We start from the raw sequence: 72,089 nt of genomic DNA on the forward strand, positions 1-72,089 counted from the left end.
TGGGGAGAGGGCTCCTACACGTCCACAGAGGAGGCGGAGATGCCCCAGCTGAATAGGGAAGGTCCATGGTGGAAAACAATGCTTTTTCAGAACCACCATTTCCCACCATCAACCCGGGCCATCGAGCCGATGGGCGATCGGAAGGTGTCGGGATGCTCGGTGGGTAGCAGTAGAATGGAGTGGGTTTGGTGGTCATCGAACCCCTCCACACTTCTCAGAGTGACCTACGAGTGATTCTACCATTTTCTAGAAGCGGTCCCGGAGGGGGGGCATGGGGTAGACGAGCAGTGGAACTACTTCCATGTGATGGGGAGAGGACTCTTGGACGTCCCCAAAGGAGGCGGAGATGCCCCAGGCCAACGAGGTAGGCCGACGATGGGAAACTGTGCTTTTTCAAAACCTTTGTTTCTCTCCGTTGGCCTGGGCCGTTAGGCCGATGGCCGATTGGAAGCTGTCGAGATGATCGGTGGATGAGTGATAGTAGGATGGAGTCGATTTGGTGGCCATCGAACCCCTCTGCACCCACCGTAGTGGCCTCCAGGTGATTCTACCATTTTGGAGACGCAATTCCAAAGGGGGCCATAGGGGTAAACGGGTAGTGGAACCACCTCCACAAGTGGGGAGAGGTTTCCTTGACGTTCCCAGAGGAGGCAGAGATGCCCCGGCCCAGGCCAATGGGGAAGGCTGACATTTGAAAACGATGCTTTTGTAGAACCACTATTTCCCACCATTGGCCCGAGTCATCGGGCCGATGGGTGATCAGAAAGTGTCTAGATGCTCAATGGGTGAGTGGTAGTAGGGGGGAGTGGGTTTGGTGGCCATCGAACCCCTCTGCACCTGTAGACAGGCAATGGAACCACCTCCATGTGGTGGGGCGAGGCCTCCTAAACGTCCCCAAAGGAGGCATAGATGCCCTGGGCCAACGAGGAAGGTCAATGGTGGGAAACGATGCTTTTTCAAAACCACTGTTTCTCATCATCGACCCTGACTGTTGGACGATCAAAACGTGTTTGGATGCTCGGTGTGTTCATGGTAGTAGGACGGAGTGGGTTTGGTGGCCATCGAACCCCTCCACCCCGCCGGAGCAGCCTTCAAGTGATTCTGCCATTTTTTAGAAGTAGTCCCGTAGGGGCGCGGGGATAGACGGGCGGTGGAATCACCTCCACGTGGTGGGGAGAGGGCTCCTAGACATCCCTAGAGGAGGCGTAGGTTCCTCAGGCAAAGAAGAAAGGTCGATGGTAGGAAACAATGCTTTTTCAAAACCACTCTTTTCCACCATTTGCCCAGGCCATTGGACCAATGGGCGATCAGAAAGTGTCCAAATGCTCAATGTGTGAGTGGTAGTATGAGGGAGTGAGTTTGGTGGCCATCTAACCCCTCCACACCCACTGAAGTGACCTTCGACTGATTCTACCATTTCTGAGAAGTGGTCCCGAAGGGGGGGGGGCGTGACGGTAAATGGGTAGTAGAACCACCTCCCTGTTGAATCCAAGGTCTTAAATTCTGATCAAATATTAGATCGAATTCTAGTGCATATTTTTACTAATCAAATCAAATTCAGATTTTGATGAACCCGGTCTGAATCAATCCAATTATATCCCTAATTTTGAATCGATATCAATCAAATATGCACGTACAAATTTAAACTCCACTGCCCATGAACTAGCATATAAAACATGTAATATATATTAATAGATGGCAGATGGTGGCAGCCAAAATGTATTAAATGCTTTGAGCTATAATATCTAATTCCTCTCTTTTTTTTTTTGGAAAAAAAATATTCTTTTTAGATGGGTTGGGGAATTATAACCGGTGTTCAAAAACACCAATTATTGGGTTACTTCATCTAAGCATTGAATAAATGCTGGATTTTCTTTTGGCAATTGGAAAGCTTAAATAGAAATTTACTGGTTCATACATGCATCTTTAATTTTCGAGTTGTTCTAAAGAAATATTTTACAAGCAAAAAAAAAAAATACTAAGTTGTGGGCCTCTGAATTTTGTATTCAGAGCATGGTTTTCAAAACCGGATCAGATCAGATGGTCGGACTGGAAAAACTGGGAACCGGTCACCTGACTGGTTCCGTTTTCCTCCAAAACTTTTTTCCCCCAAAACAGTTGATTGTGGTCAGCAAACCGCTGAACCAGACGGTTAACCGTTCGAACAGTTCGAATGGTTTTGATTGTTTTCCAATTTTTTATATTTTTTATATTTTTGTTAGAACGGGTTGGACATTTGGTTTGAATGGTCAGAACACTCGAACCAGTAATCGGACCCCTAATTGGTTCAATCACCGGTTCGCTTTTAAAAACCATGATTCAGAGTTTTTCATAACCAGTGTTTAGATCACTGGGTTTTATATGGGCATTATGGTCAAAGAATCAGGAGATGGATGACATATCACGTCTTCGGAGTAGTTGGGGGTTGCAATGGTATTTTGGTTTTAGTTCTAAGTTTTAGTGATTGGATATTCTACACATAGGCGCTAGGAGGTTTTCTGTTTGTGAAAACCAGTAATCGGGCCCCTAATTGGTTCAATCACCGGTTTGCTTTTAAAAACCATGATTTAGAGTTTTTCATAACTGGTGTTTAGATCACTGGGTTTTATATGGGCATTATGGTCAAAGAATTAGGAGATGGCTGACATATCACGTCTTCGGAGTAGATGGGGGTTGCAGTGGTATTTTGGTTTTAGTACTAAGTTTCAATGATTGGATATTCTACACATAGGTGCTAGGAGGTTTTCTGTTTGTGAAAGGGGTTCAAAGTCATTTCCCCTCTTTTAAATGAGAGAGGGTGGATATAGATTGGGGGGGAGGTTGTAAGAATTAATTGGGGAGTGGGGTAACATGATACGTTTCTAATGGCCTAGAGGAGATATTTTAGGAGAGAGATTCTAGGAATATTTTTTAGGTAGTTAGGTTGGGAATTGTGACATGGCTTAATGAGTGTGGTGGGAAGGGGAGAGGAGAGAAAGGAGAATGCAAGGTGAGGGTAATGGAGCAAGGAGAGACATGTTGACATGGAGCGTTTTGTTATATAGTTTTTTTTATAAATTAATATATACACAACCATTAATATTTTATTTTTATTAAAATCTTAGAAAAAAATAATTAATTCATGATTAATATTTTTATTTATTTAAATTGTCATTTTTTTATATCAATCAATATAGATTGATTATATTAAATTCTATAAAAAAAATGTGAATAATAAATACATTGACCTGGTCAATGGAGACAAAGACTACCTCAAGGCGGCCCCAACATAGGTCCCGTCCCTAGTTTTTGATTTGTCTCGCTTCACCCCATTGAGACTTGAGCTATATGTAGACCCCATAATTAGAAATTTAGAACTGAAGTGGCATTTACTTTTGCTTCAATTGTGACTTTTCAATGGATGCATGCAAGTGCCCACAACCAAGTCTTAAAATTTTATATGAATTTTCAATTGTGACTTTAACTAACTACCTACATTCAAATTTTATATGAATTTTCTACAATTGGATGCCTTAAAACGACGTTTACAAGGAGCCAAGTCAATGGGAGCAGTGATTTGTCATTGACTTGATTATCAAGACCAAGTCTTTCTTATTTTATATATATTTTATCTTAACCCACATCTAATTGAAGATATACATGTAGTGATGGTGCATCTTCATCTTACGTGTCCATGTCTGTTGGGTAATTTTCACATTTAACATGCCATGGCCCATGCTTTGGGCCTGTCCACAAAGTCTATATTCAAAAAAGATGCAGAGTTAACGTAAATTACATGAAAATCAAAGTGATGTACTGATAATTTGATACAACCCCACCTTGAATGAGATAAGGTGACATCATGATGGAGACATATTAATAAATCTAAGGCCATGCTTCCACATCTCAATTCTACTGGATTATGTCATGCAGTTGGGTAGAAGAGGGTCACATGTAACAAGGTGAATAGTGTTGTGTCCTCTTCTAGTTCATGAGATTACATCCTACTCATTTTTTCAACCTTCAGATTGGGAGAAATCACAGCTCAAGGATTCTTTCATATAGTTGTGTGAAAAGAGGCACAATATTGGATTTTTGAAAAAAACTAACAAAATTTAATCACATGTTGATGAATTGTTAATGGACGGGAGGTCTTTATCAAATAATGCCATATGATGGTAGAAGAGGCTTTTTATGAGGACTAGATTTCTTCCCAAGTATTCACACTAGTAAATGAGGAACTTACAATGGTTATTAAGGAACCAACAAGAGGACTTTAGTAATGCTTAGAATTATTCACACTAGTGGATGTGGGGAAGAAATCTATCTATTTTTTCTTTTTTCACATGTTACATCTATTTATTTACACTCAAAATTGAAAAAAAGGCCACAAAATCGAATGCTCAGAATTAAATTTTCCACAAACTGCATCTATTTAGTCACTCTCATGTTAGAAACAAAGAACTTTCCACCAATTCCATTCTCATCTTTCAAATCTCATACTTAATATAATGGGGCCGAGTGATGAATGGAGCTCTGTTCACAAAAAAAAAGGGAATATTCTCGATTAGTATCCTATACTTTATCTCTAGTGTTACTTTGATCCCCAAACTTTAAAATGCGATAATTCAGTACATGCAGTGTGTGTTTAACTAACATTGATGTTCTTGTCAAAGAAGTTGGGATAGCTTGTTTCAGCTGATAAGGTTATACCCAAAGCACATGCAGGGATCATTCCGGTCAAATTGTTGTAGGAAAGGTCTAAACTCTCTATTTTTGCCAGATTTGAAATGCTTGAAGACTTCATTGTTTAATTATTTTATCCACACATAAGACAAACCAATGCTTCAAATTATTATTCACTTCAGCCATTATCAAAAGACCCCTTAGTAAGCTATTAATAAAAAAGTAACAATTAACATTCGGACAATAATAGTAGAAAGGAAAAAAAAAGCAATTTCATTATAGAAATTGATGAAGGGTGATTTGACCCGATCTATGAAACAGCGACACGTGGACACTGACCTGATATAAGCGATAGCTTAGCATTGTGGTCCGGTATAGCTAAGTAAACAGGCCCCTAAAGCAGCTCGCCTCGATGTGAGCTCCCGGTTCCCCGAGCTACCCCCAAAGGAATATTTTGAGGCAACTTCAGCTCGCAAGCTAAGAAAGCCAACTCGCTCGAGCTCCCAAGCAGGCAAGTATCCCAAAGAAGTCTACTAATGGCACTCCTGAAGTATTCTTAGCTTGCTACAAAGTAGCTCGCGAATGGATCGCACGAGCATTCCACAGGAAGCTTTTATCTGATAGGTCATACCAGTCAGACTGCGCCATATCCCCTACTGACGACGTAGTCCCTGTCCCTTCAGCAGTCTGCACCCACGTCTCTCAGTAGGTGGAGGCGTGCCTGCCACTTTGGAGACGTGTCACTTGCCTAGGTAAGGAGTACGTCCCAACGACCACCTATGCAGCCCTGGCAGGTAACGGCTGTGGCAGGGGATCCAGTGGTGGTTATGCACAATCCCCCAAGGAGCGCCCCTATAAAAGCCCTCAGGGCAGAGGAGGAACTTCTTCTGGAAAAATAGAACAAAAAATCTCTTGAGTACAGGAACATTGCGCGGCCTACACTCTTAGCCCTCATTTTTCCTTTCATTCCCATACATAGTACTAATTTAAGCATCGGAGTATTCCCACCAGGTAAACCCTCGGGAATCCTTCCTTTCATCTTCTTAGGTCTCGCCCGTTGCCAGCAAGGAGCCAGTCAGCAGTTAGCTAGGAGTGCCCGGATCGCACTACATCATTTGGCGCCGTCTGTGGGAAACGCTTCAAAAGGCCTTTCTCTCTAAGCTTTTTCAGCCCTTTCTTCTTCCTTGAAACAGTCCAATGCTCATGGCCTCCTCTAGCAATGTAAGACGAAGCACGGAGATAGATAACTCCAGGGAACACTCCCAGCTTCCTACTGTCTGTATCGGACAGTTCACCGTCCCCCTCTCAGCGGACGGAATCCCCAGCTTAAGCGTGCCTCCCACAACGGCACCTATCATCGCCCCACTTCCTGCTACAGTCGAGACAACCTTTACTGAACCTTCGGTCGTGCCCACAGTGGCCAGCCCGAACCAGCTAGAGGACCTGGTGCAGTGCATGAGGGCCATGCAGGCCCAAATGCAACAGTTCCAACAACTTCAACTCTATCAACAACACGTACTGCATTAGGTCTCCCAGTATCAATACCAGCAGTAGTTCCCCCAGTTGCCCCAAAACCTCCCAAAAAACCAGGCCTCCCCCCACGGTAGACAGGAGAGATCGGCTACCCCGATCTTGCCGCGGGCGGACAGGTCAGGAGGACCCCGGCCAGACAGGTCTATGTCGCCCCGACAGTCGAAGCTTGGAACCCCGATCCTAGAGAACCGGTTCAAAATCCTAGCAGCAGACTCCAGGCAGGCTCCCTCTGTCCGCAGCCATCACCAGCGGACATAGCTACCCTCGGTGCAAACAGTCCTAGATAGCACGGAAGTGAGTAGCACAAACACCGAGCCCGTTAGGAAGCAGAAGCGCGGACACCGAGCTCACCGATCTATCACCCGCGATTTGCCCGAGCTCATGGGCAAAGAAGAGGTACGCTCGGCCGAAGCCAAAGCTCCCCTTCTTTCAGTTTTGTCCCCCTGTCTTCCGAACTTTCGGTAGTCCCGATGCCCAAGGATTTCAAGCTCCCTCCTCTTGATAAGTACGATGGGTCATTTGACCTGAATGATCACGTAGACGCCTTTTAGTCACAGATGCACCTAGCGCGAGCCAGCGAGTCGTGCATGTGCGTGGCCTTCTCCACTACTTTTAGGGGAGCAGCCCGCACATGGTACCGGAACTTGGCGCCCGGGTCAATCAGAAGTTGGGCGTAGTTCGCACAAGCCTTCACGTTGCACTTCGTCGCCAGCAAGCGGTGCCCGCGAACTGAAGAAAGGATCTTCAACATAGCATAGAGGGAGGGAGAGTCCATCAGGAGTTATATTAAGCGGTTCAATGATGCTTGTATGCAGATACCGCACCTGGATCCCGCTATATGCCTACCAGTGGCCAAGAAGGGCGTGAAGCATAAGGAGTTCAAGTGGTACATGGTCGTCAACCAACCCGTGACCATAGCCGAGTTTCTAAAGCTTGCGGATAAATTCATAGCCACTGAAAAAGAGATCAACCAGAAGGGGGAGGGCGCAACAGAAAAAAGAAAAAGAGAAGAGCCATCCAATCAAGCAGACACCCGAAGAAAGGAAACGATTCGGAGTGCGAAGCCGGGTCAATTGTTCCGAGCTCTAGCACCAGACCGAGCTTACTACACCCCACTGAACGCGAAGTGGGCCAAAATCCTGATGGCAATCAAGGACACCCCGTACGTAAAGTGGCCACCCCGTTTGAAGGGGAACCCCAATGAAAGAAATAAGAGTTTGTATTGTAGTTTTCACAAAGACTACGGCCACAGCACCGAAAGTTGTAAAAACCTCCGCGACGAGATAGAGGAGCTCATCCGTTGCAGACATTTGAGAAACTTTGTACAAAATAATAATAATAATAATAATAATAATAATAATAATAATAATAATAATAATAATAATAATAGAGCAGGTTAGCAAGGGAAGCACGACAGAGATGCTCTGGAATCTAGCAGCAGGCCGGCCAAACATCCGCAAAGGCAGCCTCCGGAGGAGAGGCCAGTTCGAGGAACCATCCACATGATAGTGGGAGGTTCAGTCGTTGCGGGTTGCACCTCAGCAGCAGCTCGGACATCAGTTCGTGAGGCCACCCGGGAAGAGCAGAACCCCCCAAAGCAGCCGAAGACGGGAGACCCCATTTTCTTCATGGAAGACGATGCGCGAGGGGTCCACTACCCCTATGATGATGCACTCGTGATAAAACTAAGGATCAACGACTTCGAGGTCAGACGTGTACTCATGGACTCAGGCAGCTCAGCTGACATCCTCTTTAAAGCTGCGTTCGACCAGCTTCAGTTGCAGAGAAGCGATCTGAGGCCTACAGACACCCCCTTAGTGGGCTTCAGCGGAGAGGAAGTCCGCCCCCTTCGAAAGATAACAGTACCTATAGAGATCAGCATGTGGCCTTGTTTGGTCATATTCGAACATAACTTCCTGGTGGTAGCAACCCCCTCTCCCTACAATGCCATAATAGGTCGACCAATCACCCATGTCTTACGAGCGGTGGTCTCCACTTACCACTTGACTATGAAATTCCCAATAGATTTTGGTGTGGGAGTAGCGTAAGGTGACCAACTCAAGTCCCGTAAGTGCTACGTTGCCGCCCTAAAGGGAAAAACCAAGGTGGCCAATGACCTCAAATTGGAACGACCCATGGAGCAAGGCGAAGAGCGAGCCGCGCCCATGGAAGAAACAGTCGCGGTCCCGACCTCAACAGCAGTCCCAGCTCGGACGCTTCAGATCGGCGCTTCCGTCCAGGAGCCCCTACAATCCGAACTGGTAAGTTTTTTACTTCAAAATTTAGATATTTTTGCATGGTCCGCGGCAAAAATGCCCGGTATAGACCCCAGACTCATAACTCACAAGCTGAACACCGATCCTGTAGTTAGGCCCGTTAGACAAAAGAAACGAAACCTAGCCCTGGAATGGTGGAAAGCGATCAACAAGGAGGTCGAGAAGCTCCTCGCGATGGACTCCATAAGAGAAGTCCAATACCCGAGCTGGGTAGCCAACCCCGTCCTGGTAAAGAAGGCCAACAGCAAGTGGCGCATGTGCGTCGACTACACCAACCTGAACTGGGCTTGCCTGAAAGACTACTTCCCACTCCCTCAAATCGACCGTCTGGTGGACATGACCTCAGGGCATGAGTTGCTCAGTTTCTTGGATGCCTATTCGGGCTATAACCAGATCAAGATGGACCTGGCAGACGAAGAAAAACTGCCTTCATCACAGAGTTCGGCCTCTACTGTTACAAGGTTATGCCCTTCGGGTTGAAGAACGCAGGGGCAACCTTTCAGAGACTTGTAAATAAATTGTTTGCGCCGTTAATCGGAAGAAAACTAGAATGCTATGTAGACGACATAGTCGTCAAAACTCAATTCCCATATGAATTAATACAAGACTTGCATTATGTTTTTGAAATTTTGCGTAAGTTTAACATGAGATTAAATCCGAACAAGTGTGTGTTCGGCGTGACCTCAGGTAAATTCCTGGGATACATCGTTAACCGGCGCGGCGTTGAAGCCAACCCGGATAAGGTTAAGGCCATCTTAGACATGAGACCACCCCATAAGTTGAAGGAGGTTCAAAGGCTGAATGGCCGCATAGCCGCCCTGAGCCGCTTCATGTCCAAATCGGCAAACCACTGTCTGTCGTTCTTTAAGGCAATCAAGAGCAAAGGGTTCGAGTGGACCCAAGACTGTCAGCTCACGTTTGACGAGCTCAAGAATTACCTCTCTAGTGTGTCGATCTTAACCCGGCCTGAGGATGGCGACATTTTAGAACTGTACCTCTCGGCGAGTGATGAAGTGGTCATTTTGGTACTAATAAAGGAAGTAGATTGGGTCCAACGACCCATCTATTATGTTAGTAAGGTATTGCAGGGAGTAGAAACAAGATACCCGGAGATGGAGAAGCTAGCATACGCATTGATAATTGCAGCTCGGAAGCTTCATCCGTACTTCCAAGCTCATACTGTTATCGTCCTTATAGACAAACCTCTGAGGCAAGACTTGCTTAAGCCCGAGGTCTCTAGCTGATTGACGAAGTGGGCCATTGAGCTCAATGAGTACAACCTCCAGTACAAGCCGCAAACTGCCATTAAGGCCCAAGCCTTAGTAGATCTCATAGCCGAATGCACATTCAGCTCTGAAGTTCCCAGTCTGGTCGAGCGCGAGGCTCCCCCCTCGGGTGAGCCTAGAGCTCTCGGATCGGTCGATGACGAACCCCGTGTAGCAGTAGCCAGTGTGGCACCTCTCCTATCTCGGCCAACCGCGAGCTGGGATGAGGAGCCATGGATCCTTCACGAAGATGGTTCCTCGAACCAACAGGGCAGCGGTGTCGGAATAGTGCTGCACGGCCCAAGCGGCATAAAACTGGAGTACGCGCTACGCTTCGAGTTCGAGGCATCCAACAATGAAGCAGAATACGAAGCGTTGATAGCTGGACTAACTCTAGCTAGAGAAGTAAAAGCCAAGCACGTCGTTATTTGCAGTGACTCCCAGCTTGTGGTCAACCAAGTCACTGGCGAGTACGAAGCTCACGAGCCGACCATGATCACCTACTTAGCAAAAGTCAGAGAGGTCCTACTCAACTTCCAGTCACACTTCATCAGACAGATCCCTAGGTCAGAGAACGCTGAGGCCGACGCCCTGCCCAAGTTAGCCAGCACTAGCGACATCACCGTGAGAACCGTGTACATAGAGGACATGTCTCGGCCTAGCATTCTTAGGGGGCAGAGGAGGTCGCTCCCGTCGTTCGAGCAGAGCCGAGCTGGGTTGACCCGCTCGCGAGCTTCTTGCTATACGGGAACCTCCCTGTAGATTGCAATGCAGCCAGAAGGGTGCAGTGCCAGGCAGCCAAATACATCATGATAAACAAGCGGTTGTACAGGAGATCCTACACGCTCCCTTATCTGCATTGCTTGTGACCTACCGAAGTCAAGCTCGTACTCCGCAACATCCATGAGGGTCTATGTAGCGGACACTCGGGGGGCAAGGCCCTTGCCCAGAAAGCGCTTCGGCAAGGGTATTATTGGCCAACAATGAAGGCAGACGCTATTGAACTCGTTAGAAAATGCGACAAATGTCAGAGACATGCCAATATTCACCACCAACCCACTACCGACCTCAAGTATCTCGCCAGCCCATGGCCCTTTGCGCAATGGGGCATTGATCTACTCGGGCCATTCCCGCCAGCAACAGGAGAAAGAAAGTTCTTAGTAGTGGCGGTGGACTATTTTACCAAGTGGGTAGAAGCCGAGCCCCTCATGATGATCACAATCCGAAATGTCCAAAACTTCTTTTGGAAGAACATCGTATGCCGTTTCGGACTACCTCGGGTATTGATTTTCGACAATGGAAAACAATTCGAGGACATCAAATTTCATGATTGTTGTAGAGACATGGGGATCCAACTGAACTTTACTTCAGTCGCGCACCCTTAGGCAAATGGTCAGGCAGAAGTCACGAACAGAGCCATCCTCCGCGGACTAAAAGCACGACTAGGCCGAGCTAAAGGATTGTGGGCAGATGAACTACTCAATGTCTTATGGGCCTACCAAACCACGGAGAAGACCACCATGGGAGAAACACCCTTCAATCTCACCTACGGTACTGAAGCATTGATTCCCGCAAAAATCGAAGTACCTACATTGCGCCTGGAAGCATACAGCGATCAAACAAACGAAGATGAGCTATGTACCAACCTCGACCTACTCGACGAAGTGAGGGACCTCGTGTACATTAGGACCACAGCTTACCAACAGAGAGTAGCTCGGTACTATAACGCCAGGGTCAAGAGGCGAAACCTCCGTGTTGGCGACTTGGCCCTTCGTAAAGTTATGGTGTCTGAGCCCGGTGCTGGCAAGCTCGGGTCCAATTGGGAAGGTCCTTACCGAGTGAAGCGAGTGTTCGGGGAAGGAACATATGAACTCAAGACCCTCGAAGGGAAACAAGTACCTCGAGCATGGAATATTGTCAACCTAAGGCAATATTACCTATAAAAATCCAGGAGCGGACCATGAGTCCCTCCCAAAGCCCAAGGGCCAGAATACCGAGTTAACATGACCTCGACACAAGAAGACCCCAGTTGCCACTTCAGCCTGGGAGAAATTCAGGAGCAGACTACAGTCCCTCTCAAAGCCTAAGGGCCAGAATACTGAGCTAACATGACCTCGGCACAAGATGACCCCAGTTGCCACTTCAGCCTGGGAGAAATCCAGGAGCGGACTACAGTCCCCCCCAAAGCCTAAGGGCCAAAACATCGAGCTGACAAAGACCTCGGCATGAAACAACAATGGCCAAGGCATGAAACATTAAAAGCGTAAGTAATTCGGGTATAAACCCTGTGAAACATAGTTCGTCCCGATACGTTGGTCGAACTGAGAAAAAGCCAACCGATGCTTAGTTCGGGCATACGTTGCAATCACTCCGTGATATAGCACGCAGGCCTACCAAAGAGCCCAACTTCAAGTATGTAACTTTAATAGTTCAAGCGATGAGATTGCTTTAGTAAAAATAATGGAAGTCCATCATACTCAGAAAGAAGAAACTTTCATTCATTCAAAAAAAAACACACAAAAAAAACAAAAAAAAATGACAAGTGCAATAACCGAGCTAAACAGCTCGGGCAAGGTTCCATCACCATAGGGCACAACCGCCCAATTGAAAACTTGTGAAAGATCGGGTTTATGGCACCCAGAAGCCACAGAAGCCCAGAGAAACGCCACCTCAAGAATCTGCCTCCTCATCCTTCGGAGAATCGGGCTCCTCTTCATCCGCTTGGTCCGCTGTCTCAGGAGACAGACCCTTCATGGTAATGTCGTTGAGATTGAGCCCAGAAAACTTCTTCCGAACCAGCCACCAGCAGAGCTTAAACCCCAAGCGGTATGAACCCGAACCATACTCCGCCTGGAGGTCATGAAATTCCTAGGAGTCTTTAAAATCCTAGACCACTTTCTCTCGCTCAGCCTCCACCATCTGATCGAAGTTTTGGGTCCAGTTCAGAAGAGTGGACTCCAAGTCCCGCACCTACTGCCTGAGAAGCTCCCTCTCCCCCGCCATCCACGATGACTCCTCCCTGTAGCGTGCGCTCTCTTTAGTAAGCCGAGCGATCTGAGCTTCCTGGTCATGGACAAGCAGCTCCTGAGACTCGCTCCCCTTGCGGGTGTGCTGGAGCTCGCCCCGTGAAGGGATAGGAAATCCATCATATGGACGCCCAAGATTGCAGAATAAAGGGGGTGAATTTCAATTTTTTTTTTCCCTTCAACTGGGAATCGAATTCCCTATTTATAAAATCATATTTTCAATGATCATTCTTGAACCATAAACTAAACCAGATCTGAACCAAAAGGAGTAGGGAGAGAAAATACCTGATACAGAGAAACAATATCTCTCAATGGAGGTGTTCACGCCCAAGGTAAGATCCAAAATCTGCTCCCACTAAAGATGGCGCAATGCAGGGTGGAGCAGAATCAGTAGTGTTCTTCCAAAAGAACTTGATCCTTCTCAACAATCACCTGGATGGCTTGTGAATACAACTCCCACCAATCTTTTCTCCAAAAGATTGGAATCAAGATCCAATCTTGATTTCTCCCAATGAATGGAGATCGAACTGCTGTAGGCGGCGGCTGCAGGAAGGAGGAGGCAAGAGAGTATTTGCAGGGTGCAGAATTCTCTCTTCTGTGATTTCAGCTCTGAAGACAAGACTATTGCTGGTGGTTGTCTGTTGTGTTGTCTAAAGGTTGCCGCCCCCTCTTCCTTTTATAGACTTAAAGGGATAAGCTCCTAATCCCATTAGGAGTTGCTAACCCAAATCATATATGGATTAGAAGTCCCTTTAAGATAAGGGATAATCCTTATCTTATCTGCAGATTAGATCAGCCATCTCCTAATCTAATTAGGAAGTTTCCAGATCTAATTGGACTCTCTGAGTGGATAGGGTGTGGGCCCATTCCTATCAGTTGATCTTATCTCAGAATTTGCCCCTTAAGTGACTAATCAAATTAGCCCAGTTCGAAATGGGCTTAAGGCCCATTTAGGGTTATGTATTCATTTATCCTTCCAAACTGCTGCCCAGTTGGGCTTCCTTGTATGGTGTGGGACCCAAACATTGATCTACACATCAACCACATGGATTCAGCCCAACCTTTGTTACAAGGCCTGGCAGAAAACACTGTTATGGACAATGCACCCCCTGAAACCCATCAGATGGGGTCTATGGGCCCAACACTTACCCTAAGTGGTCCCTGGGCCAAGCCACCTTGTAACATCCAGGGATTGTGGGCAGATGCAAGATTAGCCCATCAGGTATTATCCTCAATGGTCTTACACTTAACCTCTCAACCCATAATGATCATACACTGCCCGACAAGAGAGGACCTCTCCCTCAGCTGCAAGGAATAGTGTTGCACTATCTCAAGTATGGATCCCGGGAATTAAAACCTTTTGCAAATCATTTTGAAACCATAATATATATACTTTTATATCTCATATAAAATATATTTTGCAAAACAAATTTCAACGATTGAAATCAGCTGTCGGCAGTCTTGGTTTCCATCAGTGAGAGTGCATCCCCAATCATTACCTTTGTCCGACAAAGGAACTGATCTTGTCACTATGATCACCCACTCAGATGAGGATCTCACTGATTGGTACATCAAAGACAGCCTAATCCGACACCTAATGCAGTATCATAATCGAGTCTAGGGGTCGGGTGTAACTTTCCAGTTTTGCCCACCAATCTCCAAGGTCCAGGGCAATACTGAAATTTTGGTCCAGTTCAAAGATTCAATTAATCCAACATTGTATGTGCCTAGGGTCTCACCCCGGTAGCTGAGACAAGCCACCCCACCGACTTGGTGGCACCACAGTGTCAGCCTTGTCAGGATAGGTCTCCCCAGACTGACCCACTGGCTGTGAACATTCTAAACTAACACGAGTCTCATTAAGTGTCCAGTTTAAGGGTATTACACAGAAACATACTAAGGGAACATGAATCAAATATGCACTTTTATTCATTTACAATAAACTCATAAAGTACATCATTTTGATTGAAGCTAAGGGCATACAAAACTGTCTAACACCCTGAACCCAGTCGAGCTCGACCTGGAGCCTCTGGTTGGTAGCACGCTGGTCGAGAGCATCGACGCGATGGATGTGCGTCTGGAGAGCCATGGCATGAATGGCAGAATTTACCTATCGGCAAGAAAGAAAGATTAGAAGACAGCGGGAAAGGGCAAAACAAGAGAAGAGGAAAGGTCACTTACCATCATAGTGAGCAGAGGCGAATGTGGATAAATCCCCGAGCTCCATGTTTCCCCATTGAGCGATTTCGTCATTTGTAACTGCTTTCCGGCTCCTCCGCCAGGCCACCAGATAATCATTTACCCCTTCCTAGTTTCCCACTGGGAATCGAGGGTAAGGACGGGGCTGAAGGTGGTTGTAGGATGCCTCCCCTAACTGAGGGAGTTCGCTCCCCCCAAGGAGAGGAAAGGACTGATTCGGCAGACCTGAACTCAGTGCTCCCCAAAGGCGGGATTCGTCCAGGGCGCGTCCTCTTCACTTGGTGTCTCTAGCTGCTCGAGAGAAGGCGGCGTGAATCAGCACTAGACATGATGGCTGCCACAAGACCACAAGGTATTAGTCCGATAATAAACGATGCTTGTGTACAAAAGTCGCAAGGCACTATGCAACCTAAAAGACCGACCTACCCGGGCTCAAGCCTGCTTGCACGAGCTTCTCCTCGGCTAAGTAGTTTGAGCAATGGAAGCCTACCAACGCCTAAGACAACATCGTCTTCCGAGTCTTAGGGTCCAGCTCAGCCCCGGAGTCCTGGACAGCGCCCCTCCAAGCAGTAGGAAAGGGCCACCCCTCGGGGTTACGGACCACAAAATAGTCCTGCTTCCAAGCAGGAATCTTATTCGGCAACTCGTATAAGAGCTTATAGCCGTGATGGGGGGAGAGGTTATAAAAACGCTTCTCCGGAGGAACCCCAGGAGCAACATTCTTTATACAGAGGATAGATGCAAAAATATCAAGATCTAAAGGGAGACAGTACTCATAACACAAAGATATAGTCCCAACCATGTTTCGATTGGCATTGGGATGAAGCTGGTCAATGGTGACGTTAAAATGATTTAGCACCTCCACTATCAAGGGGTGCAGGGGGAGACACAAGCCGGCCTCAAGCTGTTCCTAAAAAATCACTATGTCATTGGGACCATGCTCCCAAGGGAAGTTGCCAGTAGGGAGGCTATAAACCAGGTCCCCTAGGAGATGAAAGTAGTAGATCAGAGACCTGAGTCTCTCCATTGTCATTAAGGAAGGGCCAAAGGTATTAGGCTCCCTTCCCCTAGAAGTAGATGTCGTATCGCCAGAGGCTTCCCGAGCCTCCGGAATACGCTCCCAGTCTCCCCTCGAGCTCGAGGGAGCATCATCATCCTGGCTATCGCCCCTGCGATAGGCATGACGTGGGTACCCGAACATGGCTGACGGCGATTGGGACTCGCCGGAGTAAGACGGAACGAAGCTGACTGAAGAACTCGAGTAAGCTAAGCGAAGTTTGCGACCTCAGAATCCAAAGGATGGTGTGGAAGAAGGTAGGGCCTGAGGGGGCCCCTATTTATAGCCCCCGCCCTTTCAAACTAACGGCTCGGATCAAAGCAGATCCAACGGTCCGCAGATTTCCTGCCCGCATGCCTCCTAGAAACCGAAGGCGATTGGCGGCACATCTTCCACGATCGAGGTAGTCGCAGCCGCACGACGTTCGGGATTAAAGGCCACCTCAACACGTTTTCGAAATCTGAAAAGTTAGGGAAGACAGAAGATCTCTTGATTCCCACGAACGCATTTAATGGGGGTAGTCAATCAAGATTGAATTTTGGTCAAATCAGCCCATCGCGCTTCATAAACTCCCCGCGCTAAGGTGATACTCTTATCCCGAGGAGTGGGGGGCAATTGATGAAGGGTGATTTGACCTGATCTATAAAACAACGACACGTGGACACTGACCCGACGTAAGCGATAGCTCAACATCGTGGTCCGGTGTAGCTAAGTAAATAGGCCCCTAAAGTAGCTCGCCTCGACGCAAGCTCCCGGTTCCCCAAGCTACCCCCAAAGGAATATTCCGATGCAACTTCAGCTTGCAAGCTAAGAAAACCAACTCGCCCGAGCTCCCAAGCAGGCAAGTATCCCAAAGAAGTCTACTAATGGCACTCCTGAAGTATTCCTAGCTCGCTACAAAGTAGCTCGCGAATGGATCGCACGAGCACTCCGCAGGAAGCTTCTATCTGACAGGTTGTACCAGTCAGACTGCGCCATATCCCCTATTGACGGCGTAGCCCCTGTCCCTTCAGCAGTCTGCACCCACGTCTCTCAGTAGGTGGAGGCATGCTTGCCACTTTGGAGATGTGTCACTCGCCTAGGTAAGGAGTGCGTCCCAACGACCACCTGTGCAGCCCTGGCAGGTAACAGCTGTAGCAGGGGATCCAGTGGCAGTTATGCCTAATCCACCAAGGAGCGCCCCTATAAAAGCCCTCAAGGCAGAGGAGGAACTTCTTCTGGAAAAATAGACCAAAAAATCTCTTGAGTATAGGAACACTGCGCGACCTACACTCTTAGCCCTCGTTTTTCCTTCCATTCCCATACATAGTACTAATTTAAGCATTGGAGTATTCCCACCGGGTAAACCCCTAGGAATCCTTCATTTCATCTTCTCAGGTCTCGCCCGTTGCCAGCAAGGAGCCAGTCAGCGGTCAGATAGGAGTGCCCGGATCGCGCTACATCAGGAATCATGCAGTAGTCACATATTATAATAGAAAAAATGAAAAAAATACCCAGAACAATGATAATAATGATGATAACAAAGAAAATAATAATAACAATAACAATAATAATAATAATAATAATAATAATAATAATAATAATAATAATAATAATAATTTATTTGTATACCATGCAAAGAAAAGTTGATGTCTTTTAACAAATTTCCAAAAAATTATTAAACTTATAGGTTACATAAACACAAGTCCACCAATACGTTATAAATCCACATTGACAAAAACTATTAATAGGCAAAATTTCCATATCACCGGACAAAACAAAAGGCTCTATTGGGCACATGGGAAGTGCAAATTCTGCATTGTCTTGGTGTCCTGTCAACAATATCTGCAAAATAATGGGTTGTTATGTACACTACATACAAAAATTCAAAAGAATAGAATGAATAATACATCAATAACACCAGCCCCATCTTCTAGAATAAAAAAAGCAAATAAAAGATAAACTAATACTGATAGGCAAATATAAGCCTTCAAACAAATTGTAAAACTTGAAGTGAAAAGATAAACTAATAGTGATAGAAAAATAAGTCAAGTTTCATGTAGTATAGCATGACGATTAGGTTGAGCCTCAACATCCCATATGAGAACCCGATTCATAAGTTTCATGAATCTAACCCATATCAAGTTTCGCCAATTTGGTAAGATCAGAAATAAGTGGAACCAATATAATTTGTTTGTGCATAAAATAGGGGTAACAATAATAAAAACAGATCCTAAAAATGGTAATGGAAATTGTTGTTCTTGTCAGAGACATTGTTCCCTTTTTTTTTAAGTCCTTAGAATACCTTTGCAAGCCAAGATCAATGAGCTCGTTGATGGAAGCATCTAGACTCACTTGATCTTCCTTCTTGGCCAACAATTTTACCTCCTGCATAACATGAATACCCCAACCAGCTTTCAAATAGGGAGAGTAAAGATGCTTAATTGCAACATCAATTGAAGCTCTATCCTGAGAATCCTCAGATCAATTGAAGCTCTGTCCGGAAAATCATCGACCTGGGCGAAGAGAGGTGGTTGCCCTATGGATGCTTTGTATGAAGTCTCTGCAAATACCGCTTTTGCTGATCCTCTAAACCACTTATAGTTTCCCAGCCTGTATTATCTGCAACACCGTCTGTCTCGGGTGTATCTAAAGAAGCCAAGGTCGGATCTCTCCTAAAGAAGCCAAGGTCATATATTAAAACATAAAGTTCTAGAGCCAGCGGTTCCACTTCCTGTAAATTTCAAGTTCAAGCTAGTTCAAGCCGTTTCCTATGAAGAGTTTGTGAGAGATGGGGAAGACTTTGTATGAACGGTAGTTTTTGCCTTTTCAGTTTCTATTACAGTTTTATTAAGAGTTTGTGAGACAGGGGAAGAGATTGTGGGAGAGAGGGAAGATTTTGTTTTAAAAGGGGTATGACATAAGTACCCTTTATGTGCATAGACAGGAGGGGATGGAACCTCTCTAGTGAAAATTCTAAAAAAAGAGGGTTATTCGCTCAGTTATGAGTAGTATAGATATATTTTTGTATTCATATTTATATATATACATACATACATACATGTATACATATTAGGGGTGTTCAACCGAATTGTGGGCTTTTTTTTTCTAAACTAAACTAGTAGTATTGGTTTTTAGAAAACCATTAATTATAACCAAACCAAAGCTGATTGGTTAATTAATTTACTGGTTTAGTTAATCGTTGGTTCAGTTTATTGGTTTTTTTATTTGCATGATATTATGTATAATTAATAATATATTAAACATAACATATTATAATATAGATAATATATTATATATTATAAATATATATTTATAATATATAATGCATATATATTCATTTATAATATATAATTAATATATATATATGAAAAATATAATATATAATATAAATATATATACCAGTTGGTTCGGTTTTTCATGATCACCCCTAATACAAATTTGCATAAATGCATACATACATGTTTAATTTTAGAGCAAGTTCATTGAGCAACCCGAGCTTGGCCCGGGCCCAAGCCCAACCCGAGTGCATCAAATTACAATACGGATTGGGCTCGGGTTGAGAAGATTAAGCTTATCCTCGAACTTGGCCCTTAAGCCCAAATTTTAGGGTTGGGCCTAGGTTGACTATAAGCCCGGCCCAACCCGCCCAACTTGCACCCCTATGCCTAAACATTCTCCACCATTCATCGTCAAGCAAAAAAACAATCTATAGACATAAGAAATTAGGGCTGCAAGTCGGTCCAGGTTAGGTCGAGTTGAGGCCAACCCTAGCCTAATCCTAAGTTCAAAACCCCCAACCCGACCTTCAACTTGACCTACCCAACCCTAACCCTAACTAAATTCCTTCAACCCTAACCCAACCCAACCCAAAGTTGGGCTCGGGTTGGGCCCAACCCAACCTTCTCCCCATCTCTTAAAATCTTGTAGAACTTCTTAAATCTTAGATCTTAACTCAACTTTTATTATATGTATATATATATATATATATATATATTAATCATATGTTTTATTAGTACTAGTAATTAAGCACATGCATTGCACGTGAGAAATTTTTTCATCATATTAATTACTTGAATTTTAGATACATCATAGTTAAGATAGAAATTAAAAATTAATAAAAGTAACAATATAATAAAACTAAACATAAATTATAATAACACTTATTATTATTATTATTATTATTATTATTATAATTATTATTACTAACTTTTTGTATTCCATTTATATCATGATAAAAATTATTTTTATTTTAACAATTATGTTTATTTAATATAATGAATATAGAACATTAGAAATGTTTCCAAATGTTTTCAACAAAATTCTATATTGTTTTATTTTTTGTGTTCTATGTTTTTTTATATATTTATTATTCAATTATGACACCATGAGTTTATTTGAAAAGTCAGACCATTGACCCACCATCTAAAGAAGAAAATAGCTTTGCTTTCGGATTAGTTTTAAGTTATATATTTCATCTACAATATATAAATAATTTCTACTTATCATACTTAATTTTTGTTTGACATAATTAATATATAATTTTTTATATATTCTTTTGATTACTTGTATTTTTTATCTATCATATTATCAATTAATCCATTTGACTCAAACCACTAACCCACCACCCAAAAAGAAAATTAGTTTGATTTCTATGTTGACATTAAATTTTGTATTACATTTCCATCATTGATAAAATTATTTCTTATGTATAATACTTGTTTTTGTTAAATATAATGAATGTATAATATTAGATATATACCCAATATTTTACTTATTATAAATATATAACATTAGATATGTGCCCAAATGTTTCTTTATTTTTTTATTTTTGTCATTCTTTGTATTTTTTATTTTTAAAAGTTTTATTATTTGACTCTAGCATCACTTCATTTCTAGGTTGATTTTAAATTTGGCTTTGAACATTAATAAGAATACTTCTTACATTTCATACATTTTTTTTTGTTTAGTATAATGAATATACAATATTAAAGATATGCCCAATTATTTTTATTTTTATTTGTATTATATATTTAATTTATTTTATTAATTAATTATGACATTATTTATTAACCCATTTGACCCCATATGGTAGAATTGCTTACCCACCACCAGGAAGGAAGAAAATGGTTTTGTTTTCAAATTTGTTTTCTAAAATATTTATTTTTATATTGTTAAAATTAATGTTATGAATTTAATTAGTAGAATTTAATGATGAGAAAAATATATCTTAAATATAGGATCTAATGAGAGAATATACCTTAGATATGATATTTAATGAGTGGAAATAGGAAAATAGTTTTTTTCCAATTAGTTTTAAATTTTACATTCCATTTCCACCATTAGTAAAATCATTTCTTATTTATCATACTTATTCTTGTTTAATATGCATAATATATGATGTTAAAATTGTTTCTATTTTTTTACATTTTATCTATTTTTTAATTTTATTATTTAATTGTGACAACATGGATTGTCCCATTTGACAAAAAAATGATTTAATTTCTTATAACCACCTAGACGAAAACACTTTTTTAATGTATATTTTAAAAGTATAAGTTTTTGTGTTATTGAAATTATCAATTTATTATATATGGATTTGGATTTAGTTAATAGAATTTAATGATGAGAAGAAACAAAAATGCCCTAAACATAGGATTCAATGAAGGTGAATGCAAGTTAATACCTTAAATTTTGGATTTAATGTGAGGAAATTGAATGCATTGAATATCTTAAAATTACCTCTTTTCAAGTCATTTAATATAAAAAACCAATTACCCTATTTGCCATCTTTTTTATGAATAAATTTAAATATGGAGGGATAAATTTTGTCCTCAAAATATCCCAGAAAAATTATTGAGGCTATTTGTACTTTTTAAAGTAGTATAGATTATGTATGGATTTAATTAGTGGAATTTAGTGATAAGAATAAATAAAATGTTTTAAGTATATGATTTAATGAGGGTGAATGAGAATTAATACCTTAAATGTGTGATTTAATGAGAGGGAATTGAATAATAGCATTCAAATTATATTTTATACGCCCACAAATAGAGGGGTCATATTTTAGAAAAGAAGGTATTTCGGTCAAACAAAAAATCCAAAAATTTTAGAGGCTATTCGTATTTTTTATAGTAGTATAGATTTGTTTGCTGATGTTTTTATTGGTTCTTTAAGTGCAAAATTTAGGGAAAAAAAGTGTTTGAAATGACTATAGTTTATTATGATGACTTATAATAGATCTTTTATGGGTAACAAGCTATGGGTGGCAAACAACTGAGAGGAGATAAAGAATAAAATACTTAAAAAACATAAAATATGTTATATAATATGTGGTAGTGGCTATACAACTATCATGCATCTAAACAAATCAATGTATGATAATATATATAACATATATTTATATATGATCTATACTATAGAGTTGGGTTCGGGTTAGGTCGGGTTGCCCAAAGGGTCAAGCCTAACCCAACCTGAAGTAAAGTTGGATTCATAAATTTCAACTCTAATCCTAACCCGAGCATCAACCTGACCCAACCCAACCTGACCTTTTCGGGTTAGGTTCAGGCTAACCCAACCCAAGTTGCAGCCTTATAAGAAACCTTATCAAGTTCATGTATCAAATAAACAAATCATAAATTCAAGTAAATACATAGTATAAATTGTAAAATGACTTACTCAGATGCATACACTTAACACTTCGACATATTAAGAGCAACATTTATACCAAAACTCTCCAAACATTCTCGATGTAATCTCATCTCAATCATTACCTTTTGAGGTTTGCTTCGTTATCTCTTTGTTGTCAACAATATCAAGAATGGCATTCATCTCCTAGGTTTGTTACAAAATGATTCTTGGTCATATTGAAAAGTAAGATTTAACTAATAAGCAGTTGTATGAATGCCCCAACGTAGTTGTCTATCCCAATGGTCTTTAATGATTCTTGTACAAGACTAGTACAAGAACTCAGTCATCTTGGTCACCTACCGAGGCTTTGTCCCTAGTGTGATTGGTAGGGTGATTCTTCCTTCGGGCTTGATGGTGGCTCCGGAGAAGCCTATCAGTGGCACATCGATCAGTTGTAGCCGATTTGGTGTCAGCTTCATCTTCTTGAAGGTTTCATAGAAGATGATGTCTGTTGATGATCCATTGTCCACAAGTATCCTCTTCACCATGTAATCGGCGATGGTCATCGACACCGCCAATGCATCATCATGGGGCACTGAAACCCCTTCAAGTCATCGTTTGAAAAGATGATGACGTCGTTCGTCTTCGGCCTCTTGGGCATCAGGATCTGGATGATAAGCTGCTTGGCATAGGCCTTCCGAGCCGAGGCTCCACCCAAGGTTGTGCCCCCTATGATGAGGTCAATAACCCCAGCCAAGGTATGATGCCACTACTGCTATGAGGACAAGGCACCGGCGTTGCCCCCTACATACTCCTTCAAGTGACCATGGTGGATGAAGGACTCGATCTCATTTTTTAGCTCATAGTAGTCATCGTTGTCATGGGCGATGCTGCAGTGGTACTTGCAGTATTTCTTCGAGTTCCCCCTCTTGGAGTTCCTCTTCATCTTGGTTGGCCACTTTATGTAGTCCTCCTTCCCTACTTGCATAAGGATGTGCGTTCAGGTGGAGTTAAGTGGCGTGTACTTGTTGAAGGATGGGGTCGACAGCTTCTTGTCACCATTTTTTTTTTTTGTGGTGGTGGTTGTGGCCACGACTATCTCTATCCTTTCTTTTCTTCTTTGAGGCCCCTCGATTGGGGTTGGCCTCGCTTTCTTGAAGGCTCTCACCGACCGAGGCCTCCTCGGCAGCAATGTACTTTTGTGCCTTCTTAAAAAATTCCACCTTGTTCTTTGACGATGTTTTAGCGACAAAGCACTTGAGGGGTTCGAGCTGAAGGCCATTGATGGCGATGTGCATGGAAACCAAGGGGTCGAGGTCTCTGACCTTGAGTTCTTCTTTTCTGAAGTGGTCAATGTAGGGCTAGAGGTTTTCTCCCCTCTTCTACTTGATTGAAATTAGGGAGACGATGGCCTTCTAGCACCGCCAACTACTGACAAAGTGGGAGAGGAAGAGGTCAACGAACTACTCCCACAAATTGATGGACCGAGGGGGGAGCGTGAAGAACCATTTGTGTGCTACTCCCTTGAATATCGCCTGGAAATCTCGACACGTCAAGGTGTCAGAGTACCCATAAAGAAGCATGAGTGCCCGGAAGCTCTCTAGGTGGTTGTCTAGGTCAGTGGTCCCATCATATGTCTCGAGTGTGGGAGCCTTGAAGTGAGGTGGGAGTGGATCTGAGGTGATGGAGTCGGGAAAGGCATCCATCCTAGTGGATGAAGGGTTCTAACTGGTAGAGGCATCACCTCGGCCCTTCTTCACTTGTCGTAGCTCATCTTGTATGGTGCTGATCTGCGCTTGTAGGTCTCCGATCTATCGGTCAATGGGAGCATTGGCCTCATCTTGGTTTTCTCTGATGCGAAACGGGTTGGCCTGGTTCCCAGATGTTGATATGTCCTGGTTTCTTTGGGATCGACAATTATTGAGGAGATTGTGGAGGTTTGATACTAGCAAGGGAGATGCGTGGCATTGTCCTCCAGCCCTCGAAGGAGGACTATAGTGACCAGAGTGCTCGCCTTCGTCCGATGGCTCTCTACATGATGGTAATATTCATGGTCTTGGCAGTTGTTAGAGGACCTAGCTAGATCATCTCCCCATTGGCTGGGGAGGCAAGATGTCTTCGACAGCTTGCTAGGGACAGATACCTTGTGGGCATTGGACCAGCGAAGCATGAGTAGAGCATTCATTGTACTGCCCCCGGCTCCCAATGGGACAGATACCTTGTGGGCGGCCTCTTGTCGGGCGCCCCACCTCGTCTAGTCTCTGGGTGATATTGTCTAGTCCATCAAGGGCCATTTTGAATTGGTTCATGGTGACTAGGTTCTAAGCATTTGGATTATTGTCCTATTTATCAGCCATTGTTGGAAGCTTAGTTGTGTTGAGTTAAGTGTTTACTTAGGGAAAGTCTTATCAACGTTTCCCACAGATGGCGTCAATTGTTGCAGTCAAGAATGGGCCAAGGGCAACAAGGTAAATCTGCTTCCTTAGCCAAGGCCGATGTGTCTAATCCTAAGAGCAAGAGGTGAGACGTCAGAGGCCTTGGGTGTTATCCCAGGATGGAGACTTTAACGATCAAGTTAGTCAAGTGTGTAGGAGGTTTTGGATGAAGCCTGAGGTGAAAGCTCAGACGAGGTCACTTGAGAGCTAATGAGCAGGGTAAGTAAGATGGTTTACTTGGAGAGGGGGCACCCCTATTTAAACTTAACATTGCCTTGGGAGTAGTTGGAGGTGGTTGGCAATGGGCGGCCAGGATTACATCTGACCAATGCCATCTGGTGCCATCCTAGGCCTTGCCACATGCACCTATATCAGAAATGATAAAACTCAAAATCAAAATGGAATAACTAAAAACCCTAACTAATTTTGGCCATTTGGGAATTAGAAGCAACCCGAGAACCGTTAACTGGGTTGAACATTTTAACGGTAAGACTGTCCAGATTAGTAGTTCTTGACCATTTCAATGGTTTCTTTTCTTTTCTTTCTTTCTTTTTTTTTTAAATAGCGATTGAGGGCCAAAACAAAATCAGTGACCTCATCAGTTCCTAAGCAATAAACGGTTCAACCTTCTGGTCTGGTCCGATTTTTAAAACATTGACTAAAATACTCATTTTTGAATTTAGTCCCTATTTAATTGTCAAGTGTAAATTGTAAATTGAACTACTACATGTCACTTCATTCAATTCCCTCTATTTAGATATTACATTTTTTATGATAAATGAATAAAGAAAAAAGATCTATATATACTATATATAAAAGTGTGGATGCAATGTGAAACTTTTTTTTATGAGTAAAATTACTTCTATTTCTTTGTTAGAGAAAGGGTATAAAACCATTTTATTATAGCTTTAATGGCTACTAAAATGGCCATATTTGTGTATTAAATCTATATCTAATTGTAATGGTTGAAATTTGAAAATATAACTTCAATTATTACTTTCCACCTCATTTAGTTCCCTCTCACTAAGTATTATACTTAAGGTATTAAGTCTCATTTTCTCTTATTAAATCCTATGTTTTTAAGTTATTTTCACTAATAAATACAACTAATTAGATCTATGTCAATATTTTTAACAATATAATCCCATATATTTTAAAACTAACTAAAAAGCAAAACCATTCTTTATCCAAGTGGTGGCTAAGAAATTCAATATCTGAATGAATTAATCAACTAATAAAGTCATAGTTAGATAATAAAAATTAAAAAATAAATAAATATAAAAAATTACAAAAAATGTAAAAAAATTACCCACATTTATGATATTTTTATTAATTACATTAGGTGTAATATATAAGAATTATTTTTATTGATAATGAAAATGAAATACACAATTTATAATTGAAAAAAATGAAGTATAAATATTAATAATAAATAGTTCATCTTTTTGTTAAAAGAATATGTTAACCTTTAAGGTAATAAATAAATAATAAAAAATAATAATACATAAACAAAAAAATACATAATTTTTGTAAAAAAAGCATTCAAGCACATGTATAATATCATATATTTATCATATTAAACAAAAAGTAAGTGTGACGTATCAAAATTATTTTTACACACAAAAATACAAAAAAAATTGAACACATCTATAATTATATATTTGCACTACTATTAAAAATATAAATAAGATTGTGGAACTTTCTTTTGAATAAAATATTAATTTTTTAATTTAGTCTTTATTTAATTGTGAGGTTTAAATTGTAAATTGAACTAATACCTCATTCAATTCCTCTATTTAAATCTTATATATTTTTATAAATGAATAGAAGAAAAAACACAAAAAAAGACAAAATATTATAAAAAGAATAATCTAATCAAGAAGGTGGCTATCAATGATATTTGAAATTTCACAACTTGATCCAATTATAACATATTTAGACAAGGTATTTATATAATCAAATTTGGATTTTGAAATATGCATCCAATTAATAATAAAAAACAAAAAACATATAAAAATAAAATAAAATAAAACAAAATAATATATATATATATATTTGGAAATAAAAAAATATATTTTTGAATGCATTATTACTATAATTATCATCATCTAAAATTACCATGTATAATGCATGCTTACTTATCTATACTATTTTAAAAAACATGAATAGCCTCAAGAATATTTTTGGAATTTTGTAAGGACAAAAGTTTCCCCTCTATATTTAAATTTAATGATAAAAGTGAGGGAAAATAGGATAATTGGTTATTGATATTAAATGAGTTGAAAATAGGTAATTTTAAGATATTCAATTCATTCAATTCCCTGTCATTAAAATCCAACATTTTAACTTGCATTTACCTTCATTAAATCATATATTTAAGACCTTTTTGTTTCTTATCATCATTAAATTCTATTAATTAAATCCATATATAATAAATTAATAATTCCAATAACATAAAAACTAATACTTTTAAAATCTACTTGAAAAAATAGTGTTTTCATATAGGTGGTGGTAAGAAATAAAACTATTTTTGGTCAAATGGGCCAATCCATGTTGCTACAATTAAATCATAAAATTAAAAATTAGATAAAAATAAAAAAATGAAAAAAAATGGGAACATTTTTAACATCATATATTTGACATATTAAACAATAATAAGTATGATAAATAAAGAAATATTTTAATTAATTATGGAAATGGAATGCAAAATTTAAATAAAACCATTTTCCTACTCATTAATTTCTATATTTAATATATATATATATATATATTCTCATCATTAAATTCTAATAATTAAGTCTTCAACATTAATTTTAATAGTATAAAAAAATATTTCAAAATAATAATTTGAAAACAATACCATTTTCTTCCTTCTTAGTGGTGGGTAAGCAATTAAACCATTTAGGGTCAAATGGGTTAATAAATAATACCATAATTAAATAATAAAAAATTAAAATAAATAAAATATATAATACAAAAAAAGAGTTGGGCATGTCTCTAATATTGTATGTTCATTATACTAAACAAAAATAAGTATGAAATATTAGAAGTAGTTTTATTAATGATGAAAATGGAATACCAAATTTAAAATCAACTTAGAAATGAAATGATTCCATAGTGAAATAATAAATTTTTTAAAATAAAGAATACAAAGAATCACAAAAATTAAAAAAAAAAGAGAAAATTTAGGCACATATCTAATGTCATATATTTATAAAAAAAATATTAGGTACATTTCTGATATTATAAATTTATTATATTGAATAAGAATAAGAATTATACATAAGAAATAATTTTATCAATGATGGAAATTTAACACAAAATTTAATGTCAACCTAGAAATCAAACTATTTTCCTTTTTGGGTGGTGGGTTAGTAGTTTGGGTCAAATGGATTAATCGATGAACTATATAATTTAAAAACTGATCCAAAAGCAAAACTATTTTCTTATCTAGATGGTGGGTCAATGATCCAACCTTTCAAAGAAACTCATGATGTCACAATTGAATAATAAATATATAAAAAAATAGAACATAAAAAATGAAAAAGTACAGAATTTTGTTGAAAACATTTGGGAACATTTGTAATATTATATATTCATCATATTAAATAAAACTATTTGTTAAAGTAAAATTATTTTTATTTATAACAGAAATAGAATACAAAATATAATAATAATAATAATAATAATAATAATAATAATAATAATAATAATAATAATTGTTAATATAATTTAAAATTTCCATGTACAATATACATGCATATTTACTATAAATATTTATATTTATTTTTAATTAAATTGTTACTTTTGTTAATTTCTAATTTCTATCTTAATTAATATAAAGAAAATTTTCTTAATTGCGATGCCCGTGCCTAATAGATAGAAATAAGAGTAAAACGGGTATTCAATGCATTATACCAACTTTTTCCGTCCAATAACAAAAGGGAGGTTTTTGTGAAAGTGGAACCCTAAAGGAGGTTTTATATGGGGAATCCAAAACCTTAGGGGAGCTTTTGTGAGAGTGGAACCCGACCTAATCTTTGCGGTTTGCCCTTTCGGTTTCTCTCTCCAGTTGCAGTGACTCGCATAGCGGCGAACGGGAGACGCCATGACGCTGGTTGCAGGTTCATACGAAAAATTTATATGGGGATACCAGCTCAAAACCCTAGACTCTCCAACCCTAAAGCCCCTATTCTCCTACCCATCTCACCTCACTACAATCAAGTGCGTTGCCGTCTCCGGCCCTGTTGCCGTCTCTGGCGGAGTCGATGATACAATCAAAATCTACGACCTCTCGACGTCTTCCGAAGTTGGATCCCTCTTGGACCACAAAGGCGCTGTCACTGCCCTCTCCTTCTATACCCCTCCCTCCCTCTCCTTCCCTCGCAATCTCCTTAGTGGCTCCGAAGATGGCACCGTCTGCATCTACGACGCTGACCCCTTTATTCACCTCAAGACCGTGACTGCTCATAAGAGAGGTGTTAATGATCTAACCATACATTTGTCGGGGAAGTTGGCGTTGACGGTGGGTAGAGATTCGAGCTTTGCGATGTTGAATCTTGTGAGAGGGAAGCGGAGCTTTCATTGTAGATTGGATAAGGAGGCGTCGATTGTGAAGTTCGATTGCGAAGGGGGGAAGTTCTTTATGGTGTCTGAGGAGAAGGTATCGATGCATGAGTCGGTCGACGCGAAGCTGGTCCTTGAGATGCAGAATCAAAAGAGGGTCCTTTGTGTTGCCCCAGCCACGGTTAGTTTTTTTCCTACTTTCTAGTTCTTTCCTAAATTTTCTCCCTCTCACTATACTGGAAATTCATTCTTTTAGCTCTAGTTTCAAAATTTTGTGCGGTTATATTTATGTTTGTAATTTTTTTTTTCTGGGAATTTCATGCCCAAATGATTGGTTTGATTTCGTTTGCAAGCATGTTGTAAAAAGAGGTAAGGCCATAATCAAGTTCTGTATGTATTATTAGAAGTCAAGAGGAGGGGGGGGGGGGGTTCTGGTTTGCAGAAAAAAAAATGTTCTTCATTCATCACAAAAAAAAAAAGGTAATTGTACTTTTTTGAAATCGTTTATTGTTTGCATTTACTTGGCTGCAATTCGGGTTTTCTTTTAAACTGTAAGATAGTTTATCTTGTAATGCCATCCAAGCCATTCAAGGGATATGTTTGATTGAACTGAAGTTCATTCTTAGATAACTTACAGAAGTAATGGGTGCACATCCATATGGCCATATTCACCGGAGGAAATATAACATTCACTTTTTTTGAAATAAATAGAGATGGAGATATGAGGTGCAGTGCATTTGATTCACTTGTTAGGATTATTGGGAAATTAAAGATGACTTAATAAGGGCTTCCAGAAAGTTAGCATATATTGTAAATAGGTCTCAGCGCATCTGCTTGTACATTGATTTGTACATAAATCTTATATGCATTCTAGTCTTGTTATCTATACTTAGAAAATTGCTTCTAAACTGTGTAGCAACAAGGACCTTACCTGTCATTGAAATCTATGGCAGTCTTTAATTAAAACACCTGTTACCTCTTCATTTTCTCTTCCTTTTGCCTTTTTTAGAAAGACCTTTCAGCTGCCACCTCCTTAGTGCCACCAATAAATTTTCCTGAAAACAGAAACTTCAAACAGCCCCAAAAACCTTGCTCAAAGGGTTTCTTTCAACTCTGCAGTGAATCATCAATGATCTGTATCCTCAGAAGCTCCCCCACACATTACACATCTTCTAGGCAGCACATTCAGACCTTGCCTAGCCAAGACATCTGCTTCAAACATTTACCCAGCACTGCCACCCAAGGTTCAAAGTATCTACACAATACACCCGATACGGGGCATATCGTATCGTATCTTTGGGCCCTGATACACCTGTTTACAGGTCTTTTCACAACCTCCTTTAAAAGGGAAAAACTAAAAAAATAAAGGCGTATTGGTTATAGTACCGATACACCTGTGTATCGATACTTTGAACCATGTTGCCACCCATAATAAAAAAGCAACTTCTGGACGAGCTGCAGTATTCCACACTTTATCTGCTGGGAAGTCCATCATCTCCACCATATCCAGAATCTCTTATCCAGTTATCCCTGCTCATACTATCAGGTGTAATGGTAGATATTTGCTGCATCAGCTCCATCCACATCTCAACCTCCCAGTTATTTAGATTCCTTCTAAACATAGAGCACCAAACTACTGAACCTCCTACCCAAGAAAAGGTCTCAGCAACCAGACATTCTTTGTTCTATGCAATCTCAAGGAGGGTAGGGAAGCTCTCTTTAAGTGGATGATCTCCACACTAAGTATCAGACCAGAATTTAATCCTGGTGCCATCTCCCACTGTATACTTGATTCCTTCTCTAAACTCCACAAGAGCTCTTTGAATGCTCTCCAAACAGCACACCTATAGGGTAAGCTTGTCTCCCTTGGCTACCAGCCTAAATCACTAGCACCATATTTAGCTAAAATAATCCTTCTCCATAAAGAATTGGACTGCACATTCCATCTCCAAAGCCACTTGGCAAAACAAGCCACATTAAACTTCTTAAGCTTCCTCACCCCTAAACCCCCTGCTTTTTTTGGACTACATACTTTGCACCTCTTTACCATATGCAATTTAAACTCATTCTTCCACCCTTTCCACAGAAAGTCTCACATTTTCTTTTAAAATTCAGAAAAATTGTAAAAAATGTGAAAAAAACCAGAAATTCCAGAAGTTTTTGTATAAAAAATCAGAAAAATGCAGAACTTATGCAGAAAATTCAGAAAAATACAGAAAAATGCAAAAACAATGCAGAAAATGCATGGAAACACTAGAAAAATGCATAAATTGCGTGGAAAACACCAGAAAATTACTGAAAATACAGAAAATACCAGAAAATTGTAGAAAATGCAGAAAATTGCTGAAAATACAGAAAATACCAGAAATTGCAGAAAATGCAGGAAAATAGCAGAATATGTAGAAAAATACCAGAAATTTGCAAAAAATGCATAACTTTTGCAGAGAAAAATTAGAAAAATGCAAAAAAGATACCAAAAATTGTAGAAAATGCATGAAAGCTCTAGAGAAAACATGAAAACATACCATAAAAACATGGCAGAAAATGGAAGGAGGAAGCCTTGACCTTTACTCAGAAACCCTTGACCAGAACTGAGACTTTCGAATTACTAAAACCAAGGATTAAAGTATTGGTATCGGGCATTGTATTGGATAACATGGATATGGATACGCTTTGGAAATGCATGGATACAGACAAAAAATATGGAAATGTATGGATACACTAGGGAAATACATTCAAATTTTATAAATACATTAACAACACTAAATTTAAGATCAAACTAATCACAAAATAGTATATTAATACATAGAAAATGTAAATTTTAATGATATATATGAAGAAATATATTACAATTAATATCTTGGGATGCATAGATATCATATAATTTTATTTATAATGGATCAATCAAGAGTGCAAGACACTAAACATATGCACTTATTATATTTTAATTATTATATCAATCATTATTTTATTTTACTATTTTAATTTTTTAAATTAACAAAAATCATCTCAAATTAAATATCAATTGATAATTTATAAAAATATATTCTTAGCTTAGAGTATATCAAATTTATTAAAATTTCTAAGGTACATATCATATACAAATTTATAGTTTTTAATTACTAAAATAACTTTCCATTATTAATATTATTATTTCTATAAATTTGATGAAATAAAAATCTCTTTTTTTTTTGAAATAAATGTTGATTAATGGATTTGATAGATTCTATTTAATATTATATTCTTCAACATTTTTGTTTATAATATTTTTATTTTTTTATATAATAAATTTTTTGTTATTACTTATTAATGTAAATTAAAATATTAGTTAATAATTTATAAAAATTTTAAGATTTATATCATGTGTGAATTTATAAATTTTAAGTATCAAAATAATTATTCTATTATTAATATTCTATTTGTATAACTTTTTTGATATTAAAAATCATTTTTTATATAAATGTAGATTTGGTAGATTATTTATTCTATTAGTTTATAAAATACTATTTTTAATTTTTAGTTAGATTTGTTAAATATAAATATGTGCTTTTTGTTTAAATTGTTTGTGAACACAAAAAGAATAAAATCTATTTTGTTTCACTTTTAATCACAAAATGAAATATGGCTTGGTGGCTTGGAATTGGAGCAAGATGTGGACGTGCTTGGTAGCCCTGAGTTCGAGTCACCTCAAATGTGTTTTTTAGACTTGGCGAAACCATTGACCCAAGTACCCAACCCATCTTGACCCTAATGGGTACCCTCGACCCAACCCACCTTGACCCTTTTCCACTGACCCTAATCGATTTCTCGACCCATATTGACCCGCCAATAGAATGAGTGGGTATCGGTGGGTTCCAAGGTGGTGGGTTTGGTGGATCAAATGGGTCGGGGTCACGATTGCCAGCCCTAAGTAAGAGGCAAGAAGATGCTAGAAGTTTGGTCCATATTGGGGTAGAGGCATTTGGGAAGGGGGAGATGGGGGAGTTTGCACATGCAAGAAGCTGGAGGAATGTTCTGAAGATTGAGGCCAAAACCTTCGTACTGGAAGAAGTGTGGATGAGAAGAGTAGTAGCATTGAAGATAGTTGAGTTGATACTTGCAGGAAGAGCAGTTTCTTGGTTCCAAAAAAGTATTGGAGGTAGCAAAAGAAACAGAACCAAGAAAAGATTGGAAACTTTGCTATGTTGAAGAAGGAAGGAGATACTTTGTAGAGAGAAGAGTAAATAGGAATGGTTGGTTCATCGGAGTATATGATTATCATGGAGAAGTGTCACAACAGCTTACTTGTTTCCAAAAAGTGTTGGAGGGAGCAAAAGAAACAGAACCAAGAAAAGGTTGGAAATTTTGCTATGTTGAAGAAGGAAGGACATATTTTGCGGAGAGAAGAGTAAATAGGAATGGTTGATTCATCAGGGTATATGAGTATTATGGAGAAGGGTTACAACAGCTTAGTTGTTTCCCAAAAAGTAGGGATGCGTCTGGGTGGATGTTGTTAGCAGATGTGACACATGAATGCTCAAGGATCAAACTGGAGTCTGATGATAGTACATAGGAGACTGAAAAGAGTACTAGCAGATGAGGCAAAGGACAAAGGTTTGAATGGGAATTCAAAAGCGCAAGCAACCGGTGGAGAAGACATACAATACTCACTCAGAATAATGCAACCGAAAGCCTGGTTTCATGGCCCAAAAGAGGCATGACAAGGGAGATTGGTGATGTCAGCGAATCAGAAGATAAAGGAGTGGAGCAGGATGGTAGAAGACATCAGAGGAGTGTTAAAATACATAGGAGAGCTGGTGATGGTTCCCTTTGACAATAACAAGGCGATGTTAATCCTTTCAAGGTGCCCTTTGGGCTTTGAGGCTACTTCAGTTATTTGATCAGCATTTAGTGGGGTCTCCTTCTGGATTGGTTTCATATTTGTCATGCCTTCACTTGATTTATATTTTACTTGCCTCTGAATTTGGAGCTTTTTATTGCCAAAAGCTTAAGGAAACCTGATTGTGTATCCAAATACTCTGTGGTGATCATATATAAAAGGTTTATGTAGGTAGAAATGGGGATGATTCTTAGTGGATAACGTGGATCTTAATCAAATGGGTTCTTCCATTTCATGGGTATCTAATCAATTTTGTTCTGGGGTAGCCCACCAATTCTCTCTCTCTCTCTCTGATTAATCAAATGGGTTCTTCCATTTCATGGGTATTTAATCAATTTGGTTCTGGGGTGGCCCACCAACTCTCTCTCTCTCTCTGATTACCACCAATGCATGCCTCAATGAAATGGGATTAAGGGGAGCAATACTAACCACTTCAATTTACAATACTCTCTCTCTAATTGGTTTCACTCCTTCCAAATTATGAATCTTGTATCAAATGGATCTTGAGTGGCCAACCAACCACATAAACTCACTATTCAGTTGCTTATAAAAAAAAAAAAAAAGAAGTCTGATGCCATTATAGCATTACCCAGTGTTGGTCCCAGCTATCTGGGGTCTTTGGGTGGGTGGGGGGGGGTGGGGGTTGGGGGCGGTTAGGCTGGATATGGTCCTAACTTTTTTACATTTCCTGCAATGTATCTGATAAATTAGTAATTATTATTTTGAAGTTTGCCTGAATAGTCATTTTTAGATACAACTTTACTGAGCCTGAAATTACTGGAAATTGTTCGCTTGGTACCTCATTTTAATTCACATATGCTGCATGCCATGTATAAGATTGATCAGAAGCACCTTTTTAGTTGTTTATTTATTTCTTTAGTTATTGGTTTGCACTTTCATAATTGAATAGTGGTCAGATTTTTTGTGAATTATATGATGTTTTGTGAAACTTCAGCTCTGGTGCATGTAGTCTAAATAAATACATTTCACATGATCAATAAGTTTGTGTGAAATTCCTTGGATGGTCAGAAGACCGTATCAATAATCTGCAAAGTTGTCCATCTATGTACAAGATATACTTTGTATGGCTAATAGAAAATTTAATTACTGATCTAGGAGAAATAAAAAAAAATGAAAATGCTGTATAATGCATAGAATAATAGTCCAATTGCTTTCACTCTGCTTTCATTCTAGGGTGAAAAACATGCTTGGGTTAGTCTAGTAGTTAAACAATGAAGTTTGATGCATAAACCCGTTCCATCATAAAAGATAAAACAATGTTTCTTTAATTATATTCTTGTATTCTTTGAGTACATTTGTTTTATGCTGCTTAAAAATTGTAACAGAATGGGCTCTTATTTTCGGGTGGAGAGGACCGAAATATAACTGCATGGGACACAACAAGTGGAAAGGTTGCATATTTTATTGAGAATGCACATTCAACCCGTGTGAAAGGAATTGCTGTTCTCACCAGGAGTAGTGGCAGTGATGATTCAAATAACCCCTTCTTAGTAGCATCCGCATCATCTGATGGGGTCATACGGGTATGGGATGTACGCATGGCCAAGAAGGAGAAACCAAATCCACTAGTAGAGGCCAACACAAAATCTAGGCTAACATGTCTTGCTGGAACTTCTATTAAATGTGAGTGGTTGTGCCTCTCTCTCTCTCTCTCTCTCTCTACCTCTTTATATATATAACCTTATTGTCCCTACTGTATTTGTAACTATTTTTTGTTTCATTTCCTCAGCTCCAAGAAAACCACAGATTGGAAAGAGTGCTATAAATGAAGATGAAGATGAATAAGGACTTGTAGTTTTTGCGAAATACCAAGTCAGGAAATTGTCCAAAAACAACATTTGAAGATGTAGCTGAATCTCTCCATTAATGTTAAAATGCTCTCGCTCACATATCCATTCAATGCCGATGTTTTTCATGGCATTGTTGAGAAATGTTTGTTAGGAGAAACGAGCTAGAATTTCATCACTTAAATAGTGATTTTAATTGTTCTATCTTATGTTAAAAGGTTTTAGTTGATCCATCAATTCAGTTGTGATATATCAAAACATTCAGAAAGGGATATCGTCAATATTGTAGACAGTTTTGTTCCCCAATTCAATTTTGGCATATGAATGATTTTAAGTGTCACATGTTTTTTCTTGTAGGCATAGAGATAGAATGAGCTTATGTAGCTGCTATTGTAAGTAGCTAGTGTTATAACATAAAATCTCTGAATCAGTTTTTGTTCTCCTGATATTGGATGGAACATGGAAGTTTGTCTCTTGACATTAGAGTTAAGAGCCAAGAGCCAAATATCATAAAATCTTGTTATTACCGAATGCTCACTTTATTTGACTAAGCTCGCTACATCGGTCATTTTGGGCTTGTTGGTATTTTTAGGGTGAGCCTTTTACTTGGGAAGCACTACTTACCCGTAATCTTTTCTTCTGGTAAGTTAAACAATTAGTGTTTTTACCCATAAAATGCCATTATTTGAAGAGGCAATTTGTCTCATCATGTGTTGGCAACTTTCCCTTAAGGCCCTATTTGCTTTTTGGGAAGTTAATTTGGGTATATGCACTTACCTGGGTAAGTGTTTCCTATGAATCACTCATCTGTAAGGCCCTGTTCTTTTTATCGATAAGTTACTTATCTGAGTAAATGCAGTTATTTAGGCTAAGTTTTTCTTCGGAAGCATTTACCTGGGTAAATGCATTTATCCATGTTTTTATTTCTCATATGTAAATAAGGCAATGACTATTTTAGTCATAAAAATACATTATTAAAAGGGGCATTTTTGTCCCATTTAAGTAAAGTGCATTTATCCATGTTCTTTTATTTTCCAAGTGAAATGACAAACTGTTCTAGCCATGAAAATCCACTAAAAGGGGCAATTTTGGCCCATCCAAGTATTGGCAACTTTTTCTCCAGGTGGAAAAGTTCCTTATCCACTTAGGACATGAGTATTACATTAGGAAAAATAAAATTTCCATAAAGTCCACATAAATCTAAAAAAAAAAGGTATCTTAGTCAAAGAGAACCAAAATCCCATTGACCAACTTTTCTCCCTCAAAATCTAAAAAATGAACATGGATTGGTCAATGAAAACCACTTTCCCTTGATCAACTTATAGCAAAAAGTCGTGTACCATGGAATCCATGATGTATAAAAAAAAAAGGGATTGTTAGTATATGGAAACCACTTCCATCCAAATTGCAAAGATATGTTCTGGAGACGCTTCTAATAAATTTAATGTGGTTCTTTCTGTGGTTTCAAGCTCAATGGGAATCTTTGAAATTCAACAGCCTGGGCTGTCAATTAGAATTTCCATAAAAGGACAGATTTGCTACAGATCGTTTGATGAGGGGAATGGAAGTGGTTGACATGGGAGCTCCTTGAGTGTTGTAGTTGATAGATATAACCAATGCTAAATCTGGCAAATGGCTCATTGCTAATAGGCTGATGTAAACTCTAAAAGGGTGTTTGACAACATGATTTGGCGGATGTAACAGCTGTTTTTGTTTTAAAAGACTTAAACCTCCCTTAAAGTTGCTGATAAATTCATACACCTCCCCTCAAATGTTTTACAGTACTTAACGTCCCCTGCTAGAATAATATGTAGTTATGTTTGACATAATTAATTAAAAGACCACTTTACCCTTCATCACCCTTTAAATTTTCAAAGAGAGCCACTGATATTGGATCAAATTCATCAACCATTTGCAGTTACTATCACTTTGGGAAAACCAGATTTTTTGCCCTTCATCCACTCTACTACCTATTAGTAGTAGGTTAATCTATAATTTTGATTGGACAAAAATTATCCTTTTATTTGACATTTTCTGTGGTCTAAATAAGGATAAAATAGCTATTCCACAACATATTGATACTGAAATTACTGGTTATAATTGTTCAACACCTATTTAACGGTAATAAAAAATTCCCAAAGTATATTTAATTCTTCACTCCTTTTTGAGTTTGGTCCTTGGGTATTTCTCTTGAATTGTCATCAGGCCCATGTGTTCTCAATTGGCTCTTGTGTTGAATTAATATTTTTTTATTAAATGGGTAGTGCTAAAGTATTGATCAATGTCCACTAGTGTCTAATGATAACATTTTAATTAGGTTTGATTGGCCTTTCACCTCCCCAAAGGGCCAAAAAGATAAAAACAGTCGTGCCAAATTAATTGGGAATTGACATGCTTGTAGGTTTTGTAGCATTTTTAGTTAATAGTTCTCATGATCAACTTCCTTTCTGTATAGGATACATTACAATGACCCATTTCATTGCTTATTTGCTTTTATGAACCTGTAGTATTTTAACTAGTCGTTTTGATGTTGAGATGTGCTTAGCTTTACAAATATGGGCTTGGGCCTATGCAGGTTCACCACCCAACCCACTAACATCTTTCTTGAGATGAAAGTAGATTCTAACTTATGAGAGAGTTCCACCATACATTTAAGTCTACAGTTGAATTTCCCTTCTTTCTTTTGATAGTTTATGATTTATACTTCTAAAATTTTGAAAGGAAATTATAAACTATAAAACTATGTGAAGGAAAGACATGCTTGATGTGTTTAGCATTGACAATTGTGTTGAAATGGTTTTGAGTAGAAATTGTGCAAATATGAAATTTTTGCATAAAAAACTTGAAACTTAATATCAAAGTCCAAAAATAAATAAATAAATAAACTAGATGTAGAAAGGTCACTAATTCAATCATTTAAACAAATCCTATTCTGACAAAACAATAGAAATGCAAGGAAAAAACATTGATAATAATAATAGAGGGAATGAAGATGCCAAAATATTGATAAAAACTAATGTTTTAAAAATGAATCGGAACCACATTTGCCTCCTAATTTAGAAAGTCAATTTATTGTGATGTTATACATTAAATAATAAAAATATAAATATAAAAAATTTATATTTTTTATATTTAATGTTATACATTAAATAATAAAAATATAAATATAAAAAATTTAAGCATGCCTTTAACATTATATTCATCATATTTAACAAAAATATGCGTGAAAAATAAAATTGTTGTTATTAATGATGGAAATGGATAAAATATGAAAAAAAGGAAGAAGAAAATTAATATTTTGTTCATGCCTCATTGACCTAACCAGATAGATTAGTAGTTCAACCAATAAGGTCATCTGGTTATTGACCAAGTCAATGGTCTGGGTTAAAATATATTATAAATTGCCTACAAAATGGGTTAATCAGTTGAATTGTTTGGTTTAGTTGCAAATTACAAACAGTTACATAAACTACAAATAAAAAGATATTGATTTTCTTGTTTGGTTTGGTCCCATTCAAGTTACAATCAGTTGAATTGTTTGGTTTACTTGTATTTGTTACATAGGTTTTGATAAATACATTAAAATTATTATTATTATCAGTAGTGGTATTTGAAATTATCATGTGCAATGCACGTAGACATTTACTAGTAGCACAAAAAAGAAATAAAACAACCCACTCTACTACCTATTAGGGGGTGTTCTTTTCTCGGATTTTGAGAGGGGAAAAAGTTGGTCAATGGGATTTTGGTTTTCATTGACCAAGAATCTCATGTTCTTTTTTCAGATTTATGTGGGGATCAGGGAAAGTTTATTTTTCTAGGTACCACTTACCCGGGTAAGTGATACCCGTTTCGTAGGTGGGTAAATAACTTTCCTATCTAAGGAGAAAGTTACCAATACTTGAATGTGACAAAAATGACCCTTTTAGTAATGGATTTTTATGGCTGAAATGATCATTGCCTTATTTACATGAGAAATAAAAGAATATGGATAAATGTACTTACCCTGGTAAGTGTTTACCAAGAAAAACTTACCCATATTCCATTCAAAGTTCAGACCTCCTTCTTAAAAAAACAAGAAAAAAAAACAAAACAAAACAACAGCATCTGCTCTTACATAAGAAGACAAAAATAAATGTAAGAAAACAGAAAGCCATCGAAACCCCAATCAAAAAGAAAGTTAAGTACATGAGTATTAGGTAAATCTAGGTTTGGTTCTTCAAGCAACTTACCGTGTTCTCCATGGAAACTCCCAAAACCCCAGTTCAAATTATCCAAATTCCAAATAGGGTTGCCAGGTAAACCCAACTACGAAAATGCCAATGAAAAATTCTCTTATATTATAAGTTAACCTAAAGGGGAAATTTTGGGTTTTTAAAATTTTTTCACTAGACCATGATGTCATCATATGCAAACGGTTATTCACATATGGTAAGAAAAGGGAGGTGCTTGTCACGCCATCCAACAGGGGAAGTCCTAGTCTATGTTAAAAAAAAGAGGGAATGCATTGGTAGTTAGGAGAAACTTGAAGGGAAGTTTAAGTCTTTTACTGTTGTTCGAACACTCCTTAAGTGAAGCGGAACATTTATTTTAATGAAAATGAAACAAATTAGTTTGGGGTTAGGATTGGAGATTGGACTTGGGTTTATCTTAACTTGAATTGTTGCACCCCTATGGGAAAAATTACAAATACAAATATGTACGTATAAACATATGCAAAATATAAGGTTTTTCACTCTACATATTTCTATTTGTACTCCTTCCAAACTGAGCATAAGGGGAAAAATTAGACACATCAAGACTGAGGACCAGCCTCTTAATAAATAATCCACTGAGATCATGGCTTGAAGTATTGATAAAAATTGCATCTATGCAATTGGAAGGGAGTGATACCTAGGGGTGGCAAATGGGTGGATTGGGTTGGGTTGGGTTGGGTCAGGGTTGAATATCAATCCACCATAACCCATCATCAATTCTTGTTAATGGGTCACAACCCACCCTGACCTTGACCCATCCATATTAACCCACTTGATCCATCCATATCGACCCTTATCCACTTTCACCCATGCTGGCTCGCTCACCCTCACCTATAAATGCAGATACAGATTGGATCAACCCACACATCCAAATATGTGAGATTTAAAAGACCTGAGCTTCCGTTACAATGTTCCTTATTTTGGAAGCTACACGATATATCCAGATCAGGTTAACCCATATACCCAAATATTAATAAATTGAAAAAAACAGAAATGATAAAATATTGGAGATTTAAAAGACCCGAGCTTCCGTTCCAATGTTCCTTATTTTGGAAGCCACACAACATATACAGATCGGGTTAAGCCATATACCCAAATATTAATAAATTGAAAAAAAATACAGAATTTGAAGAAATTGATAAAAATGTATAAGTTTGTATACCTTTTTTTTTTTAAATGCAGAAAATGTAGTTTCTTTTTGTAGAGAATTAGAAATTTGAGAAATTGTGAATTTATGTAATTTTTACATAATTTTATAGAAAATGAAAAAAACTTACAGAAATTTGAAGAAAACAAAAAGTATATAAGAAAACAATAGAAATTATATTGCAATAAAATTATAAAAATTATAGATAACAAAAATTATAGAAAAAAAGCAATGTTTTTAAAACCAACATGATTTTCCCATCGAGTCGCAGGTCATCGGTTCGATTGGGCAGGTCAAATGGTTCAATTCAGTGACACATGGTTTTTAAAACCGAACCGGTCAGGGGTCCAATTAATGGTTTGAATGGTCCAATCATTCGTCTCGAACAGTCGGCTCATTCTGACAAAAAAATAAAAAATTAAAAAAATGAAAAACAGTTAAAACTGTTCGAATGGTTCAAACGGTTTGAACGATTCGAACGGTTAACCGGCCGGTTCAGCGGTTTGTTGACCAAAATCAACGGTTTTGAGGAAAAAAGCGATTTTGGAGGAAAACTGAACTGGTCAGGTGATCGATTCCCGGTTTTTTCGGTCCAACCATCAGTGTGGTGACATCATAATTAAAATATTAAAAAAGTATATATATATATATATATATATATATATATATATATATATATACATACATACTAGGAAAACACCCAGCCAACAAACTTACGAAGTTGGTGACCCACTCGGGCACCAGTCTAGCCGGCCTGGCGCGCGGCCTGCGCGAACTACGCACGGCCTGCGCGACCTGGCCGACCTGGACCAGCCTAGCGCATGATCCGGCAGCCAAGGCGCCCACCGACGAACCTGGCCTAGACACTGACCCGCCGACTAATACAAGCGCCAGCCTGACGACCTGATCTAGACACTGACCCGCCGACTGACACAAGCGCCGACCTGACAACCTGGCCGCCTGACACAAGCGCCAACCTGACGACCTCGAGGGGTTTACCCCCGTACCCCGGTTCTGACAGGATGCGACGAGTCTTACCGTTTGGAGGCTTTTCACCCACCTAACCCGCGAGGACTCCGGTTTATAAAGACCTCACCCCCCAAAGGGGAAGAGGAGGAAAAAGAAAGGGAAGTAACCCTGCTCTCTAGCTCTCTCATATAATCTTCAAAGCTCTCTACAATAAGAGTGCTAACTTGAGCATCGGAGAGCCCCCACCGGGAAAATACCCCCGGGACCTCTGATTCAGTTCTCGCAGGTCCTTCAGCTCCCGCCTCCTACAAGGAGGAGGAAGAGATGGAGTTCTCGGAGGTCCCTCAGCTCCCGCCACCTACAAGGAGGAGGAAAAGATGGAGTTCTCAGAGGTCCCTTAGCTCCCGCCACCTACAAAGAAGAGGAAAAGATGGAGTTCTCGCAGGTCTCTCAGCTCCCGCCACCTACAAAGAGGAGGAAAAGGTGAAGCTCTCGCAGGTCCCTCATGTCTCGCAGCCTACAAAGGAAAGAAGACCACCTCATGCTGAGGGCAATCGGATTGCGCCGCACCAGGGAGCTCCAACATTCTCTAAGGCATCAGCCGCCTAGTAGGGAGTTCGCCAGGTAGTTCGCCGCCAGGGAGTTTGCCACCAGGCAGTTCGCCCCTAGGCAGTTCGCCACCAGGGAGTTTGCCCCCAGGCAGTTCGCCACCAGGGAGTTCGCCACCAGGCAGTTCATCCCCAGGCAGTTCGCCACCAAGGTAGTTTGCCCCCAGGCAGTTCGCCACCAAGGCAGTTCACCCCTAGGTAGTTCGCCACTAGGCAGTTTGCCACCAGACAGTATAGATACGCCAAAATATTCATATAAATTCCATAAACATATTAATAACATTATTTTTAAGATCAAAATAGCCATAATTAATGTATAGATACATTGAAAATATATATTCTGAAGGCATATATGAAGAAATATACTACATTAATATAGTGGGATACATAGAAATCATAAAATTTTATTGATATTGTACCAATCAAGAATCCTAGAACATTATATATATATATATACATGCACAAAGCTATTATTATGTTATTTTCTATTGAATTTCAATGCACAAAACATAGGCAACTATTATATGTGAATTATATTTTCTATTTTGCTATTTTTAATTTTTAATATTAATCAAAAGTCAACTAAAAATTAATTCTCAAATGTTTAGTTAACAGTATTTTTATTTTTGTGAAAAATAAACACGTTATTATAAAATTTAATTTAAATATAAATTAAAAATTTGTAATAATATATAATATTAACTTAAAATATATCAAATATACTAAATTTTCTAAGATACATGTCATATGCAAATTTATAATTTTTAATTGCTAAAATAATTATTCCATATTAATATTTTATTTCTAGAAATTTTGAGATAAAAAGATCATTTTATTTCATAAATCTAATTTTTTAATAATTGCACTATAAATTTTAAAATTAATTTTAACTTTTAAGTTTAAATCTTTTGAACTGACTAACCTTTTGTAAAAACCGACCCAAACTGATACAACTTGAGTGGGTCAGTTTTGACAAAAGGTCAGTCAGTTTCAACTGACCAACTCCTCAACCTAACCAAGTCAATTTGGTGGCCAAATAGCCTACGGTCAGACCGAACCAACTCATGAACACTCATAATTTTGGCTAAATTAATAGTCTTATCTCCGATAAATAACAATAGTTTAATCTCCAATAATTATTGAAAATTTATAGCAAAAATACACATTATCAAAAATATATTGACAATGAAAAAATACAATAATTATAAAAATATAATAAGTACTAAAAATATATTAACTTAGTCATTAAATAATATAATATCAAATAATAGTTTAATATCTAATAAATATTAATTAGTCAATAAGTTATAACAAAAATACAATAAGTACAATAAGTACAACAAATTAAATTTAAAAAATTCAATAATAGTAGTTTAATCACCAATAACTATTGAAAGTTTTCAATTAAATAACAAAACAAACTAAATTTATACATAACCATTGAAAATACATCTATCACAAAAAACAATAAATAATTATTTAAATACAATAATTATTAATTTTAGTATATATGTTTATATAATAAATATAGATTAAGAGTTTAAATTTATTATTAATAAATATTAATTTTTTGAAAGTTATTTTCTCAAATTATTACTTGATATAAGTGAAATTAGTTATTTACAATATTATGTAAAAATATTAAATTATTATCAATTTCAATATTATGTTATAATTATTTTCTACTTTTTAGAATTTTTAAATTTATTAAATAATTTATTTATTTTAACTATTAAAAATATAGTTATGTTAAATATTTTTTTATTTAAAATATTTAGTTATTTAAATACTTAAGTAATATGTAAAATACTTAAATTTTAAAATATTAATTATTTATTGAATTTAATTATCCATAAAATCATAATTTATACTATTATTACATAATTTCATTAATAATTTTGTAATATACTAAATTACAATTTTATATTATTATTATTTTTCTACTTTGAATTTTTTTTTTAATTTATAACATAATTCTGTTATTTTAACTATTTAAAACCTAGTTATGATAAATATTTAAATAGTCTATAAAATATTAATTTTTTTTGTTATTTGAATTTTATTTATTTAAAGCTATTACATATTATTAAATAGTTGAAAAACATTTAAATTGATAATCTGGAAAAACATAATTTAAATTGTTAGTATATAGTTTCGTGATATATTTTGTGAAAATAATTTTTTTGTGTTTTTAATAAATGTTTTAAAGTTATTATATAATTTTGTTAGAATATTTAAATAATTCTTAAATTTTTTAATCCAAACTTTTTTAAGATAGATATAGATAAAAAGTAGGGGAGAGGATAAATAGGAATTAGAGATAATTTAGAAGATAAATAGGAATTAGAGATAGCACTGGAGAAAGTGGGGGATAGTGGGGGAGATAATTTAGGAGAAATTTTAGGAGAAGAGATAATACTGCATCTCATTGGTTGTTTCAAAAATGACATGGAATAAAAAAATAAAAAATTCAAAAAAAGGAGAAAATTTGTTGACCCCTTTGTATATATATATATATATTCAAAACTGAGAACATGAGAAGAGAAACATTCAAACCAAAAGTGGCTAACTAGCTACCCTCATACGATCCTCTCAACCCTCGACGCTCGACCCTCATACGATGATACGACCCATCTCAACCCTCGACCCAACCCCATGCTAACCCTTTTTCCTCACCTTAATGGTAATTTGACCCATAATAAGTCATCACTAGAATGAATGGATATGGATGGGTTTCAAAAAAGGTGGGTTGGATGTGAGTGAGTCAAATGGGCTGGGGTCAAAATTGCGAGCTCCAATAATACCCATGGATTGAAATTTTTCCAAATTCCAAAATTTGAACAGGGGATCTTTGGGAAGGGTATTAACCATTGAATATGCTCACTTCTCACTTGTCATAAATCCTTGTATGTAGTGTTTTCTTTTTTAACATTTTGAGAACTTTACATTATGGTACTCTAATTTTAACTAGATTCAAGTGAACGCCCATTAACAACTGCTACTACTACAACGAGTCCGGATCTCTTGCCCACAAGAACTCTGTTCACGTTTATCGGAGCTACACATGGAGAACATCTCATCCTTTGCATAGTATTATGCAAGGGGAGATGTTCCCAATTCATGGGGGGTAGTGTATTGTGGGTAGGCATCGTTCACGGGGGATAGTGTATTGTGGGTAGGCGTGGGCAGAGTTCTCGTGGGCAGGTGATTTGGAATCCTACTACAACTATTAAAACCCAACAACTGCCATTATTTCTCAGTCTGTGTTTGTTTTTGTGGATGTTTATGGATAAGGATTAGGACATTTATTTGTACTTTTTCACTTTAAACGTTAATTTATACTTTTTCACTTTAAACATTTCCTGTTTTTGTTGTTTGGTTGAATTTCATTATAAATGTTTTTTAATTCCCATCTCAAATTAATACCCATTAAAGTGTGTCACATTAGCATTTGGTTTCAAAAAACACTCAGATATTGGGGGAAACAAGAATTGAACGTTTTTCCAAATGTTTATGCATAAAAATCCATTTCAGTTTTCTATCATTTATTTGATAAACGATGAAAGTAAACAATTGTTTCATTTTGCTTAATATGTAATAAATAGTAATGCCTATGTAAACCTGATGTGATAGTATTATTTCAATAAACGCCAACGGAATCAAACATCCCTTTAATAGTTGATGTATTGGTGGGTTTAAAATCGATATACATCGTACAACATGCATCAGTGCGTTTTCACCTTGATTCTAATTATTGCCACTTTGAACCATGATTTTTTGATGGATAACCACTTTAAACCATGATCGAAATCCTCTTAAATTCCTCTTATCCAACAGTTAATGTACCACCATAGATTATGATGTAAGCACATGCAGTACGCAGCAAGTGAGATGTGTGTGGCAAAAGGATGACTTCACTGAATCTGGTTAGTAGGAGCCTCAGCTTATGTGCACAAAAAAGAATGTTCTCTGGCATAGATGTATCTTTTTATCACTTTTCAGAAGCTGTCATTCTCAGATCATTCAACATCCCAAACAGCCAACAAAAGATGAATCTTTTCTGGTCTTTATATTTAGGGGTGTTCATCAAAAATCAAAAAATAAAAAATCTAACCGAAAATTTTGATTAATCGAATTGATTGGTATTTTATATTTTTCATATAGATTATATTGTATATAAATATATATTTATAATATATAATGTATTATTTATAATATAGTGTATTACATATATTTCATATTATATGATTATATATTTATTGATAATATATATATTATAAATTCAAAAAAGTCAAAAAACAAAAAACCCAACCGGTCAACCAGTTACCGAGTGGCTTTTATTTCAATTTCGATTTGCAGTTTTCCAAAAACTGAAAGACTGTTTTGATTTGAAAAAAAAGCCCACAGTTTGGTAAGACGACCATGAGCACCCCTATCCATATTTTTCCTTCAACTAAAAGGCCAACCAACGAAATGAGTCATACGTAGACCTCACCAGTGGGAGCATATAGGTTGCTTTTTCCTTCTCAAGCAAGTCACATCAAGTATAAAAAAAAAAACATTTGAAGAGTGTAAGTAGGAATGTCGAATAAGTTGTTCATCATAAAATCTTAAGCTGTTAGGTGAAGTGGAGGATTGGAATCTGCTTATCACACAGGGTGCTTGACAATGCACCTCACAGGCACAATGACCTTAAGGTATGGGTGTGCCTGTGAAGTTGGTGTGAGGAGAAGATCTATTCTCTTTTGAATAAGTTTCCATTCTCTAACATGCCTTTTCATGCGAAATCCCATGGGGCTTGAAGCATGAACAAACATAGGCCCACCCATACCTTGTTCTGAAGTTTATAATGGAGGTGACGATGATCGACTACTAGACCACTTCGTCAAAGAAGTGTCTAAAATGGTCAGAATTCACTTCCTTAATAGGTTTTTATTCTGTAACAGATTTTACAATGTTTTATTCTGTTGCCAGAAGAGATCTCCTTTAGACAGCGATAAAATGGTCAGAGAATTCACAACACATTCTGTTAGAACGTTGTTTACCAGTTCTTTGTGTTCCCAATCTCTGTTTCTGCCAATAAATCTGTCAAGAGAAGCTTGCTAAAATGAGATCACCAGAAAAGAAAATCATAATGAGAAATAAAAGAAGGGGAAAAAAGAAAAGTGATAACCCAAGATGGTATCTTCTTGGAGAAGTAGTTCAGAATTGTCTGAAGCTTTGGCTAAAATTCATAGGTTCGGCTCACAGGTGATCCTGTTTTTGCAACTCTTCTCTTGCCAAGTAATGTCAGAAGAAGTGGCTGGTTATCACCAGAGTTCAGAGTTGATGCCTTCGGAAACATAAAGAAAACCAGAAAGATACTTCTGAGATTTCTTTTTGGAGAAAAAGTACACAATCGTTCTGTTTAGAAGTGAATGTTTGTTTTGAAATTGTTAAATAATCGACAATAAGAGATTCTTATGGAAGCTATGCAAGCTGAAGTCGTTTGTGCTCTCACAGTCTTCATGCTTCAACTTGAAATCCTGTAAAATTAAGATCCCAGCCAACTTAAAATAAGGTTAAACCTCCAGTTCCAGAGGCTAGAGCAATAAAAACCCTGCAGAAACCCTCTATATACAAAACCACGGGAAAAAATGGATTGAACAAACACAGAGAACTGGCTTCTAAGCTGGTTGTTCTGAGTTAATGTATCCATCCTCCTTGATCTCCAATTCTAGATTTCTTAATATATTATAAATCTCCTCTGACTTGGGATTAGATCTATCTGCAACACGAAACTCATGCACATTTCCATTTATCTCTAGCCAGCTACTACCGGGGGTCTTTTTCAAACCTTTATCTCTGAGGATGCATCTCATCCTAGCAACACCATCCCATTTTCCTGCTGCAGCATATATGTTAGACAGTAAAATGTAGTTCCCAGCATTTTTAGGCTCCATGGAGATAAGCTTCTCAGCAGCAAACTCTGCAAGCCTAGTCTCAGAGTGCATTTTGCAAGCACTCAACAATGGTCCCCATACTCGTGCATCTGGTTCAATTGGCATTGTTCTTATAAGATCTACAGCTTCATTTATATGTCCTGCACGCCCTAAAAGATCTACCATACATGCATAGTGTTCTTGATTTGGTTGGCAACCATATATCTTTGTCATCTCCTGGAAACACTCCCAGCCCTCTTTCACATAGCCTGAATTAACACAAGCTGTCAACAGCCCAAGAAAGGTTACTCTATCTGGTTTCAGCTTCAAACCTTTCATCTGGTTGTACAGTTCTAAGCATTGGGACCAATTCCCATGCTTGGAATATGCACTGATCATAGAATTCCATGATACTATATCCTTACAGTCAATTTCCTCTTCATCAAAGAGCTTTTGTGCTATCTCTATACACCCACATTTTGCATAGCTGATGAGAAATGCTGTAGCAACAGAGATTATAATGTTTAGACCTCTTTTAATAGAGTACCCATGAAAGTATTTAAGTGTTTCTAATGCTCCCATATTCACACAAGCAGGCAGGATGTTAATTAATGTAATTGCATCAGGACTCACTCCTTCCATCTTCATTTTGGTGAAGAGGAATAATGCATCATGTGATAGATCATGGCTCACATATCCCTTTATGATGGAACTCCATGAAACAACAGTCTTATTCGCCACTGCATCAAAGATCTTGCAAGCTGCTTCCAAGTTGCCACATTTGCTATACATCTCAATCAATGAATTATGAACAGATATTTGGTAATCTGAACCATTTCTAATCACGTTGGCATGAATCTGTTTACCATGGCAGAGAGCTTTCAACTCAGCAACTGAAGGAACAACAGCAATGGCGGTGAATAGATCAGCCCTCACACCTGATCTTCCCATCTCAATTAAAAGCTTGAGTGCTTCTTGTGGATATCCATTTCGGGAATACGCTGAGATCATCAAGTTCCATACAACAGAATCCTTCTCAGGCATTCTGTCAAATAATGATCTCGCAGTTTCTAGATTGCCCAATTTACAATACATGGTCAGTAGTGCAGTGTTCACAGATAAATCCTCCCCTAGATTACTCAAGGCAATCAAAAGGTGAACCTGTCTACCCGCTTCCAACGAGTTCAAATCAACACATGATCTCAACAGGTTAACTAGCGTAGCCGAATCGAATTCCACTCCTTCCAATCTCATTTTCTTAAAAATCCGAAAACTCTCATGGGGACAGCCATTTTGATAAGACCCAGCAATGAATGAGTTCCAGTAAGCCAAATTCTTGATGGGCATTCTACCAATCACTTCTGCATCCTCAATTTCACCAAAATTCTCGTACATATCAATCAGAGCGGCATGAACCGTAGCATCGGAATCAAAACCCAGTTTAACCACATGACAGTGGATTTTCTTTCCATTTTCAACATCAAAGACACATGAACAAGTCTTAAGAACAAATGGGTAAGTGAACTCATCTGGGTACATGGATTTCATAACCATTTCTTGGTAGAGCAGAAGGGTTTTCTCGCATTTCCCGAAGCTGGAAAGATTTCTGAGAATTGTATTATAGAGAAGTGCATTTGGGTCGTTTACAAAGCTAAAGACTTGTTCGGACAAGTCTAGGCGTCCGAGATTAGCATAGCTGTCGATGAGTTTGGCCGAGAGTGTCGAGTTTTGGTGTAGGCCGTAAAGGATAAACCTGGCATGAATTTGTTGAAGGAACTCCGTTTTGTTGCAGTTATCTAAAAGAAAAGACAAGGAACTGAGTTGGGCTCGGGAAGCCCCAAGATGACTGACCTTGGATGGGAAGTGACTGAAGAGATTTCTTGACTGTGGAGAGCGTAGTAGCATGTTACCACCCACAGCACATTTACTCAGATGCCAAGCACCTTCAATCGTTTTCATTGAACTGGATGGTGGTACGTGTTTTTATGTAATATTTGAGGAGCTTGTTTTGCAACGCGCTACAGACGCGCTGGAGCACGTTAAACCTTAAAAGAGAAATTCTAATGAGTTTCGTGGTGTCTGTAGCACGGTTGCCATGGCTGGGCTGCCTGGCGGCATTGCATGTTAATAAAATATAAAATTTGCTTCAAGTCGCTTTCAGAATTCAATATGTTCTAGAGGCTGAAAGGGAGAAACAGAATAAAATTATGCCAAAGTTAGAGCTCTCTTGGTAGGAGATCTGGTCTGATCCCCCAACATTTTCAGAATAAAATCATGTATGGGCAGCCATTATTCAACTGATTCTAACATTTTCATGTCTAACGTCTCTCTGCCTTCTACGGTCACGGGGGGGTTTTGGGGGGGTTTTCTTTTACTTTTGTTATCAAGTGTCTCCTGGAAACTACTGTAGACTCCATAAATCATAAATCAATTTCAAGCATTCTCAAACTAGCAGGTATGCACTTTCTACAAAATTTCATACCTTTAGATGCAAAGATACCTGTTTAGGATCTCCAGAAAAGAAAAAGAAAAAGGGAAAAAAAAAAAGAAAAGCATGTTTTGGAAGTTTTTCTTGTTTCATAAGGAAGAAAAATTAAAAGAGAATATGCTCATAAAGGTGTGCTTCTATGCCTAGGCTGGTGAAACACTTTAAACATCAGCCAATTCTTTAATCAACATTAAGAGATTACAGTGTCGGACTTATGGAACCGAAAATTATCCCAGATATTGGGAACTGAAAAAGAATTAATATTGATAGGAAAAACATTCTTCAGCCTCTTTTCTTTGGTATTGGAAGCTAGTTAACATTCTAGGTAGGGAAATATAAAGCATTCAGCTATTATCAATTACCCAGTTTGATGTAAACTCCAAGCCTTATATTTCTATAATGAAAAAAAGAAATCTATACAAAATAAATCTAAGAACTGCTTAATTACAAGAATTTATACGTCAATCCTTCAAGGCATACTATGTAAAAATAAGTTTACTCCACCCAAGTGTACAAGTCTCTTTTGATCAAGGCAAGCAGCCTTGAAGAAAGCCAGAGATTTTGTAACCGGAGAACTCAAATTTTCATCATAGAACAGTTCTTCCAGTTGTCCCTAGATTCCACCCTCTCTCCTTTTCTTTCTGGTTCTGCTTCTGCTCCTTAGGACCCCTGGGAGCATTGCTAAGCAACACTCTATGTGCCATCCTTCCCCTACCTCCAATTGATACTCGCAATTTCTCCATTCCTCCATTTACTCCAGCCCTTCTGATATGCTGCTGCAGAGGGGATTTTATGTAAATCTTCTTCTGAACACTTCGTCTCAATATGCTGCTTAGCTTCTTAGTGCCACTACCTTTCTTCTGTGGTTTGGGACTATGCGGTGTCTGTTCCAAGCAGTCACCTTCACATGCTTCCGTATCTTCCTTGATGGTTTCAACTTGGGGTGGTGGAACTGGTAGTAATGGTGGTGGCAATGAGGCCAAGTTTTGTCCAGTGGGTAATGGAATTAGTGAATTGCGTCTTGGAGTAGAGACCACTGGAATCTTTTGTGCAGTTGGGCACAAGGAGGCTCTCCCAGTCCTTCGCGGTAATGGCAGTTGCTCAGATATCTCAGGTTTGTTTTCTTTGTCTGACATACTGTTGTACTTGAGAAACGTATCAGTTAAAGGAGATGTTTGGGGTTTAATATTGTTGTTCTCTATTAGTGGTTTTATGAGATTTGTTCCATCTTTTCCCAATGCAAAAAATGGAAGCTCATTCACATTATTCTGGTTGAATGGTCGGGTTGCCAGTAGGGGCTTCACCAAGCCAAGGTGGTGGTCTCCTTGCTGTTGTTGTTGCTGCTCTGCTATTTTAGTATCCACATGTTGTCTCGCCAATCTTCTTTCTACTAAAAGTTGGGATTCCAATTCTTTCACCTGCACAAAGGAGCAGCTTGTGAGAATGCTTTATTGGTATTGTCCCTGCAGGTGGAGAAATTGTGTTTCACGTCAATCTTGACTGTAGGAATCTTTCAAAGTAGTTACTGAACAGTCATTAAATTCTTGTGCAAAAAAAGTGATTTCAAGGAATATGTTTAATTGGCAGCCTCCCCAATGGGAGGAAAATTATCAAATTAAATTGTAGAAGAGATAATTGGGAAACTAGGTGGGACTTAACTCCATTATAAATAAAAAAAATTAAATAATAAAAGGTTCAATAATGAAATATAAATTCTCTACTAGATTTAAGAGCTCTTTTAGAAAATCTACATTTTTACAACATGTGTGCCTCATCTCATATTGCCAAGGCTCTACAAAGAAATTCTGGTCATACCTTTTCTTGCAGACTCTTGTTGTTTAGATCTCTTGTTTTCATCTTCAAGTCCAGACTATGAATGGTCTCCTCCATCTTCTTTATGTACCCTTCTTTGCTCTTCATTTCTTGTTTTGCCTTTTCGACCTAATAAACATAGCGGAACTGTTAAAAATAGTAAAAAAACAGATAAAATGGAGTTAACAGTTAGACTTAGTCCTATGTACATTGCAATACTTTAATGGTTCAATTTCATACCATTTGTTTGTATTTTGAAAGCTCACTGCTGTCTAATTGCTTCTTGGCTGGACCCAATTCTACTCCTCTTACTCTACTTGCAAAGTTAACTGAGCAGAGAGTCTCACTGAGGTCATTCTCGTTAGGACTTATCTGTACAAACATTAGTGTCTTTGAATCTCCTCCTGTAGAATTAATTCCAGATTTAGATGGAATTGAGGAGGGGGAGAAATAACAATAGTAATCAAGTGACAGCAAAGGAGATGGGAAAATGTCTTCCCACCTTTGATGCACAATAACCACTCCGATAAATAAGTTTTTTCACCTTTCTCACACTTTTCATTTACCTGCCCCTTATGCCCTATCTGACTATAAAAAAAAAAAAAGCAATTTATTTTTCCTTGACCTGCACACCTTTGAAGCCCTTTCTTTCGTGGTAAGGGGTTGCATGGGAGGTTTTTTAGATGCAGACATCATATGGTTGATTCAGGATGCCCTTGGTCTACACGGGCAGTGGTTCTTCCTATCCCCCCTTGGTATATAGATGGAAAATGGTATTATCATCCAGCCACCATGTTCTTATTAGTCCTCAAAATAGAATATAAAATAATACCTAGAGAGTCTTGAAGCAAGTGGGTTAGCTTGGAGTTCCTACAAAATGTTTAGAAAACAAGTCAACTAAAAATGTCCCATATAAAGAACTATCTGACTTAAAATGCACAAAGAACAATCAGAGGAATGATTAGATGAATCAGACTTTATTTATTTTCAGAACCTGAAAGGTATATGTGGGCTTTTGGTTGCAAGTGCAGATATCACATCTCCAAGTGCGGAAAGAGATCTATTGATGTTTTGAGTCTCTTTTAGACGGTCTCCTTGAACATCCGCCTTAGCTATTCTTTCACTTCCAGCTAGATCAACAAGCCACAATTTGCTTCTTGTGCATTCTCCATTCATCAGGTTCTCCCCCTTCACCATCACACAATGAATGCTGTAGAGAACCAAACTTTAGACTTTAGTATAATATGCCTAAAATTTATAGTCCACTTCACAGAGTTAACATAAGGATAAGTTGGTAAAATCCCTTTTTTAAAAACAAAAAAGAAAGAAGAAATCAAGTGTAAGAAAAACCCCTACTTTCATTTTGTCTGATTTGTTAATTGAAACAGAAATCATTGAATAATAAATTTTAAAACAAAAACAATAACCACCCAGTAAATTGAAATGCAAACTCCCAAACCCTTAATCTCAAGAGGAAAACATTATTATTGATAATCTCCAAACAATGTTGATCCAATTGGTGAGAAAACTCCTACAGATATTAGTCACTATTAGTGGCACATGCAGATGTTATGGAGAATCTTTGATCAATCACCCTTGCTCAATATATAAACAAATTACCTAATCAATAGGAAAGAATGACTAACTGTATTGCATCAAGCAATGACCCTCCTTAAGGTATAAGCTAATAGAAATAACATAGAATTTCCTCTTTCCATGATGTATGAAATTGAGCTTTCACTGCTAAAGAATATAGGGTGAGTGAAAACTGATCTGGCCCATAGAAGAGAATATACCAGTGTGATCGGCTGCTGTGCTCATTTGAATTAGTTGAGCCAACAGCCCGAGCATTGCTGCCTGTCTTTAGAACTTCCCAAACTTCGTTCATGTTGTTTACATTGGCTTCAACCAGTCCTGGAACATGATGGATGCCTTCTGCAACTTGCCTTATTTCAAGCCTACAGTGCCAATAAATGGATAATGCAATTCATGCTTTTGTTGACAATATTTACAATAATTGAAAACGGAAATTTTATCTTAAACCTCCTTTGACTTTTACATTCTCTAAATATTCCCCTGACTTTTTTTAAATACTTCCAAGGACTCCTTTTTTTGATAAGTAATAGAATTTTATTAATTAATTAATAAAATCTTTTTTCTGATAAAAAAATAATAAGGATAAATAAAGAAGTGCACGAATTCTATCAAAACATAAACAGAAAATGCAAAATTACCATTCTACCAATCCATTGTTTATCCTCGTATAAAAAAGGCCTTTATCCAATGCTGATCCCAGCTGTCTGGGGTCTTGGGAGTTGGGAGGGGTAGACTGGGGTATGGTCCTAAACCTTGGCATTTTTTTGTTTTTGCATAAAGTGACTACCTCAGACTCAAACTTGTGTTCTTATGCCCTTTGCCATTTCAAGATTTTGCCACTATACCTAGTAATGACCCCTCAGTAATGGCTGTTTTGCAGCAAATGACAAAAACAGCACCAAATGATGGATCTGATCAATGTTTAGATCATTGAAACCAGATACACTATTGGTTTGATGTTTAGATTTTGGCATACCTATGGACAGATATTGTGCTTCCTTCAAATAAATCAAACAGTGTGAGTTCCATGACCCTTAAAGATAAATGATCTAGAATATTAGTTCTATTTTGGGAGAGAGAGAGAGAGAGAGAGAGAGAGAGAGAGAGGGTGGTTGGTCAATATTTTGTCACATTAAAACTAGATGAGATGATGTTATATGGGTTAAGGTCATTCTTCTCGTTTAGAAATTATTTCAGGATCAAGTTTCCTACTTCAGTTATGAACCAGACAGAAATAGCAGAAAATTATCTGATTTAGAAAATGTCCTGATGGCAGGTTCCATTGAGGAATGGAGGTATCTAAAAGTTGGGGGAGGTTTTAGATCATTTTCCTACTGAAAACATCTATCTGATGAAAATACCTTAAACAGGAACTCTAAAAGCAAAAGTTTAGATATTTCCTCGTTTTTACCTCTTTGCTGCTATTCCTGGCTGAGGTCCAGGCACAAGCAAATCTCGTATTTGCTCATTATAGACCTCTAAGACACTTACAGAAATTTCATATCGGAATAGTGCCTGCCGACCCTTTATCATGCGAAACAACTCTTCGAGGGTCCTGTAGTTGACTCCACGTGCTTCTTCTGTTCCCTCCATTGTAAATGTTTTCCCAGTTCCTGTCTGACCATAAGCAAATATGCAGACATTGTATCCATCCAAGACTGATGTTGCCAAGGGGGCTGTTTCTTCAAATACATCAGCTACTCATGTAGGCAAAAAAAGGATATTTAGATGCTGCATATGGGGAAGGGGGCACTGAATAGATCATATGGCATTATAACAATAAACAATAAAAACCCTTTAAGATGCTGCATATCTGAGTGCATGCACCAATAATCAACCAGAAAAAAAAGGGCATGGTAGAGTGAAGGAAACTTGTGGCAAAGATTATAATTTGATTATAGTGACTGTGAAGGAAAAAGGGCTTGGTAGAGTGGGGTTGTGCTTCATAATGTATTATTATGTAAGGCATTAGCTCTCATTTGCATGTCTAGTAAAGCTAATGATAATAGTATCATTAGTTCATTACCACCTCTACAGTGGATAACAAAGACATGTCTTTCTACTATGAGAAAGCTTCTTTTATCAATTACCTTGTCCTGCTTGTGGGCTGAAGACAGAGTCAAACTTGAAGACCTTCTTAGCTACACCATTCACCTTGACTGTAAGTTCACCATCTTTAGCTGATTCAAAATCAATTGTCATTGATGCTCCTGTAGCAATTTCTTCTGTGTTCAGAGGCCTGCATCTGCAGAAGACTCTTATATTCCCTGCAATAAAAGGAAAGCTTTGAGTTCCTGGGCAATTTAAAGCTAGTCTATGACACTAAAAACACTTCACTAACCTTTTAGTTCTAGGACCTTGTTGTAAAGCTCCTTCCGTTCCTTGGCCCCTTCAATGAATTTACACTTCAAATCCCGGTGTTCCCTTTCCAAATCCATGTGTTGACTCACTATGCACAATGTAGGAAGGAGTAAAAAAGAAGCCAAGGAATGATTTGAAAATTTGCAATCTTAGATTAGATGGGATTCAATTTACTTGCAGAATGAACAGTGCTGGTCATTTGGGTCATATCTGCTAGGCACTTTTTATATTCCAATGCTTCCTCTGATAGCTTGATATGCTCTATTTTCAGGATCTGTTAGTTGAATTTCCTCAGTCTAAAGCCCCATTTGACTCAGAAAACAAACTTAGAGCTGTTAGTTGTATGAATAGAACTTCTGGTACCTTAAATTTCTTGGTCAACTCTCTGAGGGCTGAGAACCACCGGCTCTTCTCTTTCACTTGCCCTTCAATAGCAAAAGCTGTAGAGGAAGGAAGATCATCAAGATATTGTGTCAAAGAAACTTAGAGCTGTGCCATCCCATAGGAATTTTCCTACCTAAAGATCCAACATGCATGGACTTGCGCATAAGCTCATTTTGGAGCTCCTGAAGAGACAACCAAGCTTCTTGGCATTCTTTGCTCTTGAGTTCATATTCCCTTTTGGACTCCTTCAAAGCTTGTTTTGTATCCATTAGCTCCTTATTTTTCAACTCATAATCCCTTCTCAGCTTACACATCTCTCCTTGAGCTTCACAGTTACAACTGTTACATTCACCCTGTAGGGTATAGAAAGGGAGGAAAGCAAAGGAATGAAAATTAACACTTCGGTATGCTACTTGAACAATCTTAGAATTGAAAATTACCTCCAGTAGTTTACACTCTTCCGTTAGAGAAACTTCTTTATTTTTGAGAAGCTCTGCATTTCTGAAGCCTATTACAGCAGTTGCAATTTAGGTATTGTTAGAAATTGAGAAGCTCTGCATTTCTTGTCATTTTCTGAAACCTCAGATATCTGAAGCTTACTAAATTCCAACTTACCTGCCAAAGGATCTTTCCTTATTGAAATGCCGCACACAGTTGCACTTCCTATTACTCCTTCAAACCTAATAGATAAACCCTCTTTGCCACTAACAAAAGCTTTAAGATCAGATACAACCAGAGGCTTACATGCACCCACCTGAGCATAAATGTCTATAAAAGAGAGAACCTGCAAGAGAATGGGACAAACGTGATCAGTAACTGCTTTCTAGACCATGTGGCTATACATTGAAGAACATTCTCACCTTCTCTTCCTGTATAAAGACATCGAATATTCTCATCCCTGGTGGGCCATCTGTGAATATGATCTCTGCGAAATGCAGGTCGACAAGATAATTCCCAACATCCAGCGTTTGAAATCTGTACGAGAAGTTCCCAAATCGAGCAGTTTGGTACAGTGAAAGAAATTCATCGTCTTCTGCGATTTTCCTTTCTGTTCTAATAACATCTCCGCCTGTGAAAAAACTGTCCTCTAGGAAGTCAACCCCAGCAGAAGTAACAGTCTGATCTATTCCTCCTGCATTTATGCTTAGCACCGGAAGGGAACTGTTGTCTTGGGCTGTGGATGACACTGGAAGCTCGAGGAAAGCTTCAGCAAGCACGTCTCCTTCTGAGGTTTGCACCTCTGGAAATAAATCTGACATTGTAGCTTGGTTCTCTTGAACCCCCTCAGTTTCTGACCCATTAATGCCATCTCCTAGAGAGAGCTCCATGGAGGTTCTCATATTCCTCCGGTTTGCATTCTTTAGGTGTTCTGGTGTGTCATCAAACACGTCTCCTACTGAGGTTTGCACCTCTGGAAACAAAGCTGACGTTGTAGCTTGGTTCCCTTGAACCCCCTTAGTTTCAGACCCGTGAATACCTTCCTCAAGAGAAAGTTCAATGAAGGCTCTAGTATTCCCCCGGCCTGCGGTCTTTAGGTGTTTTGGTGCCTCATTGAATCCAACGTTGCTGGGTATATCTGGCGAGCCAGCACAGATAACCAAATCCGGAGATGTCAGTGAAAATCCCAACAGTGAGCGACCTGGAAAACAAAGATCAAAATAAACAAATCTTCAGAAAGAAAATCCAGATAGAAATATTAAGCTCTGATCGTTTCTCGCAGGAAAGACCGGAAAGATCACTTGTTTTTATTCTTCCTTTACCGTCAATCGCTTCAAAAGGATGCCTGTTGCTGGAAATTCCAGTCTCAAGTGTTTCTGAGTTTTGTTTTTCCCAATAAACATCTGCTCAGAGAAGTTCAAGACCATATCAAAGATAAAACTTAAGCAAAAAATTCGTTGATTCCAAGAATTCTTGTAATAAGAAGTGTTTTAGAACCAGATCATTAGAAAAGAATAGAAACCCAAGACATTACCGTCGATCATATTAAGACAGAAGTCATCATGATCTGCCATTTCTGTAGCTTCAAAGCTCCTCCGTTCTAGCCGTGAAGCGGCTGCCCAGTAAAGCAAGTCAGACAAACAAAGAACCCACAAGGCAAATAGATAATTTTAGCCACGAAATGAGACTGAAGAAGAAACCGAAGATATCTTACAGTCAGAACTCTGCTTTTGCCAAGAAACATCTGTGAGTAGAACAGGGTCCTTCCATAGATCTTCCATTGATAAAGAGAGCAATCACTAAAGACGATTATTTGACTGAACAAAGAAAAAAGGGAAAAGGAAAGCTTTTGAATCTTTTAGCGAGGAGAGAGAGAGAGAGAGAGAGAGAGAGAGAGATGAGAACTGAGAAGAGAAAGTTTCCTTTGAAATGCCGTTAATTTCGTTCGGAAACAATTCATCCAGCCGTTATGTTGTGGACTGGAACGTTGGGTTTTGAAATTTGAATTGTCCCAAGTTCCCAACCCGGCCCATATGATTAAATTTTAAAAAAGCTTAAAAAAGGGTCTGGCTTGGTTCCAGCACCTCTGGGCTTCACTCTCAAAATTGTCCTGCCATGGAGGGAAGTGGGAATGAAACCTTCACCCTGATCTTGTGACCACTCTATCTATCTCTCTGTCCATGTTTCGAATTTTAAAATCAAACCCCCTTTGTTTGGAGTGGACTTTTCAATTTTCATGTATTTCATAAATGAAAGCAAAAGCTAGGGTCTAGGGTCTAGTTCCACAACTTGCCACGTGTGAAGCAATAGGCCTAATCCAGTACCAACATTTTCAATGGGTCCCACAAAAGATAACTTAACCATCATAAGATCTAGGGATGTGGGATATAAGATCTATAGGAAAGGTCAACAGCCATGGATGGGTGTTTTCTAATGTGGGATATGAGATATGGTGGCTTCCTGAAATATAGACGTGGCAACTTAGACTAAAATGAAAGTTTATTTATTGTAGCAGCTGCATCTTTGTTACAAGTTGTTCTACTAGGGTTTGTGTGGTGCCTTCGAGGTCATCCTAGCTCTCTCGTCTCTTCAATGAAAAACTACTAACAATAATATTAATATATTAGCGGGGATTTATCAAGCGAAAGTGAAATAACTAAAAACTTATAAGGAAGGAATGCATTAAAATAATTAAACATTTATTTTAATAATTTGTTAAAAAATTATTTTAATAATTTGTTAAAATAATTATTTTATTAATTTTGTAACTTAGTAATTTGGATTAATTATATTAATGTTTTTAACAAAAGTAACAAATTATTGCTAATTACTTAATAAAATAATTATTTTTTTATATTTTTTGTTCATGTTATGTTTTAGTTATTTTACTTTATTAATGATTAAATGTTACCTTTTTTTTTGTAAATTTCATTTAAATATTTAAAAATACTTAAATATTAATAAATATATAAAATTAAGCTATAGTCATAATTAAATTAATCTAATCTCAAACTCGGGTTTAAGATTTTGGATTAGTTTTTATTATTAATTTTAATTATCCTATCAATACTATTTTTTATTAATTTCTTAATTTTTAATAGCTTCTAGATAAAACTTGCTAAAATTCATTGTTTTTTATTAACTTTAGTAACTTTTTATTAATTTTATATCTCTACTACCTGCATTATCTGTGGGCTTGGTTTAGACCTGAGCTAGACCTAGCTTAGAAGAAAATAGTTGTTGAAGCTGAAAAATTATCATCTCTAGGTAGAACGAGTCTTATGACATTTCTAATTGGGTCATTATTAGTTTTATTGTTTTAATTAATTTTTATAATTTTTATATGGAACCAAATGGTTTGTTTTATTCTTTTTCATATTTTTTACTTTTTATTATTATTTTTAACTATCCTGTTAATGTTAATATCTTTAAGTAAAACAAAATTATATTTTATTTTTTTTAATTTATGAACTCCTAATTTTTATTAGTTTTAGTAATTTTTTATTAATTATAGTTATTAGGATTCAAATTTGATTATTATTATTATTATTATTATTATTATGTGTTAAAATATTTGTATTGTGCATTAGATTATGAGTTTCTAGATGAACCAGAACCATTTTCAAAATGGGTCAACACAAACTAGTTTAGCTTGTCTTTTTTGCTCGAGTGATAAAACAAGTTTTACAATTTGAATTTTCATTATTTTTTATTTTTGTATCATTTTAATGGATCCCCTATTTTATATAAGTCCCTTATGTAGCATGTGCACTATGCACGATAAAGGTCTCAATTCTCAACTCATAAAGATTATTAATTTTAACAATATGGCTAATTAATTAAAAATGCATTGATACAAAGTTATCTAAAAAAATACAAAGAATAAGTAAAACAAAATGCAACATTAGACCACGGGTTCTATGTGCAACATATCGAACCCATGTTTAAATCATAATATTATTAAAACTATCAATTAATATTTTTTGTATTTAAATTTCTTATTTTTATTAGTGTTTATTAAGTATATTTTTTAAGTGGAATTGAAATGTTTTTAATTAACATTTTAAGGAAACCAAATATAAATGTATTTTAAATTAATAATTGTTTAAAATAATATTTTTATTTTTGAAGTATGTGCATTATGCATAGTAAATGTCTCACAACTCATAAAAATTATTAATTAATTTAAAATGCATTAATACACAAAATTATCTAATAAAATAAAAATAATAAACAAAACAAAATACAATATTAGAACATGGGTTCTATGTGCAGTATATCAAAACCATGTTTAAATCATAATATTATTAAAACTATCAATTATTTTTTTTTTGTAGTTAAACTTCTTATTTTTATTAGTGTTTATTAAGTTTGATTTTTAAGTGGAAGTTTTGTTCCAAAGATAAATGTAATTTAACTTTTACTAAGTTTTGTTAATAGTTATTATTTTTAAGTGAAAGTTTTTTGGATTTTTAAATTAATAATTTTTTAAAATAATTTTTTATTGTTTTATGTTTTATTGTTTAACCTCAACCTATTTAGATTATTTAATTTATTAATATTTTACTTTATTATGTTGTATTACTATTCTCACTCTCATTCTCTTTATTTCTCTCTCTCTCTCTAATAGTGTACAACTTTATTGATCCAATCAAAATTGGTAATGATTACTTTTTTTAGCAGGGACCTATGTAATGTATGAGATTTGTTAAAGAAAAAAAAAAGAAAAAAAAAAGAAACGACAGAAACCAATAACTATTATAAGGAAGGAATGCAATACTGTTTAAATTAATTATTTTTAATATTAGTAATTTGCTATAAAAATAATCTAGTAATTTAGTAATTTGGCTAATTATATTAATAATTTTTAATAAAAACAATAAATTATTGCTAATTACTTCATAAAATAATTATTTTTCCATATTATCGATTAGTGTTCTATTTTATTTAATTTACTTTATAAATGATTAAATATTACATTCATTTTGTAAATATTACTTAAATATGAGTAAATATATAAAATTAGGTTGCAGTCATAATTATATTAATCCAAGCCTAAGCTCGAGATTTAGTACTTCGGGTTTGGCTTTGCTTGATCCTTAACCTAACCAAACCCTCCAAGTTGCATCCCTAAGAGTAATGTGGCATTCGTAATTAAACTGAACTAAAGCGAGTATAACCCGTTTATACAATATTTTTGGGTTTTTAATTATTCTTTGATAAAATTTATTAAAGTGAAGCCAAAGGAGCTAAGGGAATGGGATACCCCCATTGTGTAGCCTAATTATCCAAAAAATAAAAGATCTTAGGCCAAATTTTGGTAGTGTATTAATAGTTTTTAAGATTGCTTGGCTTAGCACAACACATCCTAAGCATAATTGTATTTATTTGGGCATGGAACTAAGGCTTGCTCGTGTTAATTATAATACTATGATTTGTTTACAAATTATTTTTTTATTTAGTTTTAGTTTTGATGGTGCATGATCTGGTGCTCCCTGCTAGTAGATAGCTTAGGCGTCAGGTTAATGAGATCGCTTGGTCGAGTTGCAAGAAGTGATAGAGTGCTCAGAGAGCTAAATCGCACGTACCCTTTTTTGAGGAAGAGGACACCTTTATATAGGCTAATTGCCGCGAGCTCCATGAAATGCATCCAAGATCTCCAACCCATCTGATTCGAAGGTGGCTCCACACCTGGAGACAGATTCCGTGTAAGCTGATAATGCTTATTTAGTCTCATCCGAAGTGGGCAGGACCAAGATTAGCTCCATTAACGTGTCATCATGATCTTGGGAGAATTATAGACATCAACCTACTCAAGAAGGAAGTCACCCGCCACATCGGGTAGGTCGCTAATTGGATCCAGACTAGGTTGGCAGAGGCAGGTCGCCTTTTCATGTCAACCTAACATCTCCCGAGCTATTTGTAGGTCATCCTACCGAGGTGGGGCCGAGGAAGTTGAAACATATGCTAGGTGTTTGAGTTCTGCTTATGTGGTGTTGAGATGCCAATGGATAGTTATGTAGTGGCACATGTCGTGATATCATTAGAGGACCAAATCACCCCTCATCAATTGCCCCCCACTCCCGAGTCCGACGTGATCAACTCGGTAAGGGAGTAGTATTAACCCGAGGTGATTTGGCTCGAGTTCTAGCTTCGACTGTGGTCAGGCCAATGACTCTAGGATCCGATTGGCTCAACTGGTCTAGCTCAGCCAGGAGGTCGTGTTCTAGGAATGGGCAGATGCCATGCAATTGTTAAGTCCCACGGACGTAAAAAATGCACTAAAATAATTTTGCCTCAGAATATGAACCACCGCATCTTTGAGGGCCACTTGATCCAACCGATCTCGACCATCTCATCCTTCTATCAACCACCTAAGAGTAAGTCCAAGTTTGGTCCTACCAAGCTAACTGTCGAGGATGTTTACGAGCTCATGGCTCAATATAGGATCCCAAACCAATTTGGTTATTCCCTCCCCCTTGTGCAGTGCCCTTGGGAACATGATGAGGATGTGATCTTTGAGGAGGCCCTAGGGTTGAGTCTTCAGTTCCCTCTTCACCCGCTTATTCCCGAGGTGCTAAACTACTACAACATCAGGTTAGGTTAGTTTCACCCCAATTCTAATAGGACCCTGGTTGGTACCATCTTGTTCTATCACCATGTTAACTTCCCTTTCGATGTCAAGACATTCGCCGATATATGCCTATTGAAGAGAAATTCCTCCAAGATGTATAGCTACTACCTATCCTACCGCTTTGGGTGTAAGCTGCATAATGGCTTCCCCTCCAAAGTAGCAGATTGGAAGAGGAAGTATTTCTTCTTTGACTGAAGTGGCGGATGGCTGTTCCCACTGACCTGGAAAGAGGGAACTAGGGATACTGGGGAGGATACACTGGGTGAGCAGATACAAATAAGGGTGTTGGTTTTGTGGAGAGGAGGTCAAAGCTAAGTGAGTTCTTGGCCAAAGAGAAACTGATGTAGGTCAAGTTAAGTCCTTCATGTAGGTCATCGTTCTAGACTTGGGTATTTTCTGTTCCCTTTTCTGATTTGACTCATTTTTTGACTTGTCATGCAGGAAACATGTCAGGTGTTCCAACTTTCAGGCTGTTCTAGGCCATGAAGAGGAAGAAGAGGAATGTGACTTCCCAAGAGGCTCCTGAGGTCACTGCTTCCTAGCTTGCCAGGGGGACCTCGCTAGAATCCGAGGCCACCTAGACTTCCAAGGAGCCTCTTCCATCACTCGGGGCCGAGGCGACTGCTGCTTTGGACGTTGAGACTGTTGTCGAGGAGAAGCACACCATCATGGACTTCTGGGCTGCTCTAGTGAAGAGCAAGGAGGTTGTTTTTCCAAAAGAGGTCATCGAGCTCCACGAGTCATGCCCCAATGAGCTTAGTGGTAAGCTCTTGCATTTCCTTATGGTGGTATGTTCCTAACCTTCCCCATTGTACTCATCGTGATTTCTGTTCCTCACATATCTACTCATTTCTCTTTACTTTTTTTTTTGTAGGCAAACACCCCAACACACTCCTTGTTAGGGTAGGCTGAGGGAAGTTTGGAAAGGGTCCAAGCTTCAGAGGAGGCTATAGAGTGTAGGTCTCACCTGGAACAAGCTTGCTAACTCGTTAGCAATCTGAAGGCCGAGCTAGTACAGAAACGAAGCCATAGCGGAGACCTAACAAGGAGGATTGAGAAACTAATTGAGCAGCTGGAGCTCAAGAGCCAAGAGTTGTAGGAAAAGGAAACTGAAATCATAGAGCAACACTTGAAGTTTCTCAATGACGCCCACACTGTCGAGATCCGCGCAGTTGAGGAGTTTAAGACCTCCCCTAACTTCCTAAAGGAAAAAGAGGAGTTTGGGTCTGACACCTTTCGTCAGGGATTCAAGCTATGTTGGATGCTCGTGGCCTCAATGTACCCAAATTTCGACCTAGAGAAGTTGAGGACCTCGACGTGCACCAATGAGATGATGGGTTAGGTCGACTTGGAACCTAACTCCAAGGAGGAAGACGATGTCGTAGGTGTCAAAGGTGGCATGGGTGGTGGAGGTAGTACCAATGCTGATGGTGTGGATGCTATGGGCATTGAGGAGCCCCAAAATGTCTGATTTTCTTGCCTCCTTTCTTGGACCCCCATGTACATATTGTATGCCGAGCCTCCGAGCTCAGCTATCTTAGAAAAACCCTTTTTTTAGTAGCCATGTACTTTTCTTTATGTTAATCAAGTAGTCAATTTTTTGCATATACCATACCCTCCTTTGTGCCTTTTATTTTCTGTTTTAGAAAATAGGCTAAGTATGAAACGAAAGTTGAACTCACGAGGTGCACTAACGCAGAGGTGCCAAAGAGGATAAGTTTACCAAAATTTCGGCTAAGTCAAAATGTTGTCAAACTGTCGACATCTTCTAAGGTCGGCCTAGGGTTCCTTAGATCTTAGAGCGGTTTGGCTTCCCCTTAATATTTTAGCCGAAGTGCCTATAATACAAGTGGGTCCAACCAGGTCGCTGTAGTGGGTGGTCTATGTTTTCGTACTTAGTGTAATTTGTGGCTTTTGTGGACGTAACTTGAAACTTCGAGTCCTCACAGATAGTACCTCCTTAGGTTGTCAACGTTCCCCGCATGGGGTTCCTACCTCCCCTCCAAGGTTTTGAGCTCATTTGTTCCTTCGCTAATCACCCTTGAAACCTTATAGGGGCCTTCCTAATTCAAGCCCAACTTACTCGAGTTGAGCTTAGGTACCATAACTTTCATGAGTACCAGGTTGCCAATTTGGAATTGGCATCTCTTTACTTAAGTGTTATAGTACCGAATTGCTCATTTCTAATATGTTACAGTCCGTATGTATGTTAAGCCACAGATTTCCTCCACTAATTCAAGGTTATTCCGCAGCTCGTCCTCATTATCCTCTTCGCCATACACCTAGAATCATAAGGTCAACACTTTAATCTCGGTCAGGATGACAACCTCTATTCCATACATTAAGTTGAAGGGGGTCTCAACTGTTGCTGTTGATTGTTGTTCGATAGGCCCATCGAACACTAGGCAGATCGTCCACCCACAAACCCTTAGCTCGGAAGAGCTGAGCTTTGAGTTCGTGGAGTATTGCCTTGTTCGGCACATCGGCCCAACCGTTCGCCTGGGGGTGGGCCATTATGGTGAAATTTTGCTAGATCCCCATCTCAACACACCAATTATGGAACCTAATATCCTTGAACTACTTCCTGTTATCTGACATTAGCACCCTAGGGAGACCGAATCGACAAACGATGTTCTTCTAGAAGAAATTTTGCACGTTCCAAGCTATTATTGATACTAGTGACTCGACTTCCACCCACTTGGTAAAGTAGTCTACAGCGACCACCAAGAATCTCCTCTGCCCGATCGCAGGTGGGAAGGGATCGAGGATGTCTATCCCCCACTATGCGAATGGCCACAAGCTGGTAAGGTACCTTAGGTCAACTATGGGCTGATGTGGTATATTAGCATGCCACTAACACTTGTCGCACTTCTGAAAGAGCTCTATTGCATCCACCTTCATGGTAGGCCAGAAATAGCCTTGTTGTAGGGCTTTGTAGGCCAGCGCCTTGCCCTCCAAGTGTCCTCCATAGACTTCATGGATTTCGCATAACACTTGATTAACTTCTGTTAGACACATGCAATGCATGTAGGGGAGCATGAATGACCTATAGTACAGTTGTTCGCCAATAATCACATAGTGATCTAACTATTGCTCTACCCTTGGTGCTGCATTGCATTCCATTGGTAGGGTTTCGTGGCACAGATAGTCGATGAGCGGATCTATCCAGCACAGTTCTGCGGTCATGATGACAGAAACCTCTTTTGCCATCTTTTCTATACTTGGTCGTGGCAGGTCTTCAACGTAGACCATTCTCTTTGTGATGTCTATCGCACCGACTAGCTTCAAAAGTGTGTTAGCCTTGGTGTTTTTAGACCTCAGGATTTGTTGGATGTGCCAAGAGTGGAAATACGGGAGGAGCTCTCTGACCTTGGCTAAGTAATAAGTAAACCAACATAGCGGGCTCTCAAGTCTTGTATTGCCTATTCACTTGGTTAATTACCAGTTGTAAGTCGCTACAAACGACGAGATGCTTCATGTCGACCTCCTTTGCCAGTGACAACCTGGCTATAAGTGCCTCGTACTCAGCTTTGTTGTTTGATGCCCGGAACATGAATCAAAGGATGTACTCCAATTTGACCTTGCTAGGTTTGTAGAGGATCAGCCTAGCTCCACTTCTTCTCTGATTAGATATGCCATCCACATGAAGGATCCAGGGTTCTTCGTCCTAGGTCGGGACAAGTATCGTGTTGGTTGAAGCATCTAAGGTGTTGATGGGCTCATCCTCAGGGATCGACGTGCTTTACATGCACTCAACGACGAAGTCAGCCAGGACATGGGCCTTTATTGTAGAATGCAACTCAAAGTGAATGTTTTATTTGTTGAGCTCAATCACCCACTTTGCCAGTTTCCATAACACCTCAGGCTTTTGCAAAACTTGACTCAGAGGTCTATCGATGAGCATGGCGATAGTGTGCACTTGGAAGTATGGGTGCAATTTGCGTGCTGCTAACACCAGCGAGAAGGCCAACTTCTCAATGTTAGGGTACCTGGTCTTGACAACACACATGACCTTGCTTACATAGTAGACAAGTCACTGCATTCTATCCACCTTTCGAATTAGCACCGACTTGACTACCTCGTCACTCACGGAGAGGTAAAGAGTTAGCTCATCTTCAGGTTCTAGCCTGGTTAGTAGAGGTGGGAACTTAAATACCTTTTTAACTCATCAAATGTGAGTTGACACTCTTTGGTCCACTTGAAGTCCTAGTTCTTTTTTATGGATATAAAGAACGGAAGACACCACCCAAACAACTTAGACATAAACCAGTTAAGGTGACTATCTGACGTATTAGCCTTTGTACCTCTTTAATTAACCTAGGGGGTCACATATCTAGGATGGCTTGGATTTTATCTGGGTTGGCTTCGATGCCTTATCAGTTCACTATGTAATTGAGGAACTTGCCTGGAATGACACTGAAGACACATTTGTTTGGGTTGAGTTTCATGTTATACATTCTTAAAATGCTAAAAACATTGTGCATGTTAGAAATAATGGAGTTCGAAAATTGTGTTTTAACTACCATATCATCAACATAAACTTTAATTTTATTGCCAATTAACTTAAAGAATATCTTATCTATAAGACATTGGTAAGTTGCCCAATATTTTTTAAGCCAAAGGGCATCACTTTATAATGATATAAACCTATTTCAGTTATAAAAGTTGTTTTCTCCTGGTCAGTTGGATCCATCCGGATTTGGTTGTAGCCGGAATAGGCATCCATGAAGCCCAACAACTCAAACCCTGAGGTCGCCTCTCCCAAGCAATTTATCATAGGGAGTGGGAAGCTATCCTTTGGCCAGGCTCTCTTGAGGTTGGTGTAGTTGATGCACATACGACACTTGCTGTTAGCCTTCTTCACGAGCATTGGGTTTGCAATCTAGGTCATGTTAGACAGTTATGCCCTTAGCTCCAATCAGATTGATGTACTTTTGACATTTATTATAAATGAATAATAGTACATAATTGATTCATGTTATATCTAGTGTGTTTCTATGTGATACCCTTAACTTGGACACTAATGAGACTTGTGTTAGTTTAGAATGTTTGTAGCAATTGGATAGACCTGGGGAAGTTTATCCTGCCAAGGTTGACGCTAATGTGCTACCAAGTCGGTCGGGGTAGCTTGTCTCAGCTGCTAGGGTGAGACCCAAAGCACATGTAGTGTGGGTTTGCTTGAAACTCTGAACCAGACAAGTTTCCAATTGTGCCTTGGACCTTGGAGACAAATGGGCAAAACTAAAAAGTTACGCCTAACCCCTAGACTTGATTATGGTACTGCACTAGGTGTTGGATTGGTTTGTCTTTGATATGCCAATTAGTGAGATCCTTAGCGAGGGTTAAAACCTGGGTATGTTGGCACAATTTAAGAATTCACCTAAGTGGGTGATCATAGTGACAAAATCAACCCCTTTGTTGAAAAAAGTGAATGATCAAGGACAACACTCTTTCTTAAGGAAACCTAAACTTTCGGCAGTGGATTTCAAACTTGTCGGGCAGTGTTAAGTGTAGAACCATTTAGGGGCTATATACTTGATGGGATAATCTCACTTAAGACCATAGTCCTTGGGCCTTCATAAGGTGGCTGGACTCAAGGACCATTTAGTGTAAATGTTGGGCCTGTTAAGAGCCCATACTGATGGGCTCAGGGGTTCACTGTGTCCAATAGTGAATTTTGTCAGGCCTTGTAGTAGAGGCTAGGCTGAATCCATATGACTTTTGTGGAGATCAATGTTAGGGTCCCACACCATACAAAGAGAGCCAAGTCAGCAAGCAATTAAAAGAGAAGTGAGCCTTATAACTTAATGGGCCTAAAGCCCATATCAAATTGGGTTAATTTGATTAATTAAATTTGGGGAATCTGGGTTTAGATTTGGATATGGATCAGCAAGAGGATAAGATAAGTCTTATCCACTTAATATTTCAGATCCAAATAAAGATTTGGATTAAAGAACTCTTTCTAATAGGATTAGGAAGCTGATCTTGAAAGGTTATAAATAGAGAGTGGATTCCTTCTGTTAAACACTTTTGCTAAATCCAATTCTTTCCTCTGCTCTTGCTGCCCTACCCTGTTCGATCTCCAGAGTCTTGGACTGATCAAGATTTGATCTTGATTCTGATTTTTTCTTGAAAAATCAGATCTGAATTTGTGCTCACCTTTCTTGCGTGATCCATGCTGAAAGATTGCAGTTCTTGCTGAAGGACTGCTTTACTGATCTTGCTTTACCTCAAGATGCGCCACCTTCAGTGGAGGCAGGATTTGGTGACCTCTTTGGGCGTGAACACCTACCCTGGGAGCTACGTTTGTGGTTTTCATATCAGGTATATCCCTCCCTTATTATTAGTTACAGATATGGTCTGCTTTGTTTCAAGAACGAACCTTGAAAAATGCAGTTTTTTGAAAACATGAAATACAATTCCCGGAAGGGAGAAAGAAAATTATGAAAATTTTCCCAACCATGTTGCATGGTTCGGCCATCCATATGATGGATCTCCCTTCCCTTCAATGGTATCAGAGTCAGGTTCAAGACTTAAACCAAATTTAGACCAGATCTGAACTTGCGTAAATGGGTAGAAACTGTTCTACCTGATTTGCACAATTTGGCAGTTTTCTGAGAATTCGGATCTCAATTTTTGGGAATATGGTCTGAAAATTAATTCTTGATTATTCTGTTACAATTATGGAATGGTTCTGTTATTGTTTCTTGAATATTTGGGTTGTATGTTTGATGGAAATTGAAACCTTTTATGGCGCCAAGATTTGTGCACCCTACATTCTTTATTCTATTATTTTGATCTGTAAATAATTTTTTTTTCTAGACAAAATGTATAGGATTTGATGTGATGTAATTAATAAAAAATTAGGGTTTTCTATTTTTTACATTGGAAGAAGTGCTGGAACGCATGAAGGAGAAGAAGAAATTTTACAGATATAAGATCTGCAATCTGTGATTTGAAAAAAATGAAACTACTATTTGCGATTAATATTTTTCTTGTAGGTTTGAAAATTGTCCAAGATCATCACACTACAGCCCCACGATTATTTTTCTTGCTGTTTTGATTGTGAAATTCGGTTGTAATTAATTTCAGATCATGTTCTTGACAATTACACCATGTATTGGATACCAAACCCTAGGCCGATTTAACCTAGTTTG

The 72,089-nt window shown here is 38.1% G+C and overlaps 3 protein-coding genes across 4 annotated transcripts; 1 reads left to right on the forward strand and 2 right to left on the reverse strand.

The window, feature by feature from the left end:
- Positions 1 to 29,074: 29,074 nt before the first annotated feature.
- LOC148866162 (Transducin/WD40 repeat-like superfamily protein) lies at positions 29,075 to 36,658 on the forward strand. Its single transcript, XM_088980147.1, has 3 exons — positions 29,075 to 29,812; positions 35,857 to 36,154; positions 36,261 to 36,658. The coding sequence occupies exons 1-3, from the start codon at positions 29,174 to 29,176 to the stop codon at positions 36,314 to 36,316; spliced, it is 993 nt and encodes a 330-aa protein (XP_088836273.1). The 5' UTR covers positions 29,075 to 29,173; the 3' UTR covers positions 36,317 to 36,658.
- Positions 36,659 to 48,631: 11,973 nt separating this feature from the next.
- LOC148866163 (pentatricopeptide repeat-containing protein At4g19191, mitochondrial-like) lies at positions 48,632 to 51,373 on the reverse strand. Its single transcript, XM_088975738.1, has one exon. The coding sequence runs from the start codon at positions 51,176 to 51,178 to the stop codon at positions 48,965 to 48,967; it is 2,214 nt and encodes a 737-aa protein (XP_088831864.1). The 5' UTR covers positions 51,179 to 51,373; the 3' UTR covers positions 48,632 to 48,964.
- Positions 51,374 to 52,073: 700 nt separating this feature from the next.
- LOC148866164 (Di-glucose binding protein with Kinesin motor domain-containing protein) lies at positions 52,074 to 60,241 on the reverse strand. 2 transcript variants are annotated; one of them, XM_088974536.1, is made up of 18 exons: positions 60,013 to 60,241; positions 59,833 to 59,913; positions 59,621 to 59,701; positions 58,721 to 59,499; positions 58,476 to 58,644; positions 58,301 to 58,368; positions 57,994 to 58,213; positions 57,840 to 57,916; positions 57,651 to 57,750; positions 57,457 to 57,564; positions 57,206 to 57,382; positions 56,527 to 56,812; positions 55,316 to 55,477; positions 54,514 to 54,729; positions 54,352 to 54,389; positions 53,760 to 53,923; positions 53,523 to 53,648; positions 52,074 to 53,125 (listed from the first exon to the last, which is right to left on the reverse strand). In XM_088974536.1, exons 1-18 carry the CDS (start codon positions 60,077 to 60,079, stop codon positions 52,295 to 52,297), a joined length of 3,750 nt encoding a protein of 1,249 aa, XP_088830662.1. In that variant the 5' UTR covers positions 60,080 to 60,241; the 3' UTR covers positions 52,074 to 52,294. The 2 variants fall into 2 exon arrangements, with proteins under 2 accessions (XP_088830662.1, XP_088830661.1); XM_088974535.1 differs by having other exon boundaries at positions 59,600 to 59,701.
- Between the last annotated feature and the right edge of the window lie 11,848 nt (positions 60,242 to 72,089).

The sequence above is a fragment of the Nelumbo lutea genome, chromosome 3 (genome assembly GCF_056320005.1).
Source record: "Nelumbo lutea isolate HS-2025 chromosome 3, American lotus-T2T, whole genome shotgun sequence".
Taxonomy (NCBI): domain Eukaryota; kingdom Viridiplantae; phylum Streptophyta; class Magnoliopsida; order Proteales; family Nelumbonaceae; genus Nelumbo; species Nelumbo lutea.

Excerpts from the sequence above, each read along its gene's own strand:
- LOC148866163 (XM_088975738.1), bottom strand. The coding sequence starts at position 51,178 with ATGAAAACGATTGAAGGTGCTTGGCATCTGAGTAAATGTGCTGTGGGT.
- LOC148866164 (XM_088974535.1), bottom strand. The coding sequence starts at position 60,079 with ATGGAAGATCTATGGAAGGACCCTGTTCTACTCACAGATGTTTCTTGG. Across the intron at positions 55,478-56,526 it reads CCAGGAATAGCAGCAAAGAG|GCTTGAAATAAGGCAAGTTG; the intron begins GTAAAAACGAGG and ends TTGGCACTGTAG. Across the intron at positions 54,730-55,315 it reads CACAGCAGCCGATCACACTG|CATTCATTGTGTGATGGTGA; the intron begins GTATATTCTCTT and ends GGTTCTCTACAG.
- LOC148866162 (XM_088980147.1), top strand. The coding sequence starts at position 29,174 with ATGACGCTGGTTGCAGGTTCATACGAAAAATTTATATGGGGATACCAG. Across the intron at positions 29,813-35,856 it reads TTTGTGTTGCCCCAGCCACG|AATGGGCTCTTATTTTCGGG; the intron begins GTTAGTTTTTTT and ends AAATTGTAACAG. Across the intron at positions 36,155-36,260 it reads TGCTGGAACTTCTATTAAAT|CTCCAAGAAAACCACAGATT; the intron begins GTGAGTGGTTGT and ends TCATTTCCTCAG.